General features: G+C 44.2%; 1 pseudogene; it reads left to right on the top strand.

The window, feature by feature from the left end:
- Window positions 1–1,350: 1,350 nt before the first annotated feature.
- Window positions 1,351–60,596, top strand: LOC135545051 (Fanconi anemia group J protein homolog; annotated as a pseudogene).
- Window positions 60,597–72,089: the final 11,493 nt, after the last annotated feature.

Consider the following 72,089-nt stretch of genomic DNA (forward strand, 5'->3'; position numbering starts at 1 on the left):
ACACACACATGCATGCACATACGCACGCACACATAGGTGCACGCACGCACACACACACACACACACACACACACACACACACACACACACACACACACACACACACACACACACACACACACACACACACACACACACACACACACACGCACACACGCACACACACACACGCACGCACACACACACACACACACGCACGCACACACACACACACACACACACACGCACACACACACACACACACACACACACACACACACACACACACACACACACACACACACACACACACACACGCGCACACACACACACGCACGCACACACACACACACACACACATGCACTGTGGAAGGAAGAACAAGGTGCTATAATGTAATAGAGTAGAGATCTGCTTTTCAACTTTGTAGTGTGGTGTCGTCCACATCATGGGGCTGTGGTCGGGGTAATGACGGTGTGATGGCTATTTCTGTGACATCTGACCGGGGATTAGACTGCAGGCCACGGAGCCTGGTTCCTATGGAGCAGCTGGAAGTACCAGAGAGAAATAATAAACACGGCTAGCCTAACCAGCCTTATCAGGAGACAAAACTAAGACTGCAGTCTGAAACTAACAAACCTGGTGGCACTGAAACTAATTTTGGTAAACAGCTGAGGGATGCAGAAATGTAAGAAATGTAACCCCTCTTAAGTTTCTAGACAGAGCTATGGATGTTAGGACGGACAGTCATCAGATCAAAATGATTGTCTTAAGCATGTTTTAAAGCTGTACAGTGTTTGTTTACAATTGCAAAATAAGCTTTTATTTTGAGCTCTGATGGTGTAAAACAGTTGAACAAAGCTCATGAGGCATGTATAGTTTAGCCGATATTCTTCAACAATCAACCTCTATATATCATTAATTTTGTCACGCCTTAGTTATCTTTGTTTTCTTTATTATTTTGGTTAGGTCAGGGTGTGATGAGGGTGGTATGTGTGTTTTTGTCTTGTCTAGGGTTTTTTGTATATCTATGGGGTTTTGATATGTCTAGGTATATGTAGGTCTATGGTGGCCTGAATTGGTTCCCAATCAGAGACAGCTGTTTATCATTGTCTCTAATTGGGGATCCTATTTAGGTGGACATTTTACATTTTGGTTTTTGTGGGTTATTGTCTATGTGTAGTTGCATGTCAGCACTCGGTTTATCATAGCTTCACATTTGTGTTGTTGTTTTGTTTGTTTAAGTGTTCTTCGTTTATTAAAGAAGAATGTATTCTTAACACGCTGCGCCTTGGTCTCACCATTACGACGACCGTGACAGAATAACCCACCAAACAAGAACCAAGCAGCGTGAAAAGGAGGAACAGAGCTTAATGGGGAAATGGACCTGGGAGGAGATATTAGATGGAGCAGGACCCTGGACACAGCCGGGGGAGTATCGCCATCCTAAGGAGGAGTTAGAGGCAGCGAAAGCGGAACGGCGATACTACAAGGAGAAATACCGGAGAATAGAGGAACAGCGACGATATGAAGGTACACAGCTAACACGGCAGCCTGAGAGGCAGCCCCAAGAAATGTTGCATCCGGCAACAGTACCCAGTCCCGAGCGTCCGGCGACAGTACCCAGTCCCGAGCGTCCGGCAACAGTACCCAGTCCCGAGCGTCCGGCAACAGTACCCAGTCCCGAGCGTCCGGCAACAGTACCCAGTCCCGAGCGTCCGGCGACAGTACCCAGTCCCGAGCGTCTGGTGACAGTACCCAGTCCTGAACATCCGGCAACAGTACCCAGTCCAGAGCGTCCGGCGACAGTCCCCAGTCCCGAGCGTCCGGCAACAGTACCCAGTCCCGAGCGTCCGGCAACAGTACCCAGTCCCGAGCGTCCGGCAACAGTACCCAGTCCCGAGCGTCTGGCGACAGTACCCAGTCCAGAGCATCCGGCAACAGTACCCAGTCCCGAGCGTCCGGCGACAGTACCCAGTCCCGAGGGTCCGGCAACAGTACCCAGTCCCGAGCGTCCGGCAACAGTACCCAGTCCCGAGCGTCCGGCGACAGTACCCAGTCCCGAGGGTCCGGCAACAGTACCCAGTCCCGAGGGTCCGGCAACAGTACCCAGTCCCGAGCGTCCGGCAACAGTACCCAGTCCCGAGCGTCCGGCAACAGTACCCAGTCCCGAGCGTCTGGCGACAGTACCCAGTCCCGAGCGTCCGGCGACAGTCCACAGTCCGGAACCTCCAATGATGGGCCACAGTCCAGGGCCTCCAATGACGGTCCCTAGTCCGGGGTCTCCAGCGACGGTCCCCAGTCCAGAACATCCGCCGATGATCCACGCAGTGAGGGTCCCCAGGGCCCCAGCCCAGGGCCTATGGAGAGGATCCGCAGTCCAGAGCCTCCGACGATGATCCACGGGTCGGTGCTACAAGAGCGGACTCGGGGTAAAGAAGGGGGGCGGCGTCCAGAACCAGAGCCGCCACCGTGGTTAAATGCCCACCCAGACCCTCCCATGTAGATTTAGGTTTGGGGCCGGGAGTCTGCACCTTTGGGGGGGGTATATTTAAAAGAAAAAAAATGGATGTACTAATTGCAATCTGTAGCTTTAACAAGTGTATGACAGGTTGCTTGGTAGAGAGAGTCATAACAGTGCGGAAATAGCATGGAGCAGACCAGCCCTGATTTCAGACTGGGCAGTAAAATGAGATGGGGGATACTTTCCAAATGGTATCGTATTCCCTTTATAGTGAAAAGGGGGCCATTTGGGAGGCAACTGGAGTCTGTCTTGTGTACATATCACTGTCCTCATAACAAACCCACAAACAGAGTGTTGCTTTGAGTCATCTCATATTTATATTTGAGAGGGGTATGAGCAGATAATAGAACAAAGGATTGTTGTGATCATCATCACATATTGGAAACCTGTGCTTGGCAGAACTATACAGAGACATGCAGCCTTTCTCTGTCAACTGGGTTTACTGTGAAACAGAGCAGGCACTGTTGGAGCAGTGTATCTAGAACTGCCTGTGTCCCAAATGGCACCGTATTCCCTATTTGGTGCACTACTCTTGACCAGGACCCAAAGTAGTGTGTTATATAGGTATTAGGATGCCAGTTGGGACACAACCAGTGCTCACAGTACACAATGGAATATATTAAATTGTGTTCAGTAGGAAAAAAATCTAAATACAAACATTTTATGAAAATGAACCGGCTAACAAATACTGACTGTATTAGAGCAAACCGTGCGTGAAAAGACCCAATTATAATGTATTTTTAAATCTGTTTGTTGTTGGGTTGTTTGACATTATATCCTGCTTTATATAAACAATTCTGTGTTTTGGGGTAGTACCAAACATGACTATAAAACAGGTCTTTCAGCACATTCCAGATTTAGAAACATTTTCAGTGCCTGCGTCCCACAATGCACCCTATTCCCTATGTAGTGCACTACTTTTGACCAAAGCATAGGAATCAACGGTAGTGTGCAAAATAGGGAATAGGGTGTCATTTGGGACGTTTGGATTCAGGTCTACATGAACATAACACATGGCACTCTGGTTCTCCATCAAAACTACAACCAGAGAAGGTTGTTGACTATCTCTGCTATAACCCCCATACACCTGGCTGTACACAAACGGACATAGATTTACACAATCCACAAACAATCCACAAACATGACTCCATGTTTCCTGTCGTTAACTATAGCAAGTTCATTGGTCCATAGAGTTGGTGGGTCAGCCAGTCTATCCATGTTGGGGATTTGTTTCTCATTGTTTCTCAGGTTCATTAAACTGGCCTATAAACACTATGGCTGCACATGCACACACACTAGTCAGAACACACTCATAAACCCACCGCTTTCAGTGGCTGTGTCCCAAATGGGACTCCATTCTGGATATATGTAGTGCACTACTTTTGGCCAGGACTCATAGGGTGCCACTTGGAACACAGACACTGAAAGTTGTGGGTTTATGAGTGTGTTCTGATTAGTCGCCCCTCTCGTCTCCTCCAGTCCAGTGACTAGCTACAGCACTATATTACGGTGAGAAGTTGTGGGTTTATGAGTGTGTTCTGATTAGTCGCCCCTCTCATCTCCTCCAGTCCAGTGACTAGCTACAGCACTATATTACGGTGAGAAGTTGTGGGTTTATGAGTGTGTTCTGATTAGTCGCCCCTCTCATCTCCTCCAGTCCAGTGACTAGCTACAGCACTATACTACGGTGAGAAGTTGTGGGTTTATGAGTGTGTTCTGGCCCCTCTCATCTCCTCCAGTCCAGTGACTAGCTACAGCACTATATTACGGTGAGAAGTTGTGGGTTTATGAGTGTGTTCTGATTAGTCGCCCATCTCATCTCCTCCAGTCCAGTGACTAGCTACAGCACTATACTACGGTGAGAAGTTGTGGGTTTATGAGTGTGTTCTGATTAGTCGCCCCTCTCATCTCCTCCAGTCCAGTGACTAGCTACAGCACTATATTACGGTGAGAAGTTGTGGGTTTATGAGTGTGTTCTGATTAGTCGCCCCTCTCATCTCCTCCAGTCCAGTGACTAGCTACAGCACTATATTACGGTGAGAAGTTGTGGGTTTATGAGTGTGTTCTGATTAGTCGCCCCTCTCATCTCCTCCAGTCCAGTGACTAGCTACAACACTATATTACGGTGAGAAGTTGAGAAGTCCCAGTCCAGGTTTGGAGAATTTAGTTCCTGATCCCACTGATGTTGAGGGCCCCCGTCCTCTCTATTGGGGTACCGTGGTGTGTGTGTGGGATTTTGTTTGACGAAACATGAAGCAGAAGCAGGGGGTGGACGGTTGGTTCCCCCTAGAATACTGTTGGTTATGAGGTAACCTGAGCCTGGGTCTGTTATTGTTCTCTTAATAGCTGTGAGAACCATGTGTGTTCTGTGTCTCAAATAACACTATATTCACTAGGTAAAAGTAGTGTACTAGGGTGACATTTGGGATGTACACTCAGACGTATTGGTGTGGCAGGTTGTGTGGATAAATACTTTCATCTCTGTGTTGTGGTGTGAAATATAAACACGTCACACACACGGCGGGGTTATAGGATAGAAATCAGATCTGTAATGGAGGAAAATGAAGCACGGCACGTTTGTGATGTAAACTTCCAGAGCGGGTACATTTGGCATGATCAGTGGACTTAAGTGTGTGATTGTGTGTGTGTGTGTGTGTGTGTGTGTGTGTGTGTGTGTGTGTGTGTGTGTGTGTGTGTGTGTGTGCGTGTGTGTGCATGTGGTTGCGTGTGTGTGTGGGTGCGTGCCTGCATGCCTGCATGTGTGTGTGCATGTGTGCCTGCTTGCTTGCTTTGCATATGAGTGTGTAGGGTTTGAGAGTGGGGTAATAGGGGAAAGGAGGGCACAGACAGAAACAGAGTTCACAGGTGGTTTCCATTAGGCTGTGTATCATTCCTGTCTCTCCATCATCTTCTGGTTCATCATCTTCAGGAAGAAGTGCTTTTAAAGAGTCTCTGTTTAGGGTTTCTGGATCCTAACTCTGGAAAATACAACAATAAATCTCATTTTTTGTGAACAGAATGCTACTAAACTCATGCTGAAAGGTTGGTGACTGAGGATGTATAGCGCCGAGGAGCGTGCTATACATACAAACTCTGTGCAAACAGTAAAACAATGGAACACCTCAACTCCACCCACTCAAAACACCCATCCCTTTAAGAACAAACAAATACTTGGAGGATTTCTTTAGAGACGACTACACCAATTGGTTTTGTTTGGCTATTTCTGAGAAGTCTGATCTCTTACTAACAGTGGCCTCAAGTCTATTCTTCTTCTTCTTCTCCTTTAGAGCTAGATGACCTCCTCCTACCCTGAAGAGTGGTTAACCTCAGAGAGGATAAAAAGACAAGCAGTCCATCATCATATGAGTCATAGGTTAAGTCCAAAATAGTACCTTATCAAAAGTATATATCTATATATACTATATAGGGAATAGGGTATAGGGTGCCATTTGGGACGCATCCATAATGTTTGTCTGAGTCTGCCCTGGGCAAGCTAAATATGTCTCTTCAGCCCACTGAAATGATGTCTGTCTGTCTGTCTGTCTGTCTGTCTGTCTGTCTGTCTGTCTGTCTGTTCTTTCTACCGTGGTTCACAGAGACACACCCTCTCTGGGGCCACAGCTCTGTGATGTCAGCTATCCAACTAACTTCATTGCTTGTATTATCTGCTATTATGGGATGGATAAAAAAGGGAGAATATTGGTTCCTCGCAGTGAGCCATGTCACGGTTGACTTACAGTTAGAGAGATATGGTACACACACACACACACACACACACACACACACACACACACACACACACACACACACACACACACACACACACACACACACACACACACACACACACACACACCCTCTCCCTGTTTATACAAGACATAAAGTGCTATATATATATCAGCTGCTGTGTTCTGCCCTTTATTCTGCTTCCCTCCAGACATACAGTGTTCCCCATTTCCCCTCGCAAAGTTTGATCTTTATCCTACTCCCTCATTTACCTGTTAATGATAATGTGTTAAATTCCTTCTCTGGATCTATCAGTGACACCTACCACCATACAATGTAATGTATTGGCTATGTACTACTGGACTGTGCTATTATTCTCAGAAACTATTAGAAGTTAACTTACAATGACAAAAAACAAGCTCTATCTCCTGTCCCTGTTTTGTACCTCTGTCTATGTCTCTTCCCCAGGTAGTGTGCTGATGGTGTCTGCGACCCTGGGCTGCTACCATCCGTATCCACGGGAGACTGCAGGTGGCTGAAGGTCAGGCGGAGCCAGAAATTTGCCTTGGGTCTTTGTGCCAACCCCCTCCTCCCCATCCCCCAAACACACACCCTCCTCCAGTCTTCCAAAATGGCACCGCATTCCCTATATAGTGCACATCATTTTGACCAATGCCTATATTCCTAATAGTGCACTACTTTTGACAAGAGCCCTTTGGGTACTACTTAAATGTTGTAGACTATTTAGGGAATAGGGTGCCATTTGGGATGAAGCCTTCATCTGCAGTGAGCACATCCATCTGTCTGCTGAGGCCTGATTCTTCACACTGTCAGCACCCTCCGTTTGGCAGCAGCAGCACGGACTGGCAGAGCCGCTACACTATCCATCCGTACAGTACGAAACTCGCCAAGGATGAGGATATCCAACTACTGTATCAGTGGGAACTGGGAAACTTTTTCTCTCATCCAGGGAAGCGGCTATAATGTGATGCACCTAGAGGCAGACAGACTGGCTGTGGGGGGTTTTAGATGCAGAAAACAGACAGTCATTCAGGCCACCAGGATCAATTCCAACCAGGCTCCTCCAACTTGTCCAGTCAAATCAAACTCTTAGTAAAATGATAACCTGGTCCCAGATCTGTTTGTGCTCTTTCCAACTCCATTGCTGTCATTGTCAATCCATGTTTGGCATAACAATGAGTGACAGGGAGTTTCATGATTAAAAAGAAACAGATTGGCCTTCAGGCTAGTCAAATGCTTTTAGTCGAAGGATTTAAGCTTTGGTGGTAATTTATCAACCATTAATCAAATATCCATATATTCTGACACTAACGTTCCAGGGACTTTGTTCTGAGTCTGAGTACGATTCTGATGCAGATCCCTTTAATTCTCCTCCTGTAATGTATTCTGTTGTCTAGCAGTTTAGCAATAGAATGAAGCCCCCTTTCACAGACGGGCTCAGGAATTCCCTAGCAAAACAATTCAATTGTTCAAGTAAATATTTCTTTGCCAGGGACCAAAACAGAGAGAACAGAGAGAAAACGATGGCGCTAATCTCATTACTTTGAAAAGTTGTCGCTTCACAGAGTCTGGAAAGTTCTGATTCTCCTCAGTCCTTCAGCAATCACAAAGTCATGACAACAGGAGTTGGCATGGTAATGGTAATGAACACCCATTATTAGGCCTATGATGTCATATCTGTGTCCCAAATGGCACCCTATTCCCTACATAGTGCACTATGTAGGGAATAGGAAACTTCAGATGCACCTTTGTTTGGACCCATGCTTTAATCTTTAGAGACAGACAGACAGACAGACAGACAGACAGACAGACAGACAGACAGACAGACAGACAGACAGACAGACAGACCTACATAACCTACAGTCATTCAGACAAGAGGATCTCCAGACAGTATTGCGCTCACTACCATCCCACATTCAGGCCACACAAGTGGTGCTCGGCTAGTGTTTGGGATATATGTTCATGTGCATTGTGCTGAGGTAAGAAGAGGATAACGCTATGTGAGGAAGAGGATGCTCTGCAACAATAAGCATGCATCCATGGAAACTCTATTTCACCAGCAGCAGGGCTGTAACCAGGGTCTGAGCTTTAGTGAGGTCCGGACAGACCAAAGATATTTGAAGCCCAGCCATTATCACATTGGTTGCTGTAGATTCATTCACCTCAGTCGAACTACGAACACATAGCTTATTAGCTATACAATTAGCTGCTTCACATTAACTCACATTAACTCAGCACCAAGATTAAAAACTATGATTTAATACATACAGAGTGATCTGTTAGCAGAAATGTATTTTATTAACAAAAAGTAAACAAATGAGTTTCAATTCCACACTTTTTGCTATTGGGTAGGGAGACATTTTTGCAGTTATAAAGCTAATTTCCTGCAATTCTACACATTTTTCCATGTCTTATGCCATGTTAATATGATATCTGAGTGAGAATGACTAACAAAAACATTGGGGGCCTCCTGGAGGTCAGGGCCCCTGGGCACCATAATTAGGCCTACTACAAGTTTAGATAGCTGGCTAGACTAACTAGACTAATTTATACAACAAACAAAAAAATGTTAACTGACATGGGCTAATTGAGTGACTGTCAGTGAGTGACATATTACAAGAGGAAAACTTCTGATGCATAACAAAGTTTCGAAATTGCATCTTGTGTATTCTACTACTCTAACTCTCAACAGTAACTTGAGACCAGGACTGAGTTTAATTTTTTAATGTATTTGAGGTCCGGACCTCGGTCTCCTCTTATGTAGTTACAGACCTGACCAGTAGTGAAGTGGAGTGATGAGGTCATAGCTGTGATGGTTGTGGTTGGCTGATGTAGAGTTGTTTTGGTGTGTGTCCTAAATGGTCAAATTGTATTTGTCACAAGCTCTTAACCAACAGTGCATTTCAACAAATAGAGTTAAGAAAAGATGTACTAAATAAATTAAAGTCAAAATAAAATAAATAACAGTAGAATTATATAACAATAACGAGGCTATATACAGGGGGCCCGGTACAGAGTAAATGTGCGGGGGTACAGGTTAGTCAAGGTCATTTGTACATGTGGGTAGTGGTAAAGTGGCTATGCATAGATGATAAACAGCGAGTAGCAGCAGTGTAAAAACAAATGGTGGGGGTCAATGTAAATAGTCTGGGTGGCCATTTGATGAATTGTTCAGCACTCTTATAGCTTGGGGTAGAAGCTGTTAATTAAGGAGCCTTTTGGTCCTAGACTTGGCGCTCCAGTAGCGCTTGCCGTGAGGTAGCAGAGAGAAAAGTCTATGACTTGAGTGACTGGAGTCTTTGACGCTTCTTTGGGCCTTCCTCTGACACCGCCTGTTATATAGGTCCTTGGATGGCAGGAAGCTTGGTCCCAGTGATATATTGGGCTGTACACACTACCCTCTGTAGCACCTTACATTCAGATACAGAGCAGTTGCCGTACCAGGTGATGATGCAACCAGTCAGGATGCTCTCGATGGTGCAGCTGTATAACTTTTTGAGGATCTGGGCACCCATGCAAAATGATTTCAGTTTCCTGAGGGGGAAAAGGTGTTGTTGTGCCCTCTTCATGACTGTCTTTGTGTGTTTGGACCATGATAGTTTGTTGGTGATGTGCTTTATATAGGATGATCTGTCCAGTAGCGTGCCCATGATAACTAGTGACTCAGCCTTAATGTGTGTTCGCAGACAGAGGAGGCTAGAGTAGTTTTGGTGTGTGTTCCCAGACAGAGGAGTCTAGAGTAGTTTTGGTGTGTGTTCCCAGACAGAGGGGGCTAGAGTAGTTTTGGTGTGTGTTCCCAGACAGAGGGGGCTAGAGTAGTTTTGGTGTGTGTTCCCAGACAGAGGGGGCTAGAGTAGTTTTGGTGTGTGTTCCCAGACAGAGGAGGCTAGAGTAGTTTTGGTGTGTGTTCCCAGACAGAGGAGGCTAGAGTAGTTTTGGTGTGTGTTCCCAGACAGAGGTGGCTAGAGTAGTTTTGGTGTGTGTTCCCAGACAGAGGAGGCTAGAGTAGTTTTGGTGTGTGTTCCCAGACAGAGGAGGCTAGAGTAGTTTTGGTGTGTGTTCCCAGACAGAGGGGGCTAGAGTAGTTTTGGTGTGTGTTTTTCAGACAGAGGAGGCTAGAGTAGTTTTGGTGTGTGTTCCCAGACAGAGGAGGCTAGAGTAGTTTTGGTGTGTGTTCCCAGACAGAGGAGGCTAGAGTAGTTTTGGTGTGTGTTCCCAGACAGAGGAGGCTAGAGTAGTTTTGGTGTGTGTTCCCAGACAGAGGGGGCTAGAGTAGTTTTGGTGTGTGTTTTTCAGACAGAGGAGGCTAGAGTAGTTTTGGTGTGTGTTCCCAGAGACATTAGGCTCCAGCCAAAGTCATCCACTGCCCTTTCTCCCTGTACCAACACTGAATATGATATCCTTTTAGTTATCATGGGCACGCTACTGGACAGATCATCCTATCTAAAGCACTCAGGATCATCTGCTGGACTAGGGCCCAGAGTTTTTCCTGGCCAGGATATTCTTAGTCAGGGAAAACACTGGGCCCTAAGCATTAGTGATGTGCAGTTCACAAATGATTTGTTCTTTTTGAACGACTCTTTTGACTGACTCGAGAGTCCTGATTTGTTGATTTGTTCTTTCGAGTGACTCATTAGTCGTTAATTTGACCTGTTGACTCATTCATTTTAGTAGTTTGTTTGATACACGCTCCTCCGGCTCAGTGGCTTCAGAGACGTGTTCTGACCAACAGCTGTCTATCATGTGTGTGCAAGAAAATGTATCATCCAGTGCAGATCTGAACACATGTTGAGAACTGATAATTGATCGCATGGTGCAATAATTAATGCGAGGAATTATTAATGAATGTTATGATGGACACAGCTTTGTAGAACCAAAACATACAAGCTTACACTTGATTTGGATACTCCATCTGTAGATGCTCTATAGACTAGCTACAGACTATCAATAACATTGCAACTATCTACTAACCCTAACCCTAGCCCTAACCCTTACACTAACCTTAACACTTATCCAAACTCTAGACTTAACCCTTACTTACCCTAACCCTGGCTCTAAACCTAAACTTTACCCTTATTCTAAATATCAGCCTAACTGCAAGCAGTTGCTTATCAATAGATAGTTTGTTGATAGTATGACTGTCATTAGAGCATCTACAGATTGACTATCTAAAGTGTGACCACATTCACTGCCTCTGCTCATCAAACTTGAGAATGAACCATTTGGGGATGCTACACTTTGCAAGCCACTATTGTGCTTATCACCCTCACGGCAGTCTAGCTAGTCTAGAATTCCACAAAGCCTGGTCTCTGCTCCAGTCCGTTGGTGGAGTTCATCAGAAACTTCCTTCGACATGGAGTGGAGTTTAGTCAGCCAACGGCAGTCAAACGGCGCATTAGGCCAAGAGTCGTTCACAATCTAGTTCGGTTGCAGCCACAAATAGACCTCGTTTCAAATGTATCAAGAAATAATCTTATATCCATGCCTAGCAATCAACAAATGTATATTGTTTAAAGCTCACTTTTACAAGTCTCAGTCACAAATGAAAGCTCTAATAAGCCCCCTGGTGAACTACGTGAACAAGAGGCTTGTAGAATCATGACTCTTTCCAGTATTCGGTTAGTCGTTAGCCTGTAGGGGATCCTGCATGCTCTGGGCATTACTGACTCAAATGAACAAAATTAGTCTAAAGATTTGTTCTTTGGACTGAACAAGTCGAAAAGATTAGAGTCAGTAAATAGAGCTGAACTTCCCGTCACTACTAACCATAACTCCCCAGAATAGTGCTAATTATTTGACTATATAGTTGAATGCATCAATGTGCCTCATACTACACAGTCCAGAGGTTATATGTAGTCTAGTGGCAATCAGGATACAGATGTAGGATCGTAATTGATCACTCTTTTGTTGCTGAGAATTTTCCTGCAAAGCAGGAAATGCAAACTTATAGTGCATTTGAGTTTTAAAAAGGCTTTTATAGTATGTAATTTCTTGATTTGCCCTAACAACATGTTTTATCAACCCCTACAAACATTTACATTATTTATAATCCACACAACAATTCACATTTCCTGTTGCTGCAGGATTATTTTCCTGCTGTAGCAAACTGGCTCAAATTAAGATCCTACATCTGTAGGCCATTAGAGATTAGAGATTGCCCTGAACTGATCTCACCCTATAGGACCTTGTCACTCTGAGTGTTTTAGGAGAGGCCTGGTTTGATTCCCTACTTTGCAAACAATGGGAAGAAGTCAGATGTAAATATGCTTGTGGTTAACCTCGAGACTTGGCCCATATGATTGTGCAGAACAACAACTATATTTCATATGGTAAATGCCAGATGGGATGGTCCATCTTAAGCCCAGTGAGCAAGTTTAAATGTATTTTTTTAAACAGATTGATCTTTATTTGGCTAATAATGGGAGCTGCGAGTAAAGAAATGGTCCGATGTGTTAGAAATGCCCATGTAGATTTCTGCGTCCCTGGCCGGAAGGGGGAGAAGACACACATATCAGAACTCTAGAGTGGTTGTTTTCCTAACCTCACCAACCAACACATTGTTTTTCAGGTCATGTGACACACACGGGTGTGCATCCCAAATGGCACCCTATTCCCTATATAGTGTACCTCTTTGACCAGGGCCCACGGGGTGCACAATATAGTGCACTATTTAGGCAATAGGGTGCCATTTAGGAGACACACATGGTCATGGCCCTACATTAACATAATGAGAAACAGAGGAGGTGAAAGGAGTGAATGGTCAGAAATGATAAATAGCTCTTTACTGAGCAGCTGGGGACAACGGCCCTGCTTCAGACCTGCATGGGTTCAGGTGGGCTCAAATACTATTTGCATTCTTTCAGCTACTTTTAGCGGTTGCTTTAGCCTGCATGGGGTACCAAGTGGGCAGAGTTTGCACTTCTCTGTTGACTATGACTATTGTATTGGTTCCATTATGCCAGGCAAGCTCAATTAACCCAGCTCATTCTTTAACCAATGTCTGCGTGGCTGACTGATTTAATCCCAGAGTCAAATCCCAAGGACAAATTACACTTGCATTTAATTCCAGTTCATTCAAAAAAACAACAACAATGTGTTCAATGTTCTTGAGCTACAATGTGGGCCTGCAATATGTAAGCAGTATAGACAGTAAATCAGCCATCCTTCATATATGTGTTGGGAGGATTGATGCCCGGTCCCCACCATCCTGCCTTTGAAAACACAAGGGGCAAACTTCTCTCCCCAAAACCTTCAGAAGCTTGTCACCATTCATTCTCTGTGGTGTGAGTGTGTGTGAAACCACATGCACACACACACGCATGCACGGTCACACACCCTACGTACCAGTACCCATTTCCTCCCTCTGCTGTGGTCCAATCCTGGAGCATAGACAGATGGTGTCCCTCCCACTCAACAGGATCAAAACAAACCACTCCAAAGGCTTCTGGGAAGGAAGAGCTCTGTCCGTGGTTAGTTCATCTAAATGTGTCATCAAATACATGAAAAACCCGTTTCTTTCTATGTTTGTTCCTTTACTGATGTTCTCCAACAGGGATATGAATGTGCACACTAGCGAACACACATACCCCACATGAAAAAAAATTCTACTATAATATGGTATATATTTATATACTATAGCATTCAATGTAGCGTTTTTGCAAACATGACCATAGTATACAGAAGTATTTATTATAGCGTTTTTGTTTCTCCTTGACAAATACTAAAAGAGCAAATTTTCTATAACCAGTACAGTCTCAGAAAAAAAGTTGCTATCTCGAAGCAAAAAAGGTTATCCTATCAGGACAGCCAAAGAACCCTTTCAGAACCCTTTTTGGTAGGACTGGAGTCTGACTGGATAGTTCAGCATTTCTGCTAGTTTCTATAACCTGTAGGGAACACAGCATATGGTCTATTTTGGCATGTAGGTTTCTCACTCATGGGTGGCACAAATTGAGATAAGGGGAGGAGAATGGGTGGGGTATATGCAAATTAATACTAAAGTATTAATATAGTTTAAAAACTGTAGTGTTTTTGAGGACGTTACAATAGTATTTACTATAGTATTCTAGAGTATACCACATCATTTTATAGTAAGTACTAAACATGATCAAGGGATACTACTACAGTGTGTAGTATAGTATCTGCAGTCTACTTCAAAATTATATAGTAAGTTCTAAACATGATCGAGGTATACTACCGTGTGTAGTATATTATTTTAGAGTATTCTATAGTATACTACAGTTGACTACATAATTATATAGTAAGTACTATAGTATTCTATAGTAAACTGTGGGACTGAAAGTCTAAGTCTCTGAATCCAGCAGGGTAGGGGGAAGGAAGCTACAGATGGTAAAGTTGTCTGGAGGTTATGTAGAGATTGCAGAGAGACTGGAGGCCTTATACACACTAATTGGCAGGTAAAGGTAATCTTCTCCATAATTCTCTTTGTCTCTTTCTGTCCTCTCTCTCCTGCTCTCTTTCTCCCGCTCTCTGTCTCTCCAGGTGACAGCACCTCATGAGCAATTGACACCACAAATATAAATAACAATGTCCCCATTTCCACAACAAATATCAGTAATCAATTTTCCTTGCTTTAAACATGGCAAACAAATCAGTCCTTAAAGCTGTCGTTGGGTAATATAGTTGTAATTGCTCCTGTCCCTGACGGAGCCTAACCAAAATACTGCTCATGTTACCTTGAAAAATAAATCACCCCACTAGCCTCTGGTTTGACCCCAACTGAGGGCAAGGACAAAGTATGTGTCCCAAATGGCACCCTATTCACTATGTAGTGCACTACTTTTGACTAGGGCCCATAGCTTGGTCAAAAGTAGTGCACTATATAGGCAATAGAGTGCCATTTACCACACACTGTAGCCAAAGACAACATCCAGGAAAATGAAAATGTTGTCTGAGTTCTATTAAAGTGCTTCCTCTGTGGCACATAGCTACATGATCTGAATGGACGACATTTATATTCTATAAATCCTATGAAAATAAATGATTCTTATTGGGGCCTCAATGTCTCTCTTGTTTAATGTTAGTGGGCCATAGTCTTCCGCTGCACGACGTAGCCTCTCTGTGGCCTTACAGCTGCATGGCCTCAATGCATCAGACCTCTACTGCCAGACAGAAATTATTATGGGTAACATTTTCATGCTGCTGAATAGTTCAAATCTGTGCAAAAACTTCCGTAAAACTCAAAGTAAACTGGCAGTGTGATTTAATTCAACACTTTTCTTCACCAAGTGTGCGATTGTTTAACTAGTTTTGTTAACTGAATAATGCATAGACCTATTATTGCACATTTCCAAAGAAAAGTTTCAAATGAAATCTCGCTGCCAGATTATAGTATGGTTTACAGTACTTTTGCACAGATTTGTGCTCTTTTGCACTACGAAAATGTGATCCTATATACTGTGTGACTCTCAGGAATATACTATGTGACCAGGGCCTGCCATGAGTTGTACAATGCAACAGAACAGAACATCCGAGCATCTCTGTTGTCTATATTTTTATTTATCCTTCAAATCAACATCTGCATCCCAAATGGCACCCTATTCCCTACTACTTTTGACCAAAGCCCTATGAGCCCTTCCTGACCTTCGATATTTCATATTGTGAAAATTCATGCTTTTGACATTACATGCAACAGTGTACTGAGTAAGAAAATCCCATTCTTCGAACGAGTTTAGGAACCGAACACGACAACTGTAAAGTGTCGGTAAAGCAGGGAGTAGCCAGGAAGAGAGGTACTAGGGTGGAGTAGGAGGTATAGTAAAGTTCTGTCCCAAATGGCAGCCTATCCCCTACTGTATATAGTGCATTACTTTTGAGAAGAGCCTTGGTCAAAGGTAGTGCAAAAGTAGTGCACCACATATAGTGTCATTTGGGATGTAGCCTATCTCTAATAAAGAGAGACTGGGCCAGCGGAAGGCCTAACGTCAGCATGTCATGTTTCAGTATTAGTCATACCCAGATGGTGTATATAGACAGACAGATCTGTTATGATACAGTCAAGGCCACATGAACAAACACTGAAATCAGGCCAGGTCTGTGTCCCTAAATCCACCCTGTTCCCTATGTACTATAGTGCATATAGCCTACAGGGCTGGTCAAAAGTAGTGCACTAAATAGGCAATAGGGTGCAATTTGGGATGTAGCCTAGGACTAAAAATACATTGATGGGTTTATAAATCAGGGAATTACAGATAAATATATAATTATTTGAATGGTCATGAAGATTAATGGCTTTGTAACCGTGGAAACAGTAAATCAGGACATCACTCCTTGGTGCTTTGATGGGTAGACCTTTTCTCCGCCCATCCTGCCCAGTCAGGCGGTCGACAGAGTTTGGATGAGAGTCCTCATCCTTCGGGTAGGGAGTCATCTTACGGTGTGACTCACCATTCTGGAAATATAGAGAAGAGTTCCAGCCAATTCATTAACAGAGCGGTGAGAGAGGAGAGAAGCTGGAGATTGGGAACAACCGAGTGCTTCTGCATGTCAACAAGGTCACAGAGGACTTATCAATGACCATCATTCTGGAGATGGAGACTACAGTATGCAGAAATACCTTTGAAATAGTGGTGATAGTTGGAAGGTGGCCTGTTATTTATTTTGACTTAATCTGCACTTTAGGCACACACAAAAAAAAGCCACGGTAGAGCTTTGCAAGACTGGAGTTGAAGCACGTTTAGAAAAGTTAGAGAAGTTAATATATGACAATTCTTGAAGACAGCAATCTCCGTCTTTGAGAGCAGACAAACATTCACACCAGAGGGTTCATCCTCATAACAATAAAAACAAATAAAAAGTTTATTTGACAATCCATGACATTTCTCTTCCTTACTCTACGTTAACGGTAGATACATACATACACTACCGTTCAAAAGTTTGGAAATGTCCTTGATTATGAAAAAAAAGAAAGAAAAGCACATTTTTTGTCCATTAAAAAAAAGTTGATCAGAAATACAGTGTAGACATTGTTAATGTTGTAAATGACCATTGTAGCTGGAAACAGCAGATTTTTTAATGGAATATCTACATCGGCGTACAGAGGCTCATTATCAGCAACCATCACTCCTGTGTTCCAATGGCACGTTGTCTTAGCTAATCCAAGTTAATCATTTTAAAAGGCTAATTGATCATTAGAAAACCCTTTTGCAATTATGTTAGCACAGCTGAAAACCGCTGTTCTGATTAAAGGAGCAATAAAACTGTCCTTCTTTAGACTAGTTGAGTATCTGGAGCATCAGCATTTGTAGGTTTGATTACAGGTTCAAACTTTCCTCTGAAACTCGTCTGTCTATTCTTGTTCTGAGAAATTAAGGCTCTTCCATGCGAGAAATTGCCAAGAAACTGAAGATCTCGTACAGCGCTGTGTACTACTCCCTTCACAGAACAGTGCAAAGTGGCTCTAAACAGAATAGAAAGAGGAGTGGGAGGCCCCAGTGCACAACTGAGCAAGAGGACAAGAGCATTAGAGTGTCTAGTTTGAGAAACAGACGCCTCACAAGTCCTCAACTGGCAGCTTCATTAAATAGTACCCGCAAAACATCAGTCTCAACATCAACAGTGAAGAGTCAACTCCGGGATGCTGGCCTTCTAGGCAGAGTTCCTCTGTCCAGTGTCTGTGTTCCTTTGCCCATCTTCATCTTTTCTTTCTATTGGCCAGTCTGAGACATGGCTTTTTCTTTGCAACTCTGCCTAGAAGGCCAGCATCCCGGAGTCACCTCTTCACTGTTGACGTTGTTAAGACTGGTGTTTGCGGGTACTATTTAATGAAGTTGCCAGTCCAGGTCTTGTCTTATATAAGGGAGAGGCTGAGTACAGTGCTTCTCTCAACAATAGACCTCATCATCATAAACCACCATTCTCCCAGGGCTGGACCCACCTTAAAACCTAAACAAACAAACAGACAGACAGACAGACAGACAGACAGACAGACAGACAGACAGACAGACAGACAGACAGACAGACAGACAGACAGACAGACAGACAGACAGACAGACAGACAGACAGACAGGCAGGCAGAGAGAGAGAGACCCCTTCCAACCTTTTCTTCTCCCCTCCCAGGTGTGTATCTCAGGTTCACTCTAACTCTATATGGCTGTTTGATATGTCTAGTTCCACAGCTGAGATTCTCCTGGTAGGAGGAGGTATAGGATTAAAATGGCTTTGGATTTCCTGTCGGGGGAAGTGTACATTATAGCCCTCCCCTCTGGACTTCTCTTATTTACTCCGAACTGAGGCTCCACGTCCAACTTCCCTCCCATTCTCTCTGTTCCTGTGTCAACTGGTTGACTCTGAGGCCTTTTTTCAGCATACTCCACTCTAATCTGATTATTGCAGGTATTCCCAGTACATCATGGGAAAAGGCTGTGTTGAAGCCCAGCAAGCCTCCACGACTCCAGGCCTCAGAGCGACAGAGGGAGAGAGAGTTTCATGGAGAAGAGGAAGGGAAGAGGATCTGTCTTTTTCCCTTCCTTCTCTCTCTCTCTCTCTCTCTCTCTCTCTCTCTCTCTCTCTCTCTCTCTCTCTCTATGTCTGGTGCTGTGGAGCATCAAACTCTGTGTCTGTGACTGGGAAACCCCACACTGACCACAGACTAACAGCAGATGTACAGGAGTGGAGAGCAGGGTTACAGTAACAAACTACAGGTGGAAAGATTAGAAACATAGCTAGCATGGCTCTAGCAAAGAGACAATCTCTAAGAAACTAGCTTCTCGAGGAGACCATCTCGAAGAAGCCAGCCACAAATTCCTGCATTTTACTTTGCATCTTATCTCAACCGTCAAAAAACAAACAGGCCAGACATGTAGTGAAGTTCCTTGTTAGTGTGGTAACCTCGTTTCTTCCTGATGGTAAGAGCCTGGGCCAGCGGGCCGTAACCGAGCCTGGAAGGCATTGTTGTTTCACGCATGGGGAACCATCAGTCGTATTGCCTCATTACAGACTGGTAGTGGAGTGCTCGGCCATCTCCTCCCTCCTCTTCACTCTCTCCTTCCTCCTATCCTCCTCCCCCTCTCTCCTCTCCTCTCAGCCCTCTCCTCTCATTTTACAATTACATTTTAGTAATTTAGCAGACACAGTGACTTACAATTATTTGTCTTAATATAGCTCAGTGAGACAACAACATATAACAACATATAACAATCGTAGCAAGTATATTTTCCCTCAATAAAATAGTTATCAGCAAAGTTAGTGGTAGCAGGAAAAGACAAGTGCAATTTCTCCTCTCCCCGAGGGGCTGGGAGTGTTAGCCTCCAGACTACAGAGGAAGCTGGAGTGGCTGGGCCATGCAAAGCCCTTTCCGGACCATAAACGGCAGGTTTATTTTTAATGTTCTGCCCCAATGTGCCTCGCTTCCTAAAATACATTTCATGCTAAACAAAATGCTGGGTGTGCAGGGCCTGCCAGAGCCCTTTCTCTCTGCCTGTCTGCCTGTTGGAGGACTAGATTGATTGGTCGGTTGGCTGGCTGGTTGGTTGGTTGGTCAGGCAGGCAGGCAGCAGGTCTTGGTTTCTGGGCATTGGTGGAGAGAGACAGGGGTAGTCACCTGGGCCCAAATACCCAGCCACAAGTGGCCTATGCATCATGTCATCATGTTGTCAATGGGTGGAACTCTGTTTGTGTCTGTGTGTGTCAGTGAGTGTGACTAGGTGTGTGCGTGCTTGTGTTTGTGTGTGCGTGTGTCTTTGCTTGTATTTGTGTGTCATTGCAGTGGAATGGCGAGGCGTCGCGCTCCTACCTGCAGGGGAATGAATGGAAGAGGGAAGTATTTTTTATGGTGTGGGTCTTTTCCATGCCACAATATGCTACAATACTCAGCTCTGATGTAGGACTTGAATAATATTTCACAGATGAAATAGAGCAAAGCAACATGTTGCTAAATACATTACCACTGCCATATATTTCAAGTTAAGGTTTTTGCGGCGCTTGCAAAGACCATGCAAAGTTGGCTCTTAATAAATATCGCCTTCACGTGACTTAAAATCCTTGTATGTTTTACTGTATGTTATTCAGACTGGATATTCAGACACTTTCAAGTGCCTCTGTGATTATGAGGGTGTAGAATTGGTATTTCAACTTTATTTTATTCATGACATTTGTTAAGAATAACCTTATATTTACAACTTATTTCCAATATGTTTTATCTCTTCTTTTACAACCCCAGTAGCTCCAGTGAGGAAGGAGGCTGGTTCTGTGCCTTTGTCTGAGTTTGGTTTTAGGTATGGGTTTGTGGCGGGCGCTGGTGGAATGGGTCTGGGTTTGGGCTTGACTCTGTCTGGATTTGAGTTTGGGGCCTGTGTCACGGTTTTCTTCTATCTCCTCCTCTGACGACGACGTGTAGCAAGGATCGGTAATGGTAATTTTGATACATGTTTAATAACGAACAAACAATACAAAAACATACCACGAAAACCGAAACAGCCTATACTGGTGCAAAGTAACACAGAGACAGGAACAATCACCCACGAAACACTGAAAGAATATGGCTGCCTAAATATGGTTCCCAATCAGAGACAACGATAAACACCTGCCTCTGATTGAGAACCACTTCAGGCACCCATAGACTTTTCTAGATAACCCTACTAATTCACAATCCCAATACCTACAAAAAACCCAGGACAAAACACACCACACAATAAACCCATGTCACACCCTGGCCTGACCAAAATAATAAAGAAAACACAAAATACTAAGACCAGGGCGTGACAGCCTGGTCCTGCAGGTCTGGGCCTGGGTCTGGGTGTGACTGCTGGGTGGTTTCCAGACAGTTCCTTCTCACAGCTGAAGTCTCTCTACCCTGCCTGTTTTCACCCCGCTGCACCACAGGTCTCTTTATGAGGTTAATCCACTTCCGCTGAGCTCTACACCCTCAGAGCCTGTCACGATAACACTGCCGCCAACGCAGCCGAGCCAGCACATCAAACACGACTCCACGCCTAACAAACAGACACATCTGGCCTAATCAGAAACATGATGGGAGCGGATGGGGTGCAGCTGCCTGCCGCTACAATCAATGCCCACACCGCTCCAACCGACCGGCCTACAATTCTGGGCCACATGTGGAGAGAAAGAGGGGAAAGAGAGAGAGGCTAGAGAGAGAGAGGGAGAGAGAGGAAGAGGACCATCTCACGTAAGGTGCAGATGTTTCCCCTCCTTCTTATTCCTGCCTCAGAATCACCACCACAAGGAAAATTGTGCTGCTGTGTGACTATGAAGTGGTGCTAGAAAATTGTGGATGTTGGTGCTCCACCCAGATCTGATTCAGTACTGGAGGACAAACAGGACAAACCGCTGGGCTGAGGGTTGCCACCATGCAGGATGGAGGGGTGGAGGAAGGGAGGGAGGGATGCCTGTCACCACGCAGCAAGCTGAGTGAAAGCAGGGAATTTGAGAAAAACATGTTTCCCCTTCTAGACAAAGTAGTGAGTGTGCACCACTAACCACCCCATCCACTCTAAGCTCTGCTGATAATACCATTTATATAGTAGCCATCTGACACTATTCTGTATGTGACATTTAATATGACGGTCTTGACTGACAGCAGTTATCCCACTGTGTCTCTAAAAATATGTAATTTAGGTGTTGACTGAATCATTTTTTTGCCACATAGGACCTCGGAATGTCCCTCAGATTGGGAGGATGGTAAGGACCCTGGCTTCCATTGCTGTGTATATCCAAAATGGCAACCTATTACCTAAATGGTGCCCTACTTTTGACAAAAGTCATATGGGCCCTGCTCTAAAGAAGTGAACTAAATGGGGAATCGGGTGCCATTTGGGATGCAGTCACTTACTCTCGCCCTTTCAAACCACCAACGCTATATTTGGTGGAAAAATACAGTACTAGTCAAAAGTTTGGACACACCTACTCATTCAAATTTAACCAAAAAAGTGTTAAACAAATCAAAATATATTTGAGATTTGAGATACTTCAAAGTACCCACCCTTTGCCTTGATGACAGCTTTGCACACTCCTGGCATTATCTCAAACAGCTTCATGAGGAATGCTTTTCCAACAGTCTTAGCACTTGACGGCTGCTTTTCCTTCCCTCTGCGGTCCAACTCATCCCAAATCATCTCAATTGGGTTGAGGTCGGGTGATTGTGGAGGCCAGGTCATCTGATGCAGCACTACATCACTCTCCTTCTTGGTCAAATAGCCCTTACACAGCTTGGAGGTGTGTTAGGTCATTGTCCTGTTGGAAAATAAATGATAGTCCCACTAAGCGCAGATTGGATTGCATATCGCTGCAGAATGCTGTGGTAATCATGCTGGTTAAGTGTGCCTTGAATTCTAATTAAATCACTGACAGTGTCATCAGCAAAGCACTCCCACACCATTACACCTCACATGCGGAGATCATCCGTTACCCTACTCTGCATCTCACAAAGACATGGTGGATTGGAACCCAAAATCTCAAATTTGGACTTATCAGACCAAAGGACAGATTTCCACTGGTCTAATGTCCATTGCTCGTGATTCTTGGCCCAAGCAAGTCTCTTCTTCTTATTGGTGTCCTTGAGTATTGGTTTCTTAGCGGCGATTCGACCATGAAGGCCTGATTCATGCAGTATCTTCTGAACAGTTAATGTCTAGATGTGTCTGTTACTTGAACTCCATGAAGCATTTATTTGGGCTGCATTCTGAGGTGCAGTTAACTGAATTCTCTGCAGCAGAGGTAACTCGAGGTGGTCCTTTCCTGTGGCGGTCCTCATGAGAGCCAGTTTCATCATAGTGCTTGATGGTTTTTGCGACTGCACTTGAAGAAATGTTCAAATTCTTGAAATGCTCCGTATTGACTTACCTTCATGATGGACTGTCGTTTCTCCTTGCTTATTTGAGCCATTTTTGCCATAATATGGACTTGGTCTTTTTTACCAAATACCTTGTCACAACACAATTGATTGGCTCAAACGCATTAAGAAGGAAAGAAATTCCACAAATGAACTTTTAACAAGGCCCACATGTTTATTGAAATGCAATCCAGGTTCCAGGTGACTACCTCATGAAGCTGGTTGAGAGCATGTAGAATGTAGAAAATGTAGAAAATAGTCAAATATAGAAAAACCCTTGAATGAGTAGGTGTGTCCAAACCTTTGACTGGTACTGTATATACTTGTTATATATTTTGCCCTTTTCTCGAAGTTGAAATTCCACAAGTTGGTGTTTGGTGTTTTCTGTATGTAATTTCTAGTATGGCTGTTGTGTTATATGCTGCTAAAGCTTCTTTACCAGAAGTCCTCTGTCTTATCCTGGTCTCATAGTGTAATTACAGTGTTGGACTCCCGAGGCATTTCCTTACTAAACTTACCAGGATTTGTATTCATTCAAAACAGGCTGTTCTTTAAGTGCCTGCTAGTCACATAGAATCCTAAAGCTAACTGACACAAACGACTTAACTGACTACCTCTCCTGTTAATTTGACATGTCGGACAACAGTGATGTTTCTTAGTATGCATCTTTATTGTATCATTAGCCTGGTCCCAGATCTATTTGTTTGCTTACTAACTGCATTACTCATTCTCAAGCCATACATCTTAGGCATGACAAAGAGTGACAAGGAGTTGGCATGATACCACAAACAATGTTGATAGTAAAATGGTATGTTTGAATCAACGTCATTGTTTCAACGTCGTGCTATGAACCTAAATAAAGAGTAATATAGAAATAAAGCGACAGTCCAATGATTCCTGCCTGAACATTGACTCCTACTGGTATATGAGGGGTAATGCACTTCAGTAAAAATAAGTCTACCATCCAGATTTTTTTATTTTTCATGTCACCTTTATTTAACCAGGAAGAATAGCTGCGACCTGGCCAAGATAAAGCAAAGCAGTTTGACACATACAACAGCACAGAGTTACACATGAAATAAACAAGCATATAGTCAATAATACAGTAGAAAAAGTATATATACAGTGTGTGCAAATGAGGTAGGATAAGGAAGGTAAGGCAATAATTAGGCCATGGTGGCGAAGCAATTACAATATAGCAATTAAACACTGGAATGGTAGATGTGCAGAAGATGATTGTGCAAGTAGAGATACTGGGGTGCAAAAGAGCAAGATAAATAAATAAATACAGTATGGGGATGAGGTAGTTGGATGGGCTATTTACAGATGGGCTATGTACAGATGCAGTGATCTGTGAGCTGCTCTGACAGCTGGTGCTTAAAGCTAGTGAAGGGGATATGAGTCTCCAGCTTCAGTGATTTTTGCAGTTCGTTCCAGTCATTGGCAGCAGAGAACTGGAAGGAAAGGCGGCCAAAGGAAAAATTGGCTTTGGGGGTGACCAGTGAGATATACCTGCTGGAGCGTGTGCTATGGGTGGAAGCTGCTATGGTGACCAGTGAGCTGAGATAAGGCGGGGCTTTACTTGTAGATGACCTGGAGCCAGTGGGTTTGGCAACGAATATGAAGTGAGAGCCAGCCAACGAGAGTGTACAGGTCGCAGTGGTGGGTAGTATATGGGGCTTTGGTGACAAAACGGATGGCACTGTAATAGACTGCATCCAATTTGTTAAGTAGAGTGTTGGAAGCTATTTTGTAAATGACATCGCCTAGGCCGAGGATCGGTAGGATGGTCAGTTTTACGAGGGTATGTTTGGCAGCATGAGTGAAGGATGCTTTGTTGCGAAATAGGAAGCCGATTCTAGATTTAATTTTGGATTGGAGATGCTTAATGTGAGTCTGGAAGGAGAGTTTACAATCTAACCAGACACCTATGCATGTGTAGTTGTCCACATATTCTAAGTCAGAACCGTCCAGAGTAGTGATGCTGGGTGGGCGGGCAGGTGCGGGCAGCAATCGGTTGAAGAGCATGCATTTAGTTTTACTTGCATATAAGAACAGTTGGAGGCCAAAGAAGGAGAGTTGTAATGGCATTGAAGCTTGTCTGGAGGTCAGTTAACACAGTGTCCAAAGAAGGGCAAGAGGTATACAGAATGGTGTCGTCTGAGAGTCACCAGCAGCAAGAGCGACATCATTTATGTATACAGAGAAGAGAGTCGGTCCGAGAATTGAACACTGTGGCACCCACATAGAGACTGCCAGAGGTCCGGACAACAGGCCCTCGATTTGACACACTGAACTCTATCAGAGAAATAGTTGGTGAACCAGGCGAGGAAATCATTTGAGAAACCAATGCTGTTGAGTCTGCCGATGAGAATGTGGTGATTGACAGAGTCGAAAGCCTTGGCCAGGTCGATGAATACGGCTGCACGGTAATGTCTCATATTGATGGCGGTTATGATATCGTTTAGGACCTTGAGCGTGGCTGAGGTGCACCCATGACCAGCTCTGAAACCAGATTGCATTGCGGAGAAGGTACGGTGGGTTTTGAAATGGTTGGTGATCTGTTTGTTAACTTGGCTTTCGAAGACCTCAGAAAGGCAGGGTAGGATAGATATAGGTCTGTAGAAGTTTGGGTCTAGAGTGTCTCCCCCTTTGAAGAGGGAGATGACCGTGGCAGCTTTCCAATCTTTGGGAATCTCAGATGGACGAAAGAGAGGTTGAAACAGGCATCAGATAATTTTAGAAGGGTCCAGATGGTTGCAACAATTTCAGCTCTTTCAGAACATCAGCTTCTGGATTTGGGTGAAGGAGAAATTTGAGGGAGTTGCTGTAAAAGGGCTATTGACCGGGGTAGGGGAACAGGTGGAAAGCAATGTCAGCCGTAGAAAAATGCTTATTGAAATTCTCAATTATAGTGGATTTATTGGTGGTGACAGTGTTTCCTAGCCTCAGTGCAGTGGGCAGCATCTTATTCTCCATGGACTTTACAGTGTCAGAACAGTTTGTGTGGATGCAAATTTCTGCAGCTTTCCTAACTGCATGTGTATATGTTCCTAACTTCCCTGAAAAGTTGCATATCACAGGGGCCGATGCTAATGCAGAACACTACAGATGTCTATGTACCATGCTTAGCTTTGGAAACAAGGGCTTTATTCCACTGAGCTATTATGGAAGCTTCCATACTCATTTGAATAGACTAACTAAATAGCATTGAATAGTTGAAAGTAACTAACTTTTCTTACACAAGCTGAATGTGAAAGTAAATCGCAGTGAGGTTGGTTATGCCATTGAAATTTACAAGGACCATTCTGGAAGAAAACCTGATGGAGTTGCAAAAGACCTGAGACTGGGACAGATTTGTCTTCCAAAAGATCAAATATGTTTTGATCCGAAAAAACATAAACCCTACGGTGAAATGCTTCTAACCAACAATGCAATGAAAGAAGTGTTGGATTAAAACATAAAATAAAATAAAAATAACAATAATTCAGTAAAATAACAGCAAGACTATATATGTACTGGTAGAATGGCCAAGTCAAGGATATTATCCATGTAGGTAGAGGTAAAGACCATAGATAATGAATAGCAGCAGCAATGGGGGTAGCCATTTGATTAGCTGTTTGGAAGTCTTAAGAACTGAAAACTTTGGACCTAGACTTGGCGCTCCTGTAGCAAACAATCTATGACTCCATCTTTGACAATTTTTAGGGCCTTCCTCTGACCGCTGGTAGGTCCTGGATGTTTGCCCCAACTGGGAGGAATGCAGTTGCCATACCAGGTAGTGATGCAATCAGTCAGGATGCTCTCGATGGTGCAAAACTTTTGAAGATAGGACCCATGTCAAATCTTTTCAGTCTCCTGGGGAGGAATAGGCTTTGTCGTGCCCTCTTCACGACTGTCTTGGTGTGTTTAGACCATGATAGTTTGTTGGTGACATGGACACCAAGGAAATTGAAGCTCTCAACCTGCTCCATTACAGCCCCATCAATGAGAATGGGGGGCTGAAGTCCACAATCATCTCTTTTGTCTTGATCATGTTGAGGGAGAGGTTGTTATCCTGGCACCACACAGCCAGGTCTCTGACCTCCTCCCTATTTCAGGAACCATACAGGTGTGATTCCTGAGTTAATTAAGCATTAACATGCCAAGTGTGATTAGGGTTTGTATAAAAATGCTGGGCAGGCCATTATTTTGGCTACCATGGCTATTCCCCTGTGCTTCAACCCCCATATGATTGCAATGCCCCCATCCATTGAGTGGTCACTGCATGGTTTAATGAGCATTGTTGTATGATTCAGATCTCACCAAATTGAAAAAGGAGATTCTGGACTTATGGAGCATTTTTGAACAAAACACCAAATGATGGAATTTCTTGTTGAAGAATGCATCCACTCAATAGAGTTCCAGACACTTGTAGAATCTATGACAATGTGGTTCTGAAAATGTTGGTGTTTCCTTTAGGTCACTATAAAGTTCAAGGGGCCGAATAGCTATAATTTGTCCTATAAAGTTTAGTTGATGCCAAATTCTTGATGTGAACAATACACTTTTACCTTTGGATATTGTGTTTTATATATGTAATTCATAATATACAGTATATATACTATCCAAGCAGAAGATACATCTCCTTCAAATGTTGATATTTGGTTGTGTTCACAATTCAATATCCAGTATGTCTACAAAATGATTGATTGATATGTTGGTATGTTCACATCTCCATCTCAACCAAAAATGTATATGTTAAAGAATAGAATCAAATCAAACTTTAAATGCACTTCGAATAAAGTTAGATTTGATTTAGTCCTATTTTTCAACTTTGATTGTTACTTTAGATGGAGACTTGAATCCAACATATTACTAACTTGTAGATTAAATTGGAAATCATATACAAAACAACAAAAAACAAAAAATATACAAAAGGTAGACATGTGTTATAAATATCATGAATTTGGCATCCAATTTGTAGGGCTAATGATAACTACTTCTAAACTTCCAAAGATCCAATCAACCATGAATGAATAATAGTATCCTAGCTACATGTTGTCCTTTGTTGGGCAAATTAGATGTCAGTGTTGCCTACATAAACCCAAACTCACTCCGAATGTACTTTCATAGACAATTTTATGAGAAAAGTTAAAGGAATTACTTTCAACTAGTCAATGCTATTTAGGTTGTCTACCTGCCAAATATTTTTTATGTTACTATGTGGAATTTTCAATGCGATTTCAATGTATACATAGTTCTGATGATTATTTTGAAATTAGATTGTTATAAATTCAATTTATTTAAGTTGAAGTTTTATCCTCATTTAGATTGACAACGCTGGTTGAAATAAGATAAAAAACAGTACTGGTTGATGACTTTTTTCAAATCCAAAGTATTTTCTACTTTGATTCCGAAAACAACATTGAATCAACCAGTATGTGCCCAGTGGGAGGATACTGTATTAAAGATCTCAAACCACAATTTCTCCATGATCTACTCCCCTGTGGATCAGATCACCATTTAATTGCATTACTCTGAGTGGGAAGTCTGTTGAGACCAATGTGATGGTGATGAAGGTCTGGTGCAGGAAATAGGTTTGAATGTTCCTCCTTCAAAACCTGCATGTTCTAGCTGACTCAGCTGGCTTCTGTCAACCAATATTTAACAGTGTCTATTTTGCACTTTCATCAAACCCTTCCACTGAAGGATACAATTAAGTACCGCTGTTCCTTGTTAGGGCAGGATACACTAACATTTTGATCTAAAGAGAGACTCTTGTATTTAGAGGTCAACGTGGCTATTTCAATTTATGGCCAAGCACAAACATCCTCACGCACAATTTCTCTTTAGGTTCTGTTCCATTGCTGCTGGGCCCAGAGCAAAGGAGAGTAGAGGGGGAGGAAAGGAGTGGAGGAGGTAAAGGAGCAGAGGAGAGGCGTGGAGCCTAAAAACAAACAATAGAGAGCTTAACTGAGCAGGAGGAGAAGAGAGGAGAAAAGAGAAGAGGAGGCATATGGGAGGATGCATAGCGAGTCATTAAGGGCCTGACATTTTAATGCAGTGAATATGAGAGAGCGAGAGAGAGCCTTCCGCTCCCCCAGCCTCCCTGTGGTGACTAGAAAAACACTTTGGTGGATATTACACCCTGTTATTCTTTCTCTCTGTTGTCTGTCTCTCTCTCTCGCTCTTTCTGTCTGTTTCTCTCTCTCTCACTCTTTCTCTCTTTCTCTGTGCACCATTAAAACAACATCTCGAAGCCAGGTTCACTGAATGGTACATCGGAAGCAAAGTACCCTTACTGTGACCCCTCCCTCCCTCCATCCCTTCCTCCCAAGGAAATACATGCCTTTATTATTTAGATCAAAAAGCCATGTTCTGTTTAACCCTGCTGCTAAAGCAGGGGTGGGTGAAGAGTTGTAAACAACTCTTACTGTCGTGGGGTTCTGATAACAGCGGTAGTTAGATAATTATGGCATTTGTTTTCAGTCTTACATGTAGATGTTGGCTTTGTCCCAAATGGCACCCTATTCCCTATGTGGTGTATCCTGAAACCAGGAAGCTTTACAATAACATCTAATAGATTTATTGTCCCCTGAGAAGGAGATCATTTTAGGGGGGGGGGGGGGGGGGGGCTGCGAGAGCAGGAAGGGAGATGGCACATTAATGAATAGAGCCTTTCGAAGGAGGTCCACTCAACAGAGGTGATTTAAATCTACATTCTGCGATTCGATTAACAGCATTCGCAACTTGCGAGGGATGGCACTGACAGTTCATAATCAAAATGATAGTTTCAACTATGTGTTTGTGAGTGTTTGTTTACAAACAATAGAATAAATCAAACAAGCTTGTATTCCTTGAGAATCAATGGCTATACGTCATGAATATATATTGTCCAAAATTGGATTTATCAACCCCGGACTGTAGTTATAACAAGACCTCCTGACATTGATGTATCACCCTGAGCCTCGGTGGGGAGAGCACAATGTTTTCATTGTGAAGCTAGCTATGCTACCGTTCAAAAGTTTGGGGTCACTTAGAAATGTCCTTGTTTATGAAAGAAAAGCACATTTTTTTGCCCATTAAAATGACATCAAATTGATCAGAAATACAGTGTAGACATTGTTAATGTTGTAAATGACTATTGTAGCTGGATTTTTATGGAATATCTACATAGGCGTACAGAGGCCCATTATCAGCAGTCATCACTTCTGTGTTCCAATGGCACGTTGTGTTAGCTAATCCAAGTTTATCATTTTAAAAGGCTAATTGATCCTTAGAAAACACTTTTGCAATTATGTTAGCACAGCTGTAAATTGGAGTCACCTCTTCACTGTTGACGTTGAGACTGATGTTTTGCGGGTACTATTTAATGAAGCTGCCAGTTGAGGACTTGTGAGGCGTCTGTTTCTCAAACTAGACACTCTAATGTACTTGTCCTCTTGCTCAGTTGTGCACCAGGGCCTCCCACTCCTCGTTCTATTCTGAATAGAGGCAGTTTGCACTGTTCAGTGAAGGGAGTAGTAGACAGAGTTGTACGAGATCTTCAGTTTCTTGGCAATTTCTCGCATGAAATAGCCTTCATTTCTCAGAACAAGAATAGACTGACGAGTTTCAGAAGAAAGTGCTTTGTTTCTAGCCATTTTGAGCCTGTAATTGAAACCACAAATGCTGATGTTCAAGATACTCAACTAGTCTAAAGAAGGCCAGTTTTATTGCTTCTTTAATCAGGACAACAGTTTTCAGCTGTGCTAACATAATTGCAAAAGGGTTTTCTAATGATCAATTAGCCTTTTAAAATGATAAACTTGGATTAGCTAACACAATATGCCATTGGAATACAGGAGTGGTGGTTGCTGATAATGGGCCTCTGTATGCCTATGTAGATATTCCTTTAAAAATCAGCAGTTTCCAGCTACAATAGTCATTTACAACATTAACAATGTCTAAACTGTGTTTCTGATCAATGTGATGTTATTTTAATGGACAAAAAAAAAGATTTTCTTTTGAAAACAAGGACATTTCTAAGTGACTTCAAACTTTTGAACGGTAGTGTATGTCTACTGCTGGCAGCCAGGTTTTAGTGAGAAGAGGTGAGACTGGCCAACTACAGAGCAATCACCGTCTTTTCTCTTTACAGCACAGCCCAACCATCACTTATAGCTGATGACAGCATTTATGAGAATTCACTGTAGCAGCAACAAGACACAACCTATTAGTGCAACGTTTGTGCAGGGCCTGTTCAAAAACTGCAACCCAAGGATGTGTCCCAAATGGCATCCTATTCCCATATAGCTCTGGTCAGAAGTAGTGCACCATACAGGGATAAGGGAGTGATTTAGAATGCATCCAAACTCCTCAGTAAGACAGTGTGGTTGTCCAAACCAGGAAATACCACCAATGCCCATGCTTCTAATACACAACCCATTGTGCACAGACATCAATTCAACATCTACTCCACGTTGGTTCCACGTAAATTTGAAATGACGTGGAAACAATGTTGATTCAACCTGTGTGTGCCCAGTGGGATCCCTGTTTCCCTTTGTGATGAGGTTAGAAAAGGCACAGAGAGAGAGAGAGAGAGAGAGAGAGAGAGAGAGAGAGAGAGAGAGAGAGAGAGAGGGAGAGAGAGAGAGAGAGACCCTGGCCCCAGCAGCCCTTCTGGACCAGAGCTGTGATGAAGAGGTCAATGGGCCCTGGTTAAAAGTAGTACACTAAATAAGGAATAGAGTGCTGTTTGTGCCGCAGGCCATTTCCTCTGCTGACTTGTGTTCTGGAACAGGAGGCAGAACGCAGGTGTGACAGAAAGCTGAGTGGGGATCGTTTGGAAATGAAATAAAGACGGGTGGGGGTATGGCACCACACTAAAACACAGTGCAAAGAGGCTGCAAGGGTTCACTATTCTCTGCACCAGAGCTGCCGTCTGTCTTCTACTGTATCAAATCAAATCAAAGTTGATTTCAAAACATTATGCCCTCATGGACCATACTGCTGCAGTCTGTCTGTCCACATTATCAGTTCTATACAAACCATGCTCTCTCCTCTCTGACTACCTGCCTCTGGACCTGCACTTCTCTGTCACACTCACAGAAAGCCCACCTACTTAAACACTGAGCACAGAGCCAGACAATTTACATTTACATTTAAGTCATTTAGCAGACGCTCTTATCAAATTGATGACATTACATTTACTTACTTTATTCATCCTTAATTTTCTTTTACTTTCTCAAGATGAAAGGAGTTGGTGTTGGTTAGTGTGATGGAATAAGGCGTTGTGGTTGGTTGAGGCCTGTGTGATGGAATACGGAGTTGGGGTGTGTTTGTGGCTGTAGTGTGCTGTGTGTTTTTACAACTTGTGTTTTACAGCTGCTGTTAAACAGCATTTGGTCCACGGTTCCTGCAGTCGGAGTTATTAGATAAGAAACCTAATATAAATCAGAGTGGAGGGGTCTGGCAAACTGGGGTAAGCAGGGGAGATGGAGAGCCGTGGAGCTGGGCGACAATACAAATTATTTCAGTGCGTCGGGGTTGCCGGGACGTTGCTGGGGGGTTGCCGGGAGGATAAGGTGATATCTGGTGTCCAGCCTCTGGTTCTGTCGCCTAACCTCGAGTTTCCTATGTTTCCCCTCTCTCCTCTTCTTCCACGTTCACTATGTTTCTCTGTCTTCTATCCTCCTCCACATTCCCTGTTCACCTATTCCTTTCTCTTTTCCTTCTCTTGTTTCTCCCTCTCCTCTCTTCTCCACCTCTAACTTCAGTCTGTTTCTTTCTTCTCCTCTTTCACTCAAAATTCCCCCTCTCACAGACATCCCAGAAAGGGGAACAACCCTTGCTGGAGAAACCATATACTAACACTATGCGTGTGTACTCACAATATTGTATATTGCGACCACCAAGCTGAGTGAGGTCACAATGTCCTGTCAGTGGTGTTTATTATAGACAACACTGACATCTGCTGGCCATTAGCTTGAATTTTAACTGATCAGGATTATTATTTTTTATTTTTTTATTTCACCTTTATTTAACCAGGTGGGCTAGTTGAGAACAAGTTCTCATTTACAACTGCGACCTGGCCAAGATAAAGCATAGCAGTGTGAACAGACAACACAGAGTTACACATGGAGTAAACAATAAACAAGTCAATAACACAGTAGAAAAAAAAGTCTATATACATTGTGTGCAAAAGGCATGAGGAGGTAGGCAAATAATTACAATTTTGCAGATTAACACTGGAGTGATAAATGATCAGATGGTCATGTACAGGTAGAGATATTGGTGTGCAAAAGAGCAGAAAAGTAAATAAATATAAACAGTATGGGGATGAGGTAGGTAAAATTGGGTGGGCTATTTACAGATAGACTATGTACAGCTGCAGCGATCGGTTAGCTGCTCAGATAGGAGATGTTTGAAGTTGGTGAGGGAGATAAAAGTCTCCAACTTCAGCAATTTTTCTCTTTCCAGTTGCAAACGTCACATTTTAGCGCTTGATGTTAGTTTTGATGTAGTTAGCTCTACTCAGAGGGTGGGTATCATTTGTGGAACGTTCCAACAGGAATCTGTTCCAAAAACTGCGTAAAGTACAAGGTTGCCAACTAACAATGCATACAAAGTAGCATGATCGATTCAACTAGTTGACGAATAGGCATCAACTCACCACGTAGCTTATATTCTTAATGTTTGACCATAGGCCACCAGAGTGAAGACAGACATTTTCCGGAATAAACGTGGTGAGTGAAAAACGTAATTAAATAGCCCACTCCCTACCTGGTATCTGCCGCTATACAATTTTGTATGCGTTGTTTGTTTTTGGACCAGATTCCTGTTGGAACGTTCTACAAATTATACCCACCCCTACTCAGAGCCACATGTGAGGGGGGTGTGACCAATCGATGTGAATTACATTGTCATTTGCAGCAACATTTCTTTCCAGTGTGTATAGCATTTGGTCAAGGCAGTCTCTCACCCTGTGGAGTACACCATAGCAGAGGTGAAGATGCAGTTCCCTTGGGCTAGAACAAAGATGTCCACCTTGTGGTCCACCCCAATCCTCTGAGAAATGGATTGAGAAAAAAAACTATCTGTACTGTAGATGCACTTAACTGCAGTTTAAGTCACACTCCCAATCCTCTAGCTCAGCTCAGGTTTGACATGTTTCAATTCAGTACAGGTGCTGATACTTGTCTGTGTCTATTCAGTGCCCCCTCCACCAGAGAAGTACAAGCCCAAGTCTCTAGCCTGTCTGACAAGTTCCAGACCTCCCTCACCTCCGACCAGGAGAAGGATGATGACTTCCAGCCTGATAGGAAGTGCATCCACACCCCAACCATGGAACAGAAGTTAGGTAGCCTTATAGAATTTCCTGTATTTTTATGGGTAGCCATATTAACAATACTTTCACAGACAGACCAATAAGTCTAACCATTCTGATTTGTCCCTGTTTCAAGTTGCGTAGCCTTGTTCCAGGGTATACAAAACATGTTTGTCTGTGCAGATTATCAGCTCTTTACTGCCTGGACTGTCTAAAGAAGTATTTGACATCTAAGGAACTGCACATCTGAGGAACTGCAAAATTCACTCAATAACAAAACCCTTACTCTCCGTTCCCCTTGGGGTTGTAAGAGGAGGTGCTTGGAGCAGTGAGTGGTGTTTATAGATGATGAGGCAGAAGGAGAGAGACCAGTGCCTGGAACACAGACAGTGGAGCTGAAGACCCAGGCACAGACTATAAACCTACCCCCTGAGACACACTGCTGTGTGAGTACATCTATCTAAACATATACTAAGGATATGTTGCCACTTGCTGGGAAGTGCTGATCTAGGATCAGCTAAATTGATGAACCTTCCCCCCCTGAGGCTCACTACTGTGTGAGAATTTCTAGTCTAAACTTAGGATATGTTTCTTTTTAGTGCTGATCTAGGATCAGCTCAACTGATGGTAGGGCGGGGAAATATTTTGTGTACAGTATACCGGTACGGATACTCATACTGGTAGGGAATTTTAGTCTACAAAGATATTTTATACAGTGCTAAATTTAATGAAACATTCTAGAAATTGGACTACTTTCAAATGCAGTTGTATCCTCGTTCTGACACTTCTTGAATTTTGTTTATTATTTTTTATTATTTTTATTATTGTGTACTCTTTGACATTTTGCTGCATTGTTAGGAGCTAGTAACATAAGCATTTTGCTGCACCCGCTACAACATCTGCTAAACTTTGATTTGATTTAGTTTGGTTGAGCATAAAACCATCAGAATGTGGAAAGCCCATTCAAATCACTTATAATTAATTTTCTGCCATCCTAGGGTCATGCACTACTCATAAAACATATTTAGAACTTGTATTATTCAGAAACAAAATACAGTCAAATACTGTTGTACAGTCAAACATTTGAAAAATATTCTGATATGATATTTTGGCAATATTGGCCAGCCCTGACCGATGGACCTGCCCTCTGAGGCACAGTACTGTGTGAGTACATCTATTCTAAACTAAGGATATGCTGCTTTTTAATGCTGATCTAGGAACAGCTCAACTGACGACCACCTTAACGCCAACCATTAGAATCCATGAAGATAAATATTTGTGTTGTACAGCCACCCAAATACTACTTTGTGTCCACTTGGTGGCAGCATAGCCCACTTAATCTGTGGCTCTTTTCCATCACATATCATTGGCATTGTTCTCACATTTCTTGTGTGCCAAGTGAATGTGTCATGTGATATAGGTTGTGTTTAGGCTGCATACGGCAGGAAGAGGAGTGGGAAAAAGGAATAGTTAGGAGGAGAAAGTCCCCTCCCGCTGTTCGTCTTGGGTTTCCCCGTCTGATACCTGACCGGCTGCACTCTGCTGACTGACGTCCTGAATGGGGCTCTTTGAACGGACAGAGCTCCACTTTTTAATTAAGAGGGTTTGCCTCGCCGCTGATCTGTGAAAGCCAGGCATAAATATTGAATGGGGGTCACCCGCTGGTTACTGAGCCCTGGGACCTAGAGGGATAAACCGCTGCTTTATGAGGAGGGAGGGCTGGGTGGCCATTCGGGGCAGAGCAATATGCATCCCAAATGGTGCCCTATTTCCAACATAGTCCACTACTTTTGACTACAGCCCTATGGGCCCTGTTCAAAAAGTAATGTATTATATAGGGAATAGGGTGCCATTTGGGGGACATACCAGAGGAGAGGGGTGATGCCTAGTTTGTGTCATGCTCCTAAGGTATTTGATCAGGATGGCACTGCAGTCATCTATTTGCGACTCAGCCAGCCCACCCACTGTGTGTGTGTGCGCACATTTTCATGTGTATTCGGAACCTTGAAGACTGAGGAGCGAATTGGCATCCAGCGAGCCAGCCTGTCCCCGCCAATCCCCACCACCATCATCACCTGGCCCCCCGGAGTGTAAGACTTCTCAAGTGTCAGCTGTGCAATGCTGAAACTCAAGGCACACAGGGCTGGAATCAGCTAGGTCTACCTGGCCAAGAGTATACTGAGTGACTGAGAACCACACCACCACCACATCCAGGGCATGGTTCTGACTGTCACTATGCCCAGACAATAAGGATGAGACGAGTACTGTTTGGAACACACCGGGTGATCTCTTTAAAGAGGGGTTTTCTTATGAACACTATAGGCAGAAGCAACGTAATAGGGTACCATTTAGGAGTCAGCTCCTGTGGGTTAAGGGTATAAAGAGCCCTGAGATGACATGATGAATAAACAGGGTCACCTAGTAGGATCAGGTTACAGAAGGGCCACATCGTTGGAACAGACCAGTTATACTGCTCAGCTCTGCAGATCCGCTCCTCGCCTGTGCAACAGAGACCGATCACCTTAACTGCTGCTGCCACGTTTAAATAGACCCCTCCACATATCCCTCCTACTGCGAAATCATGGCAAATAATTACTTATTCATAGACAGGTGGGAGGATGGAGGGGGGGGGGCACTGCTGAATAGAGGCCCTTGTCGAGAGGCAGGAGCAGGAAACCTCTGACAAGAGTATCCCTTTACGTGCCCGTCTCCGTCTGAGATGCAGACCGACACGGTTTGGGGCTCTGCTGGGCTCATAGGAGCGAGCAGACACCCCCTGGAATGGAATGTAGATAACTAACAGGGGGCCTGATGGTGTTGGCTGCCCTCTGCAACAGACACATACCGGCTCATTCAACACTGGACAATTCCACCCACTGCCGCTGAGAGCGAGGAAATCGGTCTACCACCCAGAGTGAATACCTGTTCAATCAAGGGAAAAGTGGCTGAGCTCCTTTCGGGCCCCCTAACACACATTGTAATATTTAATGGCAAACACTTTTGGAAAAAGAGCGGAAAGGAGGGTAACCTGAAACGCCTGGCCCTTCTAGTCTCCACTGAAGCACCACAGGCTCAGCTTGCTTGAGTTGTAACCCACACCCTGGGCGTTCCTTTATATGGGGAGGCATATCAACTGGGTGGTGCCAGATTGTAAAAGATGGAAGAGATGAAGAGAAGAATTTCTGAGAATTTAAGACTTGTGCAGTCAATAAGCTCAAGGTTTAGATTCAGGGTTACTTCAACAGTGTCATAAGAGAACATTTGACTTCCTCTGATGGAAACAGCTGAAGGACACTATGTGGTTAGCTTAGAACTTTGTGGTGAACAGTACTATTTGAGGTTGGCTTGTTTAGTCTTCATGGTTTGATACCCCTTTCACTAACACCAATGCCAATTATTTGCGTTAGTGAAAGGGATGGAAAGTGTCCTACTTTAAAGAGCTCAGCACCTGACTGGTATTGGTTTCAGCAGCGCTGCTGGCTACGCTTCACCTGTGTGTCAAGAGAAGGTGACGCCACACATCCCCTGTGGTTACTAACAGCCAATTAAAAAGCAGCTACACTTTCACATCCCCAACAATGGTAACCTATCAGCTTTCAGCAGTCAGGTAATGTAATCTAACCATGACTGACAGGCAGTATTGTGTGCATATACACATTCTTGCTATACTTTATTATATGTTCACTAATGGAGCATATAAAGTTCACCAGTTGTCTGGTATTGGTGATTTTTGTTTGGTCTCAATATTTATATAGTGAGCAATGTAAAATAAAATAAATGTTTCACAATTTTCTGAAGAGAACACTCTTGATATCTTGTTATTTTATCTTCCTTCTCCCTCCATCTTTCCCCCCCATGTGTCCACCAGTCGTCCGTGGTGTCCTGCTCTCTCTGTCCCTGTGCCTCGTCCAAAGGCGGCCAGAAAGTAGCCGAGGGAAAGTCTTCTAAGGAGAAGGCCAAAGAGAGCAAGAAGAAACAAGTTCCCAAGACAATCTTCGGCACTCGCTCCCACAAACAGATCACTCAGATGGCCCACGAGATGAATCGTACGCTCTCTGCTCTTCCACCCCCATCACCGTCGTCTCTTGTAGGGACCACACCTGTGTCCACTCAGAGGTGGTGCCTCACTTCAACTGGGTTTCAGCATGAAGTATTTTTTTTACACACGTATATTTTACTATGTCAGTATGTATTTGTTGTCATTGTTTCAGTGTCAAACTGATGGCAGTTGTGAAAATAGTTAATAGTTTGAAGAGTTGCAGAGTTAATAGAAAAATAATGCCATTGTTGATTAAATGCTATTTTTCATTAATTAGACTATTTTCTCTTGAAACATATCTACTAGAAACTCACGGACAATATAGACACAGATATAAAAAATGAATTCTATATATGAATAATTTAAGTGATTCAAAATTACGATAGGTTGCCCATAGTTTATCTTATTTTGGTAAGCTACCGGTAGCTTTAGAATCCTATACACACAAACCTGGGATTTTAACTGATGGCTGTCCAGTTGCTGGCCCGGTTCAGATCAGCTCAGCTCCTAACTAGGCTACATTACTGTTGCCCTCTTACCTCTCATTGGAGGTCGTTGACTATTACTGGACCTGAATTTAATTATTTTGAACTGAGATTCACCCCAATCCAGCTGTGAAAACCATGACCTCTTCAGACATGGAAACACACACACCTCTGATCATGAGTTTGAGTGGTGTTTCTAATCCCAGTGACAGACACTTAAAGGGAGTGAATTTGAGCTGCCTCTGAGCTCTAGAAAGAAAGGCTTCGTAACCCAACCCCACAGTTAAAGGACAGGCAGACAGCCCCCATCACTGTCGCCCCAGGTGACAATCACACCCCATAACATCCCCAATTGGTCAGTCTCTCTAGCACGATGACGTGTCACGAGGCTTCAGACAGGTTTTGTGTCAGATGGGAGACTTTATAGCCAGTATTACTGTTACAGTCCTAACTCCTGTTCTCCTCAAGGTGAGGGGGCTAGTGTAATGAACACACACATACAAACACACATGGGTCAGCCTGATCGTATAATAAGACCCTATTTCGCTGTCTCCAGAGGTGTCTATCTGTCCTGTCCACCTCAGCCTACAGTCGCCACGGTGACAGTGTTACATCCTGATCTGTTACAGAGAATAGATGTCCCCGCGATAACCCCAGAGGATAGAATGGCCACAGCTCCATCACACTCATTCTTCAATTAGTCCTGTTTATCCCTCCACTTTCCAGTCCTCTAGGCCCTGTCTATAGCCAGTCTCTTGTTACATACACCTGGCTCTGACTGAGCTTCGTTGGGTTAAGACTCCCCTGTTGTGTTTTCTCTTTTTGTGGAGTCATGAAGTCAAATCACACCCCTAAGCTGCCATTGAGCCAATATAAGAATGACTTGAGTGGACGCTAATCCTTTAACCTTCGCCACACGCGTTCTCGCGCACACACACTGAACCGTTTGAAACAAAACCGCTTTAAGTGCAAAAGTTTATCCATGATGTGTTGCAGAAAGTGAGCACCCATCCACCCCTTTGATAGCTGCCTTTCTTTCCATGCCTTTGGCGGGAACGGAGTATAGTCGTCACGTGTGTGTGTCACCGGGGAGCCGACTGGTTGTGACATGGTGGTAGATGAGGCGCCTCTGATGACTGGGTAATGAGCCTTAGTACATGAGACTGGAGACTGCCACTTGGGAATTACCCCGAGCTATTGGTAATGCCAGAAGAGTTGTTGTTGGTACTGGCCTATGTTGAGTGTGTGTCTGTACATGTCCTATGTGTATAAACCATGATGAAGGTATTGATCAGTGTTGGTTCTGAGAGGTCCTCAAGGTCACCAGTAAGCTGAACTTAATTAGTTTTCATGTGTGTATTGTCAAGGATGAAAACAACTCTTCCTCCTCTCTCTCTTACGTACCACACGCAGGGAGTGTTGGGTTTGACCAGGTAGTGGTCAAGGAATATGTGCAGGGTGTATTGTACCGCTTCAAAAACGGCGTGCACAAGATGCAGGACCAGAACACTGCACTGGGTCCATGGTCTCCATCAGTCCTGGGACATCAGTCGGCTGGGGGGGAGACTGAGGGCCTGCTCCTACTACGTTGCCAGGGACCTCATGCCTGTATCCTATTCTGTCCCTACAACTATCTACTGGACCTCATCATCAGGGAGAGCTTGGGTCTGGTGGGAGGGAAGGCATGGTGAGGGGAGCAGAGAGAAGGATAAGGAGGAGTGAGAGATGGGTGTAGTCTTCTATCCCTAAAACGACCTACTGGACCCCATCATCAGGGAGAGCATGAGTGGCAGAACGAGGGATGCAGGGAATTGTTGGAGTTAGAGAAGGAGTGAGTGATGAGGATGTAGGCCTGAAGAAAAGGTGGTTTCACACGTTAAAGAATAGATGTTTCCTTTTACTTTTAGCTGAACATTATCCTTGACAACTACCTGGTCAAACCCACTGCATGTGGGATGGGACGCTATCTCCTTCCCTCTCCTCCCCTGCAGATTCACATCAACCTGAAGGGTCAGATTGGGGTTCTGGATGAGGCCCACAACATAGAGGACTGTGCCAGCTACACCCTGAACAAACCCCAGCTGCTGTCTGCCAGGGAGAAGCTGGATAACATCAGATGCTCCAACCACCAACCGCTGCTGGCCTTCTGCTGTTCCCTGCTCAAGTAAATAGACCCTAAATTCCTGGAGTGAGTTAGACCTTAACCCATCTAGGTAGACCCTAACCCCTCTGGGCCTTCTGCTGCAGCCTGCTCAAGTCCCTCATCATCACCTCCCCCGACTGAAACTACAGTAGTGTTTCTCTACCTATCTATTCCTGGTACATTCTTTCTAGGCCAGCACAAGCACAACTGGTCTACTAATCAACCCGTCTTGGTTATTAATTAAATGTAATCAATACTTGTAAAGAATGTCTTCTAGCCTTGCTTTCCTCAATATCCAACAGTAGTTCTAAGATGGCCACTCTCACTCTCTCTGTCTGTTTGTCTGTTCCTCCTGTGGTGTAGTTGGATGCAGGAGAGCTGCAATGTTCTGGCTGAGAGGGAGTATGAGATGTCCTATAAGGTGTGGAATGGCAAGGAGGTTCTGGGATTCTTCCATACCAAGGTCATCACCACTGACACCTTTGCCATGCTGCAGGTCAGATAATGTTGTTGACCACCTAGGTCTCCTCTCACCTGTGTCTCTGTCTCAGTCCCTGTCTTTTGATCTCTCACTTTCACCCCCTTTTTTTGTTGCAAGACTTGTGTGTTTGGAAGGGAGGCCTACAGCATCTCTCTTTTCTCTCCACATTTCTCCTTCCCTCCCTCATCTCTCCCCTGTATAGAAGCACCTAGCAGCGGTGTTGGAGAAAGAGGGGTTGGGCTGGTGAATGGGAGAGAGGACACATTGGAGGTCCCCACCATCAGCTCAGTCAGCTCCTCTGTCCTCAAGAGTCTCTTCATTGTACTAGACTTCCTCTACAGGGAGAAGAGCAGGTCAGAACCAGTCTGTGAACCAGTCTTTAACAATCAGTCAGTATTTGTATTGTCCTAATTGGGAAATGTGCATTGTAGTCAGGGTGAAAAACAAGATCAACATAACGACATACTACAAAACACATCATACTAACACTTTTGATCACTGACTGTCATGTTCCCATGGTCAGGTTTGCAGAGGACCACAGCGTGGCGCTGCAGCAGTCCTACACCTGGACCACTGCTCCAGGCGTGCCAGATGCTCAGGGCTTCTTCGCCAGGCCCAACCGCTGACGCCACAGTGCCAAGACCCTTGTACACACACTCAGCTTCTGGTGCCTCAACTCAGCTGTGGTGAGTAGCAGGGGAGGATGTACTGGAGTGTAAATGCTGTGTATACAACTTTTATACTGGGGGATAAAAGTACATGTTACTCATAGCGTATTATTACATTACATGGATTATTACATTACATTACATTACATGTCTCCTATGGGATCCTTCTCCTCAGAGCTGGGGGTCAAGTTCTCTGTCCAGCTGGAGGCTGGCAGACATGTCATCAGCAAGTCACAGATCAGAAGAAACCTCCTACCTTAATTTCAGCCTCACCACTGATGTTATGTTTCATGATTTTTTTCATAGTATCCAGAAACAATCGGATGGTTAACGATGCTCAGAAAGGAATTGGACTGTAGTCAAGCATAACGCATTTTGAAAAAGTTCAATAGATTTTCTTTTGCCGTTGCAAAACGTTTAGCTTCAGAGTGCCACAGTGAACACACCATTTCTCCTTGAAATCATCTTCAGTTCTTACCATATACCACCAGGAGGGGCTAGAGACCACATATTGAGGTTGAGTGTTTTAATGTACCCATGATATCCTTGCTGTGTGTTAGCAAGTTTGGCGCAACTGGTAGAGAGTAAAGACGTTTTGTTTGATTTCAACAGAATGTCAAAGGAAGAGGTCCTAAGAGTCCATAACAGCTGTAATATACACTAAGTTTGGGATCACTTAGAAATGTCCATGTTTTTGTCCATCAAATTGATCAGAAATACAGTGTCGACATTGTTACAAATCTGTCGTTCTGCCCCTGAACAGGCAGTTAACCCACTGTTCCTAGGCCGTCATTTAAAAGAAGAATTTGTTCTTAACTGACTTGCCAAGTAAAATAAAGGTAAAATAAATAAAAAAACATCACTCCTGTGTTTTATTACTTCTTTAATAAGCACAACACTTTTCAGCTGTGGTAACATAATTGCAAAAGGGTTTTATAATGATCAATTAGCCTTTTAAAATGATAAACTTGGTTTAGCTAACACACCGTGCCATTGGAACACAGGAGTGATGGTTGCTGATAATGGGCCTCTGCACGCCTATGTAGATATTCCATTAAAAAATCTGCCAATGGTCATTTACAACATTAACAATGTCTACACTGTATTTCTGATCAATTTGATGAAAAATGTGCTTTTTCTTTCAAAAACAAGGACATTTCTAAATGACCCCAAACCTTTGACCGGTAGTGTATGTCTATGTAGACCTAATAGGTGTCTCTTAAATAGCTGTAGGCTGACAAATACCCTACATAAAACCCGGTATTCTCTTTCAGTTAACCAGACACTTCTAAGGGCCCGTTGATAAATACTTTGTCCTCCTTTGTTTGTTATGCTTCCCTCCATGAATAATAGATTTCCATTCAGGCTCTGTGTCTTTGTCACATCACCACCACCAGTCCACTTAGGGACCAGCTGGCTCTCTCATGTCACTGTGGCTGTGTGTTAGTGCTCGCACGTGCACAGATACGCAAGTGTTACATGTGAAGGTTTGTTTGTGTTCTTGCATAGTGCTGCATACCTTTTTTGTGTGTCTTCTTGTGTGCCTGTTTAGTGTCTTACAATGCACACATTCTTTATGCTAATTTACAATAGGCCTATGTTTTTGTATTTGACCCTTTGATGTTGTCAAAGCTCAACGTTTTCCCTCTAGTTGACTATCCAGTTGAGACTACATCAGAATATGAATGTTTAAAGTCTCCTATTAGGATCCAGTTTTGTCTCTTTCCCCCCAGCCATGACGCCAGGCAGGCAGAGACAGCCACAGAGCAACTCTCGGTGGGTATTATTGATGACTTGTGTTGGAGCTCTATGCCCTCTGTGCATTAATATTTAATGTGCAGACAGACGTCTCTTAAAGATGATGAAGAGATGAGGGGTATTAATTGTAGAGTCTGTTGAGGCCCTCTGGAGCCGGTTAGCCGTGTGTGTGAGTGAGACAGAGGATGGGTCGTCTCCAGGTGCCCCTGTCCAGTATGTCTGGATGATGCCTATCTGAGAGGCAGCGGTATGAAGGACAGAGGCCACAGTCACACAGTACTAAGATCACACAGCAAGGCCGCAGAGGCGTCCTGCTTTCCTTTCGGCTCTGTCAGTCGCCCTCTGACAGACACACACACTTCTGGCAGACACAGTGAGGGGGCATACGCACACTGAACATACAGTACAACTCAAGAACACACAGTTAAAGGTACTCTCTCACGCATGCACGCACACAGGCGTGTGTGTGTGTGTGTGTTTGGCCATGCACACACACTACTTGCAGACATTACACACTCAGACATCTCCCAGAGCCCTCCTGGAGCTGTGGTTTTGTAGCACTTGAGCCTCAACAGCCCCCCAGTTAATGCCCATTAAAACCACGGTACCCCTCTGCCCGCGCCTCTCAGTCTGGCCACACCGCAAGAGGAAAGGGACCAAACTCAGCGCTGGGGGTTGGAGAGGAGAGGTGGGCTTATTAAAAAGTGTTTTCCAGAGGTGAAAAGATCAAAAGGAAACGCAAGATGCTTTTAAAGCAGACTGAGATAAGGGCCATTAGGGGTGATGTCACCTAGCTGTATGTGTGAAAAGGCATCCACGCTGGCGCCTGGAGGAGGCTGGGGGCTGAGGAAGGAGGAGGCTGGACACACATGTTTGCCCTGCTGTCTTCCAGCCACGCTCCAACATTATTACTCAGTGTAAGGTGTGCTGTCATCTCTACAGGGTGTGTCTCTCCTCTATCTCTGGGTTTATGGGTCACCTTGCTCGGACAGGGATGTATCCATCTTTACTGTTCCAGCTGAGATGTTTTATATGGCCTTTTACAGTGGAAACCTGAGGTGCACTGCTGCTGCTGTTGTAGGCGAAATGTTTGCTAAGCTACAGCTTTGAGGAGGCAAAGCTTTAAAGGGAAATTCCACTCAAACTATATTTTGGTGGGGGTTTTTCATTATTGATACAATCCCAAAATGTTTTAAATGTCAGCAGTCAAGTTTTCAAGATATTGGACTTTCAAGAAGCAAAGTGTCACCAACCACATCCTCATGACGACCCTTGTCTGTGCTCACTAACAGCTAACTCTTCTGGAGAGAAAGACTACAAGTAGATACCAAGAAGATCTTCTTCCATGCTTAACTTTGACAGCCCAAGCTTCCCTCTCGAGATGTGGACACCAGGGGAGGGGTTGGGAGGCAGGTGGTCACTTGGTTGGCACCGCCCTTGGCGTGATGATTGCAGTCATATTTAAACGGAATCATTTAAGGCTGCAACACATTTCCCGCTCTCACCCACAAAGCAGCGTAGGAGAAGGCAGGCCTGCATGTTTCATTAATGCTACAGTCGCCCAAGACCCCTTCCATAATTTAACGGGCGCTACCAGAACAGTGACGTTGTCGCAACACAGCCCACCGACACCAGGGATGGGAGGAAGGGCAGACAGAGGGAGTGGAGAGGAAAGAGGTGAAATATGGAGTTGTGGGTCCATGGAGGAAGGGAGGGAAGACGTGCACAAGAGAGAGGTGTAGAGTTCAGTGCCTAAGAGTGGCATTCGTCCCTCCAGACTAGACAAAGCAAAGATCTGGCCCACTCTACTAAGTTGTTTGTTGCCAGAACCTGAGCGTTGTACACACGCACACACGCACATGCACACACACACACACACACACACACGCACACACACACACCATACCCAGAAATCACCATGAATTATTCACTGTTAGTTGTGCCTGTGGGTTACTCTGAGACTGGCTAAATGCTGTAGTCCTCCTCATGTCATGTTGCCTGGACCCTTATTGTGTGCATTGTAGAATGAGGGGCCATGCTAGCACTGGCCTGCTGCCGATCCAGTGGTTGTGGACTACACATTGCCACTAGGGGCGGGGGTTTGAGTCACACGTTTGCCACCTTCAGTTTGTTTCCTCTTCATCTATTTCCATCATATTTCTTTAAATGAAGTACACAACCGGTAAATTCAGAAGGAGACATTTTACTTTAAAATGACTGTGTTTGGTGGTTTTCCCCTCTGTGGGTCGTTCCGGTTGTGTTGGCACCTGGGCCAGCCGAGTGTGCAGATTGACATTTACTGTAGCGCTTCAGCAGACCCTGTGGATACGCCACCTACCCGTCAGATAATGCCCTTAAATTAGTCATGAAGGCCAAGTTACACACACACACTCACACCATGGTACACAACGGCATCCTTCCAGTCATACTCTGTGTACTACGTGTGGACTCGGCCACATAAACTCTACACAGGTCCTCACTTTGGTGTGCACCGATTGCTTGTGCATAGTTCTTGCAAAATGATATTAGCTGTCATTAGTTTGGTCAGATCAGTTAGAGGTCAAGGTGAGCTGTCTGGCAGAGGAAACGAGCCTTGATGAATAGCCAGGTGACTGTCATGTGTCTGCCTGCCTCTCCATAGAGTAGTGTAGCACCGTCTCCTAGACCTAGCCAGCCTTCCTCCTTGTCCCGTCTCCCTGCCAGGCCCCAAGTGTCCAGTCTGGAGCATGAAGTCAGAAGCGCTGCTGGTCGGCTACTGCGTAGCAACCTAGCGGCGCCAAAAGCCCTGGTCTGCCCTAGAAACCCTATGTATGATCGACAGAACGGCCAAAATTTGTTTGTTTTTTATTGAGGTCGTTTTAGGCTTTAAAATTAGTTTATTATGATCAAGTTCGAACCCCACTGTGAATTCTTTCAAGTTGAATTACATTTAATTAAAATTTCACTAGGCAGAAATCGCTCCTCCCATATCCTGACTGCTGAAATTGGGACCACGTGCTGACACAGGCAGGACCACGTGCTGACATAGGCAGGACCACGTGCTGACACAGGCAGGACCACGTGCTGACACAGGCAGGCTACGAGGAAGCTCCCGGTTGACGCTCAGGCAGGATGAAAACAACCTCATCGACTATAATCCTTTGCTAGTTGTGGCCACTTTCACCATGATCCTTAACAATTGTTTGTTGCCATTCAACCCACTGAGGTATAAGATTCAGCAATATGGCACATTTCAAATAGTTCATGAACAATCGGGAGTTTGCATAGGAATACTTGGATGATGTCAGCACTATCACCATCTACTGATTTTAATATTTATGCTCCCTGCCTATTGTCTGCCCTGCCTCGCCTCGTCGCCTTTGAACCCAGCTCTACTCAATCAAGATTAAGGAAAATGTGCTCGTAATTAAATGGCAGCATCAGTTGGAGCAGCGAGAGAGAAGGTTCATCCTAAATGGCACCCTATTCCCTTTTAAAGTACACTACTTTAATGGTCAAAAGCACTGCACTATGTATGGAGTAGTGTGCTATTTGGAATGCAATCAGAGTGATGTTTACTCTTAGTGTCTGAGAGATAAAAGCATTAGGGACCATTACCCTGGGCCCTGCTGCAAGCCAAGTGGCTCCTGCTGGAGTGGCACTGACTGGATTGTATTTCGCCCCCCGCTTTTATAAGGGCTTTACAAATTACAACTCGGGGAATATAAACGACAAGCTCTGCACAAAGACTGTTTGTGCTGCTCAAGTGCATGTGTCTCTTCCTGTGTCTCAAATGGCACCCTACTCCCTTTATAGTCCACTACTTTTGACCATGTCCCATAGGGGGGGCCTAAAGAGCTCTGGTCAAAAGTAGTGCACTATATAGGGAATAGGGTGCTATTTGTGACTTGTGTTTTAAGAGCCCTGGCTGGCGTTTTATTATCGGGTTACTCTTCCCTTGTTATCAGGTTACTCGCTGTTCCCTGGCAGGAGTTTTACGTCGGCTGCATAAAGGACAATCTCAACAATCCAAGATGCTGACTACAGTGACCCAGTCCATCAATTAGATCAGTGAGAGACTGAGCTTCCTCTTCCCTTCCTCCTTGAATCGGCCTCTCCTCTGGTCTTCCTCAAGTGCAGTGTGGCAGATCATGGCTGTTTTGTTTCCCACCCTAAAGTATATAACATGAATAATTCACCTATGGTCAGTCAGGATTGGATCGGAAAGCAATTGTTGGGACAACCAGTTTTGTGGAGGAGTTGTGGTGGTGGTTGACGAATAAAGCGGACGGCCCTTGTCAATGTAACGCTGCAGCTTTTCTGAAAATGTTGTGTTTTATTGATGCAAATTTTCCTGTTTCCCGGCCCTCCCGGTTGTTTTGTGGCGCTGAGTGAGACCTGATTAAATACGCCTCTGCTTCATTTCACAATCACAGGCAGGCTGTAGCTAGTCAGTCATCTTGGTGTGCCAGGAACTAGAGGAACTATCCATCCATCCACACGCTCGTAATGTTTAATTTCCCTATCTTTCCCTGTGTTAGAGTAACCGACTAACTGCAAACAATGTTTTAATACCACTACTTCTTTGTCCGATTCTTTGTCTGATGTGAGAAGTTTTTCTGCTGACTACAAGACAGGAAGAACTTCTACTTGACCCTTCAAACACATTTCCAAACCAATGAAGATGCTCTTTGATTGTGAAGCCATGCAAATAATCCGCTACGGTGGAGACATGACTAGATCTCTGCTAGGAGCTGACGAGGAGAGGGCTTTTAGATCAATGTTCCTCCCTGGAGAGACTGTGACTTTTTGCACTAACAGCAACAGCAGCAACAGTGATTTTATTATGGATGGAGGAAGAGTGGGGGGGGGTTTAAATGCATCAACTTTGTGGAGGCAGGGGAGGGGGAAACTGAGCCACAGGAGGGAGAACGGCAGGCTGGGGGGGGCAGAGGAACATCCAGTGCCATCATGATGTGAACTTTGTTTCAGACTTTAATACACACACACACCTGCAGTGTCTGGATGCCAAGTTGTTGGGACAGTGTACTGGACTGTTTAACCCTGAAAGGATTGTGCCCCCTCTAACTTCCAGGAAACCTGGAAACCTGTTTCTCTGTATGTCTTGTGAGAGGAGAGGTTGCTGCTTTTGGCTGGCAGACAAACCTCAGTATTTATGCTGCTATGTGAAAGGTTTTCTCAGGGGGCTCTAATGTGGACCACATTTCTTGGTGTAATATGGCCATAGTTTTTCTCCTGTTTACTGTAGTCTCAACTCCTGCTCTGTTGCTTCATTAGGTCATTAAGACCCTCGTGAAGAATAGCTTCCATCCCATAGTGGTGCCAAGCCTGATTCATGTTAGGACCAAATGATGCCATGTCTACCAGCCAAAGCGTAAACAAATGAAGAAATGTTAAGAAAAAGATTCATTGAAAAAGATATGAACAAATCACACAGTTTATAATTTTTTATTGATGCATCCATGAAGCCCTGCTCTGTTTGCTGGTGTTCTGTTTTCTTAGATGCTTGACAAACTGTGTGACTGCTTGACCAACACAGGGCTGGGGGATTAGCTGGGGGACAGGAAGACGGTGATCACAGAGCCTAGAGGAGGAGAGAACTATGATGCCATCAGAATCAGTGGAGAGTTTGCATGGAACAGAGCTGAGACTGGGGTGTCTCACTCTCTCTTCTTCACTCTCTGTGTCTATCTTTGTCAGTATGTCTGTATCTCTTGTGCAAGGGATTGAGCACCAATTGGTTTGGTGTTGGGTACCCTTTTAAATGTGGAAGGATTCTAGTCATATCTGTTTAGGACAGATGACTGGGTTGATGTTGGGGTTGTTTCTGTCCCCCCCCCCCCAAATGGAGCTCTGATGATGGCTGTGTGTAGAGGGAAGGTGAGTGAAGGACTGGACTTCGCAGATGACAACGCCAGAACAGTGGTCAACGTCGGCATCCCCTTCCCCAACATCAAGGACCTGCAGGTAAGAACCAGAGACAAGTTCTTGGTGGTGAGCCCATCGGGTCTGTTTCACAGCAGAGGACCCAGAGAGAAAGACCCCTGTTTACCGTTGTGTCCAGTCAGTCACATACAGGTGTAAGCGCTTCACAGAATCTGCTGGCTACCAATGTGTTTTCCTACAGACCTCCACACTGAAAAAGTTCTGAACACACATACACACACACATACACACACCTGGACACACACACATACACACATTGGGACACACACACATACACACACTGGGACACACACACACACTGGGACACACACATACACAGGGACACACACACACTGGGACACACACACACACACTGGGACACACACACTGACACACACACTGGGACACACACACTGGGACACACACACACACACTGGGACACATACACACACTGGGACACACACACATACAAAGTGCATCCTCCATCCTCTTCTTTTTCTGGTGCTCTGTAATATAATTTGCCAGCAGCATACCACCCTGCCTACCACTGCTGGCTTGCTTCTGACGCTAAGCAGGGTTGGTCCTGGTCACTCCCTGGATGGGAGACCAGATGCTGCTGGTAGTGGTGTTGGAGGGCCAGTAGGAGGCACTCTTCCCTCTGGTTTAAAAAAATATCCCAATGCCCCAGGGCAGTGATTGGGGACACTGCCCTGTGTAGGGTGCCGTCTTTCGGATGGGACGTTAAACGGGTGTCCTGACTCTCTGAGGTCATTAAAGATCCCATGGCACTTATCGTAAGAGTAGGGGTGTTAACCCCGGTGTCCTGGCTAAATTCCCAATCTGGCCCTCAAACCATCACGGTCACCTAATAATCCCCAGTTTACAATTGGCTCATTCATCCCCCTCCTCTCCCCTGTAACTATTCCCCAGGTCGTTGCTGCAAATGTTCTCAGTCAATTTACCTGGTAAAATAACGGATGAATAAAACATAATCCCAAAGTGATTGTTCTGTCTCTCCTGAGCAGATAGTTTCTACCTTTGTCTTCCTCTCACCCTCCCTCCATCCATCCCTCCTCCCTCCATTCTTCCTTACCTTTTTGTCATGGCCCAGTGTTGCCTAATAAATCTGACTGTGATGCCAGCTTTCTGTGTATACAGTCTGAATTAAAGCACTGCAAACACTTGGAAAGTTTCCTTACAAGCCAGAATGTTGAATAATGTAACGTTTGAACTTGCTCTACCGGTTGTCTGTGCGGTTGGTCCTTCGGGTCGAAAAAATATCCATAGGAATGTATTATTAAACTGACTTTTCAAACACTGGTACTGCCGTGGAGATTTCTATCACCTTGTACACAAAACCACGTAAACCCCTGTAAGACTGGTTAGTATGCATGCATCGCGTGCGGGTACTGTCTTTATTGTGAGCGTGCCGTAGGTGATGATAAGCAAATCGTGATCGCCACACACAGAGGCAGGTGGGTTAATAACACACTTTTCTGTGGATTTTTTGTCTCATATTTACACCCGAATAAGGACGAAATCAGAAGACAATAGGTAGAGTAAGTTCAAATTAAGGTCAGGGTCGCGAGGCCCAGCATCAGTATTTAGCCTTATCGTGTAGCCCGATCGCAGGCTCCCTTTTTGCAGGCTACATTTTGAGTAGCCTTGGAGGGATGGGAGATGAGTAGGCTAGATGTGGCCGAAGGAAAGAGGGCGGGAGAGAGAGAGTGCGAGCAATGGGCTTCTGGGGGATACTCATGCTGAGAAACAGATTCACCCAACAGCACAGCAGATATTTTCTGAAAAGTTCTCTTTCCTCTCATCTATGGTGTAAATGGAAGTCCGCATGTCAGCTCTCTTGCTCTCTCCTTTTTATTTTTTTCTTCTCCTGGTGTGTCAGCTGCCGGTCCTGGCCCCAGAGGAGCCCTGGGGGGGTGGTAAAGTCTGCTAGCTGACCCCCATTACCAGAAGAGGGAACAGGACATGACACTAATGACTGTCAGGTCCAGGTCATTGTGACTGTTTGTCCCCACGGCCCCTCTGACAGCTACGCTAAAACAACCAAGCAGGCGCCGGGCAGGCAGGAAGCCACAGGTACACAGCAACACAACGCTGCCTCGGCTGTGACGGGGATCTTAGAGGGGTCAGATACACACTCACATGCACGCATGTTCATATCACACATGTAGTGCACACTTTCTCTCACAACTACACTTATACTACACTCAAATGGTCTCGCTCACATGCCCACAGCCACAAAAGTACATATATTCTTACTCTCCCAGCTGTTTAACATGTATGCCTTTATGGAATCACATATAGACATTCCCTTCTCAGCACACGTTAACTTGGACTCACTGACCCTGTCCCACATTTCAAACATGCACCCCCTATAGCTTATGTAGAGCCCTCATGTATTGTGGACGCCTACCTTCATGCCTAGACTGCTTTTCCCAGACCCAACTCTCAGCAAAACTTTAAGGTTTTAACCTAAGCACAGAGCAGCACTGCGTTTACTAGCCTGTTACCGTGCCTGAGATCAAAGGTGAACTGTAAACAGTCCTCCACACTGAAAGCTCTGCTAAGCTACTATTACATTTTAAAGTGCATCCCAAACGTTACCTTATTCCCTATTTAGTGCACTACTTTTGACCAGAGCCCTGCACTATATAAGGAATAGGGTGCCATTTGGGACGCACACAATGTTACATTATACACATGTAGAGTTGTTTTTTCCACAACAGGCATGTCTTACAATACACAGTCGTGGGTGAGGGAGAGAAACAATCCTCTGGTTCAACAGGCAATGAAAGGCCACTGATACGGCATCTCTGTTTGCTTAATGAGGAGCACAGCAGACATTTTAAGACACAAACATAGTTTTATAGAGACCTGGTGTCTCTGCTTTGATACTTTATGGAGGAGGAGGACCAGACAGTTTAGGGGGGGGGGTGTAAGAATGTGTGTGTGCTGGTTGTGTTTACGTCTTACAGGGACACACTGAGGACGAGGCTCCCAGCTGTCAGCTCTGCCACATTAGGCAGATGGAGCGCTCCACAATCTCACTGACAGGCACAAGATGGTTAGGACTGCCAGGGGGGCACACGCAAACCGGTCCGCTCAGCTGCAAACCATGCTTGCTGGTCAAATGTATGTTTTTAAGCATGAACAGGTAGCGGTGGGAGGACTGGGCCAAAGCGAACAAGCGACCAGCGATCTCCTGACATTTTAACTAATCTCTTCTATCTGGCAGTTTCTTTCACATTTAGGAGGAGATTCGCTAGAAGCTAGAATTGGCTTTTTCACATATGCATCCTGTCATGTCAGATATGGTTTTCACTTGGGGTGGGACGCTGAAATAGACTCCCATTGGATTTCGATGACATTGGCTGCTCAGGGATACTGGCCATTTCCGTTTGTGGTCTCAGAAGCAGATGCATCAAGCCCTCTGGTGTTTAACAGACAGGAGAAGACATCTCATCTCACCATACAGCCACTAAACCTGCGCCTCGTGAGCCCCCATGACATGAGTGGTATACATCTGGCCAGGAAGAAAATGGAGTGGCTTCTGCAGGTCCATTTTGACGTGGTCTAGTGAGGCGTTTATTTATTTTTTAAATGAATCTAATTCCTGTTCTTTATTTGGCTCAGACCAAATATGGACGGACTCATCCAGACCATGATGACGTCCAGTAATGACACACCTCTCTGCCAGGACAGAAAGCAGAGAGGGGAACAGTGTGTACATGCCCGTGTCGTTAGGGGACATGGTGCTCTGGGCTGTGAACACACGGCACCTGCCTGTCAGTTCCTGTTGTTCGCTGGCATGTCCCATATGTCCCCCCCGTCAGATGCCACATGAACTTTTCACTTGTCAATCCCAAAAGGTTAGCACTGAAAATCCAGGAGAGATTAATTGACGGATGGATGCAAATTGATGGAGATGGATGCTTTCGTGGCCTTTTTGTGGCATGGCTTGTTGCTCGTCTTGTGTTGACTAGACCACCTTTTCTGCCCCCCCACCTCCTGTCGTCTCACCATCTCTTTGCCTTTTGCTCTATCCTCCCATCTTTCACAGCAGATCTGTTTTCCAGATCAACTTCATCACTTGTGTTGTCTAGATCCCCTCCGACCTCCTGTCTCTGCTCTTCTTCATCTCCACTGTATGCCCCCTTTATTCCCCCTTTCACAACAGATCTGTCTGAGGGGGAATTCTGGGCAGGCAATAAACCACTTCAGGCTCTTTTTTTTTTTTTTACAGGGGGTTGGCGTCTCCCCCTGAGATTCCGGTCTACCCCTCACCTTCCCACTCCACAGCCCACATGAATCACATTAGATCTCAATGGATGTGCCCTGCCTGATGCCTGAAAGGTGCTGGATGGCAGGTCCGAGCACAGGTGATGGCCCACAGCTATGGCTAGCCTATCAGCCACTGGAGCACATTTGGTGGTTTTGGGGTGTCTGACAAGTAGCGATTTGTCCTTCTCACTTCATGTCAAAGATAATGCTCTGGGCTACACAAGATTCAGTCAAATGTTATGATTTTGTGTAGATTGCTGAGGATTTTTTTTATTTAATCCATTTTATTTTAAGGCTGTAACGTAACAAAATGTGGATAAACTCAAGGGGTCTGAATACTTTCCGAAGGCACTTTTCCCACATTTTGTTACGTTACAGCCTTATTTTAAAATGGATTAAATTACAAAAAATCCTCAGCAATCTACACACAACACCCCATGATGACCACCATGCTTGACCATTGGGATGTTGTCAGGTTTCCTCCAGACGTGACGCTTGGCATTAAGGCCAAAGAGTTCAGTCTTGGTTTCATGAGACCATAAAATCTTGTTTCTCATGTTCTGAGAGTGCTTTAGGTGCCTTTTAGCAAACTCCAAGCGGGCTGTCGTGTGTCTTTTACTAAGGAGTGCCTTCCGTCTGGCCACTCTACCATGAAGACCTGATTGGTGGAGTGCTGCAGAGATGGTTGTCCTTCTGGAAGTTTCTCCCATCTCCACAGAGGAACTCTGGAGTTCAGTCAGAGTGACCATCGGGTTTTTGGTTACCTCCCTGACCTAGGCCCTTCTCCCCCGATTGCTCAGTTTGGCCGGGCGGCCAGCTCTAGGAAGAGTCTTGGTGGTTACAAACTTCTTCCATTTAAGAATGATGGAGGTCACTGTGTTCTTGGGGACCTTCAATGCTACAGAAATGTTTTGGTACTCTTCCCCAGATCTGTGCCTCGACACAATCCGGTCTCGGAGCTCTACAGACAATTCCTTCAACCCCATGACTTGGTTTTTGCTCTAAATATAGGCAGGTGGACTCCAAGTTGTAGAAACATCAAGGATGATCAATGGAAACCAGATGCACCTGAGCTCAATTGAGTCTCATAGCAAAGGGTCTGAATACTTATGTAAATAAGGTATCTGTTTTTAATAAATTATCCAAAATGTCTAAAAACCTGTTTTTCGATTTGTCATTGTGGTATTGTGTGTAGATTGATGAGTAAAACATTTTAGAAATTAATTTTAGAATAAGGCTGTAATGTAACAAATGGTGTAAAACGTCAAGGGGTCTGAATACTTTCTGAATCCACTGTAAATCTATTCAACAAACTATCGTTCTTAGAATTTCGATTTTACAAAGAGAGTTTGTGTTAAGACATTTTAGGAGGACATGTCGTTTGGCTGTAACTTAACAAAATGTGGGGAAAATCAAGGGGTCTGAATTATTTCCAAAGGCACTGTATATGTGATCATATCCAAATGTAAGCTAGGTTTGAAATGATGTTTTAGTCTAATATTATATCTGTTTGGGTTTCTTGCGGTCAATTTGCAGTCCGCAAATAATTTGGAATTATGTTTCTGCCCCTGACCATCCTCTCCAGAACTTTTTTGGGGCCCGCGGTTGAATCGGATTCCTGACCTAAAGACAATTTCAATGGGGGAACCGGAGTCCTGACATTTTGACCTTGCAAGGGCACGCACCATTTTTGACCAAGGTGCTAAAAGTAGAAAGTACAGTGCAACGGAGGGAGATGAAGTGAAGTGAGCACATTTAATGTTGACAATGTTTGCTAAAGTTAAAACCAGTTTGCTTATTTGTTACATTGTGGTTAAAATTATGAATGTAAATCATACTCCTAATGAATTAATCAGATGTCATTTTTCCAACGCACCAATAACGTTCGAAATTCATCAAAACTGTTAAGCATATTGAGGCTATAATAAAGTTCAGATGAATGATTGGATTATAATGACATAAGGTAAAGAAAACATTTCACCCTCTTGAACTGACCCACATTTTCCTGCATTCTAGAACACTTAGTGGACTAGTATTTATCGTCTGTTTAATTAGAATGTAGGTGAAATCTATTAAATCTATTTTTTAAATGCTGACCTTTTAAAGCTGGGAAAGGTCTGTAAGAAATGTGCCTTACGTTGAGACAGTGAACTACATAACTGGAAAACAAACCGAGCTGAAACAGATGGCCAAAAGTCTGGGGTGTATCGATCGACTAAATATCGATGTAACATACACAATGTTTCGCTGGTCGTAGCGTTTTGCCGGTATTCACACTAGCGATTAGTATTTTGTATCTATGCGCTCTCTTACGAAACTTTTGGTAAGATGTTGAACTACATTTTCTTTAAATCAATTAGTCATCATGTTAGAGAAGAATTGTGCGCATAGCGGGAAATATTTTTATACATTGTTCAATTGAATTTACCACAGGTGGACTGCAATCAAGTTGAAGAAACATCTGAAGGATGATCAGAGGAAACAGGATGCACCTGAGCTCAATTTAGAGTCTCATAGCAAATGGTCTGAACCTGTTTCAGCTTTGTCGTTATGGGGTATTGTGTGTGTGTATATTGATGAGGAAAACATGTCATTTTAGAATAAGGCTGTAACATAATAAAAGTATATTATTTATACATATTCATTTTTACAAGCAGACAGATAACAGCAAACAATACAACAATAACACCCCCACCCTCTGGAAGAAGACAGGAAAAACAAAAACAGTGCCTTGACTGAGTAGAAAATATTCGGCACCATTTTTAAAAATTGAAATTGGACACAAAAGTCATAAATAAGTATGCTACTATGGATCAGGGTGGATTGCAGACTCTGTGACATGTTGCCCATCACATGATCGATAAAACAGAAAGGGTTGCCATATCTTATCGAATGTGATGGATCTGCCAGAGATATGCTAAATCCTTGCCATATGAAACAGCCTAGTGACTTCAGCTAACCAGATTTTAAAACGGGACAAATGTTTTCTATTATTAATCTTTCAATGTCTTTGTAAGCATACCAGTCGGTGTCCCGTTGTCTGTTCTGCTCTGTTTCAGCTTTCATTTGGTCTGTGGTGGCAGTATGGCAGTGTCCTGAACCTGTCCTGTGGCGTGTCTCCATCTAACATTCCTGCTGTGTTTCAGCTTTCATTTGGTCTGTGGTGGCAGTATGGCAGTGTCCTGATAACCTGTCCTGTGGCGTGTCTCCATCTAACATTCCTGCTGTGTTTCAGCTTTCATTTGGTCTGTGGTGGCAGTATGGCAGTGTCCTGATAACCTGTCCTGTGGCGTGTCTCCATCTAACATTCCTGCTGTGTTTTCAGGTGGAGCTGAAGATGAAGTATAATGACCAGCACTGTAAAGCCAGGGGTCTGCTGTCAGGCTCCCGCTGGTATGAGATCCAGGCCTCAACCAAGCCCTGGTCAGGTACGGGTCTCTTTGTGTTCTTGTTTGTTTCTCTGTCCTCGACTCATCCTATCACAGGAGGCTTCTTCTTAGCTCACAAATCAGGCTCATGATCAGTAAGCATAAAAATGTTTGATCATTTTGAAAACCAGGAGGTTACTACCTGAACTTGAACATGTTTTTACTACCACAGGTGTATCAGACACAAGAATGACTGGGGAGCCCTCATTCTGGTGGACGACCAGTTTGGGAACAACCCCAACAAATACATTTCAGGTACTCAAATGAATGATCGCAGGTTGCAGCCACTCGAGCTTGAATTACTCAAACAAACCCTCTGTCTCCGTTGCCTGACACAATGTGTAGTTTCTTATCTTGGGCACTTGGTGGTGATGCTTGTCCACAAGATAGAGGTGTGTTGTGGTTTTAACCTAGAGGATTGATAAATTAAGTGTTATTAGAAAAGTAGGAATAATTTTGTTTTTATATTTTGTTTTCCACTAACAAGATTGGTCTCTGTTTACACCAGGTCTGTACAAGTGGGTGCATAACCTTCTCAGGCACCACAACGCCTTCATCTGTGCTATGCAGTTGCTGATGACCTTCTCCAGGTGCCAACAGGGGGCAGGAGAGACCCATGGAGCAGGGAGCCAGATGTTCAACAGCACCACCATCCTGTTCAGCCAGTCAATCTCTAGTGACTGTGGAAGATCTGTCCCACTGTCGGCCTAGTCCCAGCTCAGACAGCCTTCTCTGGGCCACGATGCACCACACTGCCATAATACCACCTCTCAAGGTCCCAGAGCCCCACACCCAGCTACAGGGGGTCAGGTCCTGGGTTCCCCCTATGGTCTCTGTCCCACCTGCGCTGTGGCCTCTGACCACCATCAGCCATGGAAACACAGAGGAGATGTATAGAGATGTATTACATTAGATAAATAAGTCATGTCAGGGAAGTTGGTAGATTATCAGAGGTTTGATTGGTGCATAAAAACATATGAAAGCTTCATCCAGAGCTCTTTACGTCAACTCCTTGTATAAGTGGTTCCTAATGAGTCCATTGCATCAGTCAGTCTTCCACAAAGATCTCCCACTACCTCGACTACATGACCTCACTGCAGACCAACATCTGGTGTGTTCCTCTATCTTGTTATTCATGATGGGATGGTATTATATGAACAGTCCTGTCCCAGTAAAGTGGATGGGAACAATGTGTGAGGCTTTTTGGATCTACTTCTCTGATAAATGAATGTAATGGAACAAGGATGTTAGGGGTGTAGAGGAGCAGTGCCGATGCTGTTTCCTGCTGCAAGAGTTTCATTTGACCAATGTTCAGGATTCTTAGCTTCGGTTTTAGTCAAATCATTTTACATTTCTTCCTCTTTAGGAATGTTAAGACATGTTGATGTACAATAAAGTTGTGTATATATGTTTTAGGTCCGTTTTGCTTCTGATCCTACCCTCCGCTGTTTGTTACAGCAGAACCTCTTATAGGTGTCAAGCTAAGTGAGCGTAAATGCAGTGAGATATCAGACTTCATATGTTACCTTGGACCTCACTGAGGATGGATCCATAGAAGAACATGGGGTCTGAACCTAACGGAATGATAGTACTATGAGGTCACTGGGTTTATAAATTAAGTGGATACACTCCGTTCTAGAGCTCTAGTCTATTGTCTGTCTCGTTACTTGGGTCGTTGTAAGGCTGAGCTGTTTGGTCAATTGCGTTTTGAGGGGTGGGGGTGTCAGGAGCTGGATCAGGTGGGGGGAGTTTGTATGTGCACCAATCTGTCTCATTACTACGAGACCTTATACATGGCTGAGTGATGCTAGGTTGGTCTGAGGCAAGCAGCTTGATGAGCAGATGTTAGACTGTTGCTTTAAATAAATCACATTGACCATTGTTTGTGTTATATTGAGCGTGAGACGGTGGTGGTGATTTCTTCTCCACTGCACTGTTCTGGATAAGAGTCAGAAAGACATCCTTTGCCCACACCCCTAAACCACTAAACATGTGCAGTGTACTGTACACTAACCTAGCTGTTACGGGCCCAGCATATAGGATCCTTGAGGCCAATGTTGGCATCGTCAATGTACTTTCCCCGTTATTTTCTCGCCTTTACTGTCAACACCTGATGACTGCTCCAATCAGCTCATCTGAATGTCTAAATGTATTATAAGTCTTCATACAACTGTGTTGTCTTTCCTTTCTATGGTTTCCCATAACGTGTGTATTCTCTGTGGGCACGTGACCAGAAGCAGACACAGCAACACCCCTCCGCTCATCTGAAGAGTGATCCAAAGGCCCCTCCCCCACTGTCTCCACCACCCACGGCCCCTGCACCACCTCCACCCCTGTGAGCTCCACCCACATCAAGACCCCCCATCTTCCGGGACCCAGGCCGGCGTTGTGGTCCTCTGGTCGTCCCGCCTCGGCCTGACTCTATGGAGGGGGAGAAGGAGAACCAGGAGAATGTAAGTCTGGATCCCCTGCCCAGGAAGGAAGGCCCGTAAGTGGAATGGATGGACCGGCAGCTACCCCTCCCAGCCAGGACCAGAGCCCAGACAATCCCACCCTGCTAGAGGAAGACCAGAGCATCTTCAGACCTGAGATGTTTGATGATGAAGAGGATGTGGACCAAGCCTCTCCCCAGGACATTACATTGGACGATGACAGGGGAGGGAACTGTGCTTGCGGCCAGCCTTGCTCTATCTACTGGAACAGCCCAGGCTGTGTCTGAGGACCTGTTTGGCCCAGAGCAGGGGCACAGGAACGGTCATTACCAGTGATACCCAGAGGGGCGGCGCTCTTGCTCCCTCAGCTAGTAGAGACTGTCAGTGTGAGATGGGAACAGGACAGGCAGCGAGAGTGGTGACAAGGCCCAACAGCAAGAGACCCAGAGAAAGGAGGACCAGGGGCAGGGAGAAGAATAGGAGGTGAACCAGACCCAGGCGCAGGGTCAGACCCAGGGGGGACCCAGGGCCAGAACAGGCAGATAGGCAGCAGGACACGCAGGCTGTCCAGGTCCAGACAGAAAGCATCCTAAACTAACCAGCTAATTCTCTGTTGTCCCTCAGGTTATATCCATAGATGACTAGACACCAGTTTATAACTGTAGATGACTAGGCACAAGGGCCTGTATTCAGAGGCTCAGTAGGAGTGCTGATCTAGAATCAGTGCTTCTTTTTAAATCATTATTAAAATGATATGGACAGGGGAGACATGATCCTAGATCAGCATTCGAACTGAAACTCTTTATAAACACTGGCCCAGGTTCCAGGTTATAACTATAGACAATTAGACAGACACCAAGACGCTCAGTAAAGCCAGTTCTCAGATCATCATGTCTCATTATCTAGCGTGACGGCATGGCTGGGTCGTCTCGTCTGACCGACATTATCTGTTTAAACAGTCTGGAGCTAACGAACGTTGCACAAACTGCGATGTTAACGTGCAGTCTTATATTTTTGTCTTATATTTACACATCATTAAAATGCAAGAAGAAATGCGTCTTTATTTTCCTGTAAACGCGATGGAAGCATTGTCCCGTTATGTGTTTTAATGAGATGGGCTATTTGGAGTGAGGAGAGGAGTGGGGGGTGAGGCAGCATGTCTGACTTCACACAGATAGAACTCTTCCGTCTTTACCCCAAAATTACTGTACAATCCTATGATAAAGTAATTGTCTGATGTAAACTAGAGGGGGGAGGTGTGGTGTGGGATGTGTATCGTGTGTTTAATGACTTGGGGAAACACGCAAAGGCCTTTCCAGCAACACAAGAAACCTCAGAAACCCCATCATCCATTTTGAGAACAGCTCCAGGGTGACTATATATCAGTAAATATATATATATAATTGTGATATGGAAAATTGATTCATAAAATCATGTTTGCTGGTTTTGGTTTGTGTTGTCAAGTTGATGTGGAAGAGTGCAGATGGGTAGATTGAACTGTCAATAAAGCACCTTGTATTGGCAAGGTGTACAGTGCTTTGTTTCCCCCTCATCTATCTACACACAATACCCAATAAGGACAAAGCAAAAACTGTTTTTTAGAAATGTTTGCAAAACTATTACAAAATGGAAATATCACATTTACATAAGTATTCAGACCATTTACTCAGTACTTTGTTGAAGCACCTTTGGCAGCAGTGGTGGGCCGTCAGGGCCAGCAAGGCCTTCTCTGCTGGCCTAAACATCATCAGAATATTTTTTTTAAATATATTTTCCCACAAATATGTATTAAATTATTCCCCAGAGTAAGAGTTACACTCTTCATTTCATAGCGTTCCTCTTGGTTGCACTGCTTCCAGCCCCAGGTTGAGATTTGGAGGGCTGGTCTTTATGTTAGATATTTTATCCAATCATATTCAGCCATCATGTGTTGCCAGGGGTCTCAAATCTGCCCTCAGGCCTTCAGAATCAACAGTGCGGGCGCTTGTAGCTTAAAGTGAATGGAAATAAAAATTTAGTGTCAACCAATCAGCTTTAGAGTTGGCTATTGTACGCCTGCTGGCTGGCTCCAGTGTTACACAGGAGCCAGCTAGCAGGCGTAGTGCCTGCACGTCTTTTGATTGGATTACCAATATTGAGATGCAGGTCCTATATGGGCAGGTCTCAGAACTAGGAAACTGAAATTGATCAACGCGTACTACTAAGTTGTTTTTTCAACCCACAATGGCGGAAGGAGAAGATATCGATTTGGTCGAGGATATAATTATAACGCCATTCTCAAGACAAACTTTTCAAGAAAAGTTAGACATTGTCAGGAGAGGTAGAAGCCGACGCTACAAAGCCTGTCACAGGCAGGAAAGGGGTTCGTTCGCCACTTTCAATTATGAGCGCTATCAATGACTCACAGGCTCCGAGAAGCACTGCAAACTGTACTGCTGGGAATGCCTATTATTTGCAAGTGATCGATTTGGTGTTTGGAGCCACACTGGCTTTGCAAACCTGAGTTGTCTAACCAAGGCAGCAACGAGACACCAAAGTACGGCTGGGCACTTACAAACAATGGTGCTTTTGAAAACTTTTGGGGACACCCGAGTGGATCTACAGCTCAACGAACAAGCGCGCAGAGCAACGAAGCTGCACAATGAAAAGGTATTGTACTCTTCCCCTGCAATTCTCTGAATAAAAATGTCCATTTCAAGGTGACGCAACGCCTGGTTATACTGCGTTTCTGTCTAAATGTATAGTGTCTAGAGCCATGGCATCATAATGATGGTAATAAGAGGTGGATTAATTCGGGTGGGACTGTGTAGGACTTCACTGAAGGCCCAGGCCCCAGAACCACGGCACGCTACTGTTTGGCAGTGATTAGAGCATTGAGTCTTTTGCTCCAGTTTCAGCTGTTCTGCCTTATTATTATTCGACCATGCTGGTAATTTATGAACATTTGAACATCTTGGCCATGTTCTGTTATAATCTCCACCCGGCACAGCCAGAAGAGGACTGGCCACCCCACATGTGCTCTCTCTAATTCTCTCTTTCTTTCTCTCTCTCGGAGGACCTGAGCCCTAGACCATGCCCCAGGACTACCTGACATGATGACTCCTTGCTGTCCCCAGTCCACCTGGCTGTGCTGCTGCTCCAGTTTCAACTGTTCTGCCTTATTATTATTGACCATGCTGGTCATTTATGAACATTTGAACATTTTGGCCATGTTCTGTTATAATCTCCACCCGGCACAGCCAGAAGAGGACTGGCCACCCCTCTCTAGGATTCTTCCTAGGTTTTGGCCTTTCTAGAGAGTTTTTCCTAGCCACCGTGCCACCGTGCTTCTACACCTGCATTGCTTGCTGTTTGGGGTTTTAGGCTGGGTTTCTGTACAGCACTTTGAGATATCAGCTGATGTACGAAGGGCTATATAAGTAAATTTGAATTGATTTGATGTTTGGGGTATGATGGAACAAGCTTGGCACACCTGTATTTGGGGAGTTTCTCCCATTCCTCTCTGTAGATCCTCTCAAGCTCTGTCAGGTTGGATGGGGAGCGTCGCTGCACAGCTATTTTCAGGTATCTCCAGAGATGTTTGATTGGGTTCAAGTCCGGGCTCTGGCTGGGCCACTCAAGGACGTTCAAAAACGTAATTTTAAATTATAAATGCTGTATTTTATTTTTCTGTTATGAAACTGTAATTGACTGCCTACTTTAAATAATACATTTTTTATTTATTTTGTTTATAATTTTTATTATTATTGTTCTTTTTTTGTATTTGACCCCCTTTTTCTCCCCAATTTCGATCTTGTCTAATTGCTGCAACTCCCCAAGGGCTCAGGAGGCAAAGGTCGAGTCATGCGTCCTCCGAAACATGACCCGCCAAACCACGCTTCTCAATACCCACCCGCTTAACCCTGAAGCCAGCCACACCAATGTGTCGGAGGAAACCAAATTCAACTGACGACTGAGCTCAGCCTGCAGGTGCTCGGACCACCACAAGCCTCCACGGCCAGACCCTCCCCTAACCCGGACGATGCTGGGCCAATTGTGTGCCACCCTATGGGACTCTCTATCACGGCCGGTTGTTGGGATCAAACCCGGGTCTGTAGTGATGCCTCTAGCACTGCGATTACCTGTTTTTATGTTTATATTTTATTAGTTGTTCTACCTGTCTGTCTTTGCTATGGTGGCGGTCATTTTCTCAATTTCTTAATTTCTGGCTTGCAGCCCTCTGCCAAAGCGAGATAGTATTGTGTTTGATGTGATATTATGGCTTCCATTAAACCTTGGTAGATATGTATTTATTGCCTCACATACACGCCTGTAATCTTTGTTTACGAACAGTTAAAGCAAATGGCATATATTGTCACATACATGCTAACCGTTCCTCTTAATGGGGAATATGTTTTAATGATGTTGTGAAGAGTAAAAGGTCATTTACAGTGTTAGGAGGATTAGTTGTGATGGTTTTAAGGGCCTTGTTTGGATTATTGGGGTTTACTGAAAATGAGCAATCATCCCATTGGTTAAAGAAGCTAAACTTTTGATGGAGGGAGGCAGGAACAGTAAAGTCTGGCAAATTAAGCCCCATTAGCTAGACAGGATGTTGTCTCGTTAGAACACAAACCTCCCTAACGATCCCTAACCTGTGATTGGTTGACAGAGGAGCCCAAAATGGTTGACCGAACCATTCAATTAAAGCTCTCCTCTCTGCTCATCAGCCTCACTGTACGACAGTGCCTTAGCATCATTAGTTAATGTAATTGCATGGCTGAACGTGACTGGGCACCTCGTTAACATTAGTATCAACAAGCGTGCCATGGGAGAGGGTAAGCAGATGTCCTAAAAGCATCCTAATAGGCGGTTAGTCTGTTGTTCTGTAGCACTCTAAGGTTATTGGAGTATTTACTGTGGCTTCCCTAAGTCCCTTTAATATCTCGTCATTGATTAGCCTAGGTCGGGCTTTAGATATTCTTACGAGTTTGAACAAATTAAATCAATGAGTGTGTTTATTCATGCAGTAGGCTAATTGGAATTGCATTTGTTTTGGTCCCAGGTTGATGATAATTGGAAAGTAAGTTTGTTTCCATTGTTTCAGCTTTTTTGAGATTTTTCCACTGAACAGAACACTAAGCAGTATAGGGCGACTGGCATATTGACATAATTTGCTTTAATTGGCAGGTTAAGGTGCTGTGGCAAGACCCAGCCATGGAAAGGGAGAGTTCTTTCCTAGACCCAAGCTAAGAACCAGGTCCAGACCCAAGTCAAGTGCAGTCAGAGGGGCAGAGGCAGGACCAAGGCAGGGGTGCCCTTAGCACCCACCTCCAGTGTCCCAGACCAAAGACCAGGGCCTATAGGTCCATGGTAGGACAGCCAGAGTCAGATCTGCTAGTGTGGCTGGTTTAAGTCCAAGGCTGAGGAGACTGAGGGAGAGCAAGCCATCACAGGATGGAAGGACCAGGCCTCTACCAAGCCTGGGACTAGTATTAGGGCCAAAGCCCTAAATGTGAGGGCAGAGTGTGTCCCTCAGGAAGTCCTGGAGGTGAACCTGAGACTGAGCGTAGCCCCACTGGTCTAACAAAGGAAGGGCCTGGTAGTCAGAAAGGTGACAGACATCCCGAGTGGCACAGCGGTCTAAGGCACTGCAGGCGTCACTACAGACCCGGCTTCGATCCCGGGCTGTGTTGCGGCTGGCTGCGACCGGGAGACGGCGCACAATTGGCTCAGCGTCTTCCGGGTTAGGGAAGGGTTTGGCCTGCCGGGATGTCCTTGTCCCATCGCGCTCTAGAGACTCCTGCGGTTGGCCGAGCTCATCACTGCTGACATGGTTGCCAGTTGTACAGTGTTTCCTCCAATACATTGGTACGGCTGGCTTCCGGGTTAAGCGAGCAAAATTACTCAAGCAGTGCGGCTTTGCAGGGTCGTGTTTTGGAGGACTCGTGGCTCTCGACCTTCGCCTCTCTCGAGTCCGTACGGGAGTTGCAGCGATGGGACGAGACTGTAATTACCAATTGGGGAGAAAAAGTAATAGCCCGTACGTGTCACAGAGTAATTTTTTCAGTGTGTCCTTTTTCTGTCAGTGAATTTATCAGTGCTCATTTAGAAATGAAAACAAAACCATCCATCCGTTGCTTGCTCCCTCTAGGCATCAAGGTGCTGTAAGCAGGATAGAGGGGCCAACAGGGCCTCTCGGAGGAGAAAGGCGAGTTAGAGGCCACTGCATAGACCATGGTTGGAGCCTAGGTATCTGAGGTAGTGATGCACATTGTTTGTGTGTAACAGGTGATACGATGCACATCATGCCAACTCAAGTCTTGACTTCCGGATGACTAATTACCAGAGACCCTGTTCCAGTGGACTGGACCGTGTACCTTAGGTGAGCTGCCAGAGCACTCTGTGTGATCTGGAGAAGATAGCCAGGCTTAAATGCACCAGAGGGTGGGGGACCACCGGCCCAGCCCAGTGTCCATCTCCCACCCAGGCCCCCATGTACCCCCTACCCTACTGATGGTCCGGGGAATCGTGGCCATACAGGCCCCCCGAAGCAGTCTTCAGCCTTACAGGGACAACAACACTACAGGTAGAACTGAAATAAATCATACATCTGACTTTATCTTTCATCTTTACATTGTTGCCTAACCTACAGGAATTAGCTCATTTGTGATTTCACTGTAGGGGTTTGGAATAATACAGCCACATATGAAGAACCTGCTATTACAGACTTTCCTTGTTCAGGCTTGTTTTAGTACCTCTTTGGGGATGACGAACAAGAGAGGGAAGCTGTCATAGGAGCTAAACACTGCAGTCAGCAAGATGTTTCCATAGTCACAAAACCCCTGCTTCATTGATGCCATAAGTCTATGCTGGGGAGCTCCTCTTTCTTTGAAGTGGGGGTGAGCGAAACCAACCTGTCTGAACGATGTCCCAACTCTGAAAGGCTCTAACCTGGATCCATCCAAATCACTGACTCGGTAGATTAGTCAGGACAAAAGAAGCCATGGTGCCTGCTAGAATCCCCTCGTCACTTTTCCCTTTGACAGTGTTGCTATCCAAGCTGAAGAATAAGAATGAATCATTCTATTTCTCTGATCCAAGCACTTTTCATCCATACATACAGTACACACTTCCTCAACAGCATTCTATAGTTCCATTGGTATATGTATTTACAGTCCCTTCAATGTAATGATCCATTTAAACTATCTGTCATTATAAAACAGCAATCAGTGTCACCAGCCAAAGAGCGTTTGCACAAATTCACTTTCCCCCGGGATTATGATGTATGCCTTCCTATGCTGAGGAGTGGGTTAATGAGTGGCTAGCTGCTCAGAGGCCTTTGATGCTTTCTCCTTGCAGGCTTTTCTGTGGGTTACTTTACATGGGTGAAATGGAGCATTTAGTTGTTTTTTACTTTCCTTTCTCTTAAACACACACACATACAGCCTACAGTGCTATCTGGGACCCAGTGGCGTGCTCTGTTACGAGGCTACTACAGTGTAGAGGTTGTGCCTTCCAGAACCCCTCTTCCTCGTCTGCTGCTGTGGTAGAAGCTGAGATCCAGCACCCATGGGACCCCACCCTGGACCAGGTAAGCCTCAACCTTACAGTGAGGGACACAGCACCTTGTACTAGGTCTGGTTGGCCTCTCGCTGGTGCTCCCCATATACACACATACAAACAATTGTTGATTCCTTGAAAGCAGTTTATGTACAAGGAGAGACTAAAATCCACTATTTGGGTTTGATTGGGGCATTTCCATGGTAACAGAATGATGCTGAGACTCCAATTTTTCACTTTAAAATGTAGGTCAAACAAAAACCAATGACGGCAAAGTTAATCAAATCGTACAATTATATACACGAGTACTTTTAACAATTTCCACAGAACATTCTACAAAAATACATTTTCTTGAACAGTGCAGATGCCAAGTGTGTTTGTGCCATTATTCTGTTCCCAAAGTTTGCACCAACCATTAATATCAGCATTTTCTAACCGAAAACCAATTGAAGTCAATGTGCTCCAAATGTTTGCATCATAATCAGGACAGTAACGTAAACCTGACCATAACAGGTCGAATCAGTTCTAGGAATGAGAGGTATAACATATGTAATGACATATCTTTTGTTCTGCACTTAGAAAATAACAATGTACTATCTTCATATGTTACTGTGGGTTCAGTAACCAATGTGACAGATGGAGGTGGCATTGTAACCAATATCTGTCCCTCTCTTTTGTGTTCAGAAATATGCTGTAAATATTTAACTTTATGATAAAATTACCGTTATAGTACCGGTTTGTTTATAAATCAATATGTGGACACCATAGATCGAAATTTCTTGCATTGAGTGGTTGCACTGATTCTCTTGGACACAGGCGTATGTCTCTACTGGGATGTCCATCAACTCCTGGCTGAAGCTTACGTCACTTGTTAATGCATCAGGAGAGTGTGGTTTTATCGCTGTTGATTTTATAGCCAGTAATTTAAAATTATTCGTATACTGAACAAAAATAAGTACGCAACATTCAACAATTTCATTGATTTTACTGAGTAACAGTTCATATAAGGAAATCAGTCAATTGAAGTACATTTATTAGGTCCTAATCTATGGATTTCACATGACTGGGCAGGGGTGCAGCCATGGGTGGGCCTGTGAGGGCATAGGCCCACCCACTTGGGAGCCAGGCCCACCAACTGGGGTGCCAGGCCCAGTCAATCAGGAGTTTTTTTTTACCACAAAAGGCCTTTATTTAATATATTTAACTAGGCAAATCGGTTAAGAACAAATTCTTATTTACAATGATAGCCTACCGGAGAACAGTGGATTAACTGGCTTGTTCAAGGGCAGAACGACAGAATTTTACCTTGTCAGCTCAGGGATCCGATCCAGCCCCTTTATTACAGACAGAAATACTCTTCAGTTTGTCCCCAGCACAAGGTGCACCTGTGTCATTCTGTTTAATAAGCTTCTTGATATGCCACATCTGTCAGATGGGTGGATCATATTGACAAAGAAGAAATGTTCACTAACAGGGATGTAAGCAATTTGCGAACAACATTTTTGAGAAATACGCTTTTTGTGCATGTGGAAAAATTCTGGGATCTGTTATTTCACCTCATGAAACATGGGACCAACACTTTATATGTTGTGTTTATATTTTTGTTCAGTATAGATTTTAAATAAACACTTTGTCATAGATGGACAAGATTTAATGAGATGAATGGTGAGTTTCTAACAAGTTCAGGAAGCCAAGCTAGAGCTCTGAGAAGTTCACAGCAATGAGATGGACATTTTGATCAAGAGAGAACTTTAGAAAATATGCATTTTCTCAAACTCTAAATATACAACTATTTTCTACAGTTATAAGGAAGGTGAAATCTTAGTCAGTCATTTTATAAATGGATTATACTATATTTAGAAAACATATAACTGATTTCAAGCCTTATTCATGTAGTTTTGTTAGGAAATGCATCATATAAATGTACTTGAGCTTGTGTCCTCAAAAGTAATATATTTTACCAGAAAGGTGATATTTGAACCTTTCTTAGATTATGCAGCATTGCTATTTATTGTTTATGACCCTGTCATGAAAAATAATTAATTTTGGGGATTACATGCAGTTACATTTAAGAGGTTTAATAACAGGCCATATGTTTGATGTCCTCACACTCCAGTACATGTGCTAGACAAAGGGCTACTGTACTGTTTTTTGTGTTTTGTTTTTTTGCACATGTTCTTAGGGCAGTCCGTTTCCGTTCGTGTTTGTCACTTGTGCCTCTGTGTACACATCCCAAATGGCACCCTTTTCCCTATATAGTGCACTGCTTTAGACCAGGGCCCATTAGGTGTATATAGGGCGCAATTTGGGACTCAAACTCTGTCTCCTGCCAAGCGTCCATATGCTATGCTACGCTATGCATGGGGTAGAGTGGCGAGACATTTGGTAGAATAAATCAATACCAACAACACAACAGTGGCAGGATAATTATTTAATTATATCTCCCATAATCTGTCTGATATTGATGACGGACTGAAAACTTCTTCCAAGTTGTCACGCTTCTCCCTGTGACTGAGTTAACAAGCCTTTATTGACCCGTCGGTCGACGCGGCTGCTGCCAGGTCTTAATCGATTGCGATGGCTTAATCACTTCTAAACTGCTTTTTTAATGGTTCAATTGAGAGAAGAGAGATTACAGAGATGCCCCTCTGCAAAAGCTTGGAGGTGACGGCTAGCACATTTGTCATTAACAATACTGTTTTTAGAACAGGATTTGAATGACTTGTTTCGGTGTGAACTGAGAGGTTATAGCTTATATTATTTCTGGTTTATTACCTGTTATGCTAATTATATAGGCAAGAGCACATGTGTCAAACTCAAGGCCCGCAAGCCAATTCAATCCGTCCCACGGGCGGTTAGGAAAAGTAAATAACAATAAAAAAATAAAAATCATTTTAGTAATTTGAAATTACTAAAACAAAATCAAAACTGTGTAGAAATGATAGACCTACATTTATAGTCTCTTCACTCTGTCCATCTCGATACTCAGGGAGCATCAAATTCCAAAAGCGATGGATAGAGGACTATGATTTGAACATTTTGACACAAAGGAAATAATCCATTTTAAGTATGGCCCTCCTGACCTTGGTGAAGAGGGAATGCAGCCTGTGGGGAAAATGAGTTTGACACCCCTGGGCTAGAGGTAAGAAGACCAGGCTGTACTCTCCAGCTTTCCTCTTTCTGATCGAAAGGCTTGGCCTTGATTGACTGGTCAACTCAGGTCAGAACAAATTCGCTGCAGTGTCTCGGAAAGTTCTGTCCTGAACTGACCAAACAATAACTCTGATTATAACTGGGATGGTAGGCTAGTTGTAGAAAATTAGAAATTAAAGTTTGATTTTCTCTTATGTGAATAATGTATAAACATTTCCCGCTATGCCCACAATTCTTCTCTAACATGATTACTAATTAATTTAAAGAAAATGTAGTTAAACACCGTACCGAAAGGTTTGTAAGAGAGCGCATAGATACACAAAATACTAATCGTTAGTGTGAATACCGGCAAACGCTATGACCAGCAAAACATTTTTTGTGTATGTTACATCGATATTTAGTCGATCGATACACATGTGTTTCAGCTCGGTTTGTTGTTCAGTGTGTCTACACGTAAAGCACATTTCTTACAGGCTGACTAAACCGCTCGCGTCGCAAAATACATTTTGTAATCTATATTATTCAGTTATTGCACCCACACTGCTCGTGCGCGCCAATGAGCGTCTGCGTTGCCAAGGGCTAAAATAGAAGTCAGTTCTATTTCTGACGCAGATCGCACTGCAAGTCCAGCCTCTCCAAATTTCCTTATTGGTTTATAGAAGCAGGTACCCACGTTTCATCTCCTCATTGGTTATACCCACGTGGGTGACTGAAAGATGAAGGTCGGTGGCGGTAATGCACCTAATTTATGAAAGTTGCCAATCGCAATATGAAGTCAAGAGAAGGAAAAAGCCTAGAAGGAGGAGAGATGACTCGAAACGATTTGGGTTGACCGTTTGATGTGTGGATTAATTGTCGGAGTAGAGGACCTTGTGCATTTCAGGTAAAATAACTCCATGTTTATATCCCAGGACAAATTAGCAAGCAACAGCAAGCTAACTAAATAAGATAAATTAGCTAGCAAGTGCAAGCTAGCTAGCTAAATTGCCATACAGGTTTAATGCTCTTCGACCTGTCACCAAATGAATGTAATTGGTTGAGTTTGTTTTGATATTTTAACCTGCGTGTCGTGATCGCGTTTGGTGTGGGGGGACAAAATGTATGCACGATGGTGCACACACACAGCTGGTTTGGGTTACAGGCCTTTCCAGTTAGCTTTAAAAGGCCAGCATTTTTTTTATTTTATCTGCTTTTAATTTTTTTATCTGCTTTTTCATAGATTTCACCTACATTCTAATTAAATAAACAGACAATAAATACTAGTCCACTAAGTGTTCTAGAATGCAGGAAAATGTGGGTCAGTTCAAGAGGGTGAAATGTTTTCTTTACCTTATGTCATTATAATCCAATCATTCATCTGAACTTTATTATAGCCTCAATATAATTTAACA

The sequence above is a fragment of the Oncorhynchus masou genome, chromosome 9 (assembly GCF_036934945.1).
Source record: "Oncorhynchus masou masou isolate Uvic2021 chromosome 9, UVic_Omas_1.1, whole genome shotgun sequence".
NCBI classification, from domain to species: domain Eukaryota; kingdom Metazoa; phylum Chordata; class Actinopteri; order Salmoniformes; family Salmonidae; genus Oncorhynchus; species Oncorhynchus masou.